Genomic DNA, 65,808 nt, shown 5'->3' on the forward strand with positions numbered 1-65,808 from the left:
CAGTTCCGGGTACCCACAGTCAACTGGGAAGACTGGTTTGCAGCCTGATGCAGCTTAGTGATGGAATCATGAACAAAAAGAAACCTGAAAGTGGTAGATGTGTAATTTTTGATGTAACAACCCTTGATTATTTTAAGTAGTGTGTCTGTGTTGTGTGAAAGATGATTCTATGTTTGTGACTTTACACACAAACTTTGTTCTCAGAAAATACTTTAATGTCAATAAGCTATGAAAAGGTCAGCTTGACGCTTACCGTTGCAAGAGGATTTCCTTCAGAGAATCCCGCACACTCTTCCTGATCTCTGCCACAGACGCTAGCTTCTTTGGGGCTTGTTTTGAATGAATGCCTTTAAACAAAAAAATCCCAGTTAATCCCAGTTAGAAATATGTGGCTAAAAAATAAAAAGTGAAAATATCAAACATACAACATACCTGTTTTGTGAGCTGCATCTTTGACATCTGTTGACTGTCTTCTCTCTGGCTCCTGAGTAGGAACGGAATACAAATTCATGGTCAACTTCCTTAGTAATTAACTTTAAGTCTGTAATACTTTCTTCGGTTTCAATGGTATTGGTGTCGATGGGTTCACTGTCTGGGGGGCGGCATGTAGGGTAACACAGTTATTAACTTCAAGAGCTTGCTTTTAAATCTGTTAAGTGACAGAAATTTTAGTATGCCACAAAGCCTCAGATTGCCCACAAATTTATACCAAAAGTCAACCGAGAAACATTAGTTAGTGTACAAAATAGTATGTGTTCATGAAGGGAAGTAAACCCCGTGGTCATCAAACACCCATCTGTGGGCCAACAGGAAATTCAGACATCCCTGTGATGACACATTAAAGCTGAAGTACAAAATAGAAAGCAATAATATGGGAGGATATAATTACTACTGAAATAATTCACCTTCCTGCCGGTCCCTGATGGGAGGGACTGAGAGCGTTCGTGCCTCTGCTTGGAAGGCAGCTTGCCATCTGATAGGCCCTCTGACCCGGCGGAGCCCTTCTGCCCGGCATAGACGTCCTGTCTGGCGGAGCCCATCTGCCTGTCATGGACCTCCTGCCCGGCGGGGACCTCCTGCCCGGCCGGGACCTCCTGCCCGGCCGGGACCTCCTGCCCGGCCTGGACCTCCTGCCCGGCCTGGACCTCCTGCCCGGCCTGGACCTCCTGCCCGGCCTGGACCTCCTGCCCGGCCTGGACCTCCTGCCCGGCCTGGACCTCCTGCCTGGCTGGGCCTTGCCCATCAGGCTCCTCAGCACAGCACTTGAGACATACATACATTTGGTCCTCCTGCTGCATCTCTTGCACCTTAGCCAGATCTAGGCCTACACACTCCCCATGGAACCAGTCATCACACCGCCCACATCCAACCATGAACCTAAACAAACGAAAAAAAGACGCAAGAAGAAATAGCAGCAAAGAGGGAGAGAAGAGATCCATCCTTTTATTTTGCTAATTTAAAAGTCTTCCTTATTGAGAATTCAACTAGACAAACAATTAACCTGTAAAGCACAATTCAAAGCATGTGCAATTCAAAGTGGGGTTGGGTAATGAGTGGGAGAAAACATGATAAAGGTCTATGTTGGCACTGAAAACAATAACAATTGAAATTGTGGTAAAAACTGGGACAATTTGGTAGGGTTCGCCAGAGCCTGTGAGCTGGAGCATGCAGCTTGTGCTAGGGAATTAACATTAGATCTGGTGTATGATTGTATCTAACCATTTTAGATTACAATTGAACAGTCTTGTTTAGTTTCCTGCGTGAGCACTTAATTCCTGTGTGAGTGCAGGAGAGTGACTGAGAATACTGTGCATGAGAAATGCATTGTGGGGTTTACAATTTTCATAGGCACTAAACATTCAATATCAGATGTGTCAATTGTTTCACAGAGCAAATTTAGTTGGTTTAACAGTGAACAAAAACATTATCCTGGTGACCAGAACTGGAGATTTGTTGCCCAATAAAATGTCAGATTCAAACTCACCTGTTGTTGTGATGGGTCTTGCACAGACCACAGTTACTGTTTCCATCCCACAGGCTCTCAGAGTCAGCAGGTTCTTCAGAAGGTTCTCTCTTTTCGCCGGGAGCATTATCTAGCTCTTCTGCAGGCTCTCGTCTCACAATGGGAGCATTATCTGGAACAAACAACTGGGGCTCCTCCACAGAGATGCTTCGGGCACTTTTTATTCGCTGTTTATGCAGGAGCTTCTCCAGCTTTCTCACGTTCGGCCTCTGGAGGGCTCCGTCCTCTGGGATTTTAGAAGACTGTCCTGGGGTAGAAGTTATCAGACAACGTCCAGGTTTAGCAGGGCTGTATGAGTACGAATGTGTGGGTGGTTCCTGTTCTTCCTGGTTCTCAGACCACAGTCTCTTCCTGGGTGCAGAGCTAGGTGAAGTTGGTGGGTTTGGCTTCAGGCCAACAGGTTTCCCAGCATGAATCTTCTGCATTTTCGAGACATGCTCTGATTGGATGTTTTCGCCGTGCCGTTTCAAAGACATGTCTTTCTTTTCTTTTGGAGATCTGACCTGGTGCAGACCTTCTCTATGGGAGACTGTTGTAGGGGACTTTGGAAGGTCTTTAGGTGCCTTAATCATACTGTTTGGCTTATATGAATCCAAGCTGTTCTTTTTCACAGAGGTCCATTCTTCCTTAAGTTTAGGAAGGGGCTTTGCAAGAATCTTCTGCATTGATTTGTCATCCACCTTGTTAGAGGAACTGGTGGTTATGGTGTTGTGAATGCTTTGTGGCTGTTTGATAGGATCTCTTGTTTTATTAACAGATCCATTCTGATTGTCGGGTTTGGCCTCTGCTGGGCTCTTGTTGGGTGTTCCATTCGTAGCCTGAACCTCGTTTGGATTCACGTATGGGCCCAGCCCAAGGGGGGCATCTTCAGGACAACATGTTTCTGTCACAGACAACAGATTTAGGGCCTTGTCCTCCTGCACGGGGCTGTAGGCAATGCCCACACCATCCCCACAGGGAACGTCACTGTCCAAACTAACTGCTTGGCCCGGGTCAGAGTTCCCGCAGTAAGAGGGTCCTGGAAGCAGCTCAATTCTAAACCCTCCGACTGTGACTGTCAGCCGCCTCAACACAACAACAGGATTTAACCAAAGTCCAACATCCAGCTGCTGTACGTCCACACGACCTCCTTGAGCCAGTTCTTTCTTCAGCTGGGAGCCTCGAATACCTCCACCAATCAGAAAGGACTTATGCAGCCTGTTGATTGGTTTCCTTCCAGGTCTTCCAATAGGTTTAGTGTTGCCTGGGGTTCCAGTACAAATCTGCTGTGTACCTCCTGTTTAAAGAGGGCCAAATAAGTTGTAAAAATGCACACAGTAGTACAACAGAAAGCAAGCTTCCATAAATTACAAAATGACAATTTTCTCACCATGTTGTAAATTGCGTGGATGCTTCCTTGGTCTGCCAACCGGTCGCCGAACTTTTCCACTGTCTGAACACGTTAGCTCACGGCCGAGGCCCCTGGATGATGCATTCACATCAGTACCTGGATATGTAAAAAAATATGTATATATATTTTATGAATTTGTTCATCTTGATACTGGCCCATCTACATAAAAACAAAGCTAGATTTAATAAAGTTAAATAAGACTCAAACAACGTCCAGTAATCAGTGTTAACGCTTCAATATCTAACATGATGTTTTACAAACAAGCGCCTTCAATGTGACTGGTACTGCAGTGGAGAATCAGTACTGTTACACCTGTACAGATTGAAGTACAGGTTTGCAGAAGAATGTCCTTTATTGTTAGCACATTGTGCACGGGATATTGAGAAAGATTAGCCCTGTCTAGTTTACTTATTTAGGACGATCGCCATGCTCTCTTTACGTACCTGTGGAAGCACCAATCAGGAAATTAGAATCATCATTATCCAAGTGGTTGAACTGAGAGCCTGCCGAACCAAACATGGGATCTTTGTCACTCAGCATGTTCTTCAGTGAATCTTCCAGATGGAGGCCAGTTCCAAACTCATTACTCACTTCACATTCCTGGTTCTGACCTACTAACAGGGAGTCATCCAACTGGTCACTAGGAATTAAATGGTTAAAGGTGTCCACAATATCCATGAATGCTGCCTCCCTCTGGTCCACCTGCAGCACAACAAGGCATACATGTTATTCACAGAAACAACTCTAATTAGAAAAGCTACAGACTGGTATACTGTCAGTAGTATTTAGAAAAGCTACAGACCGGTATAATGTCAGAAATACTTAGAAAAGCGACAGGTTTGTATAATGTCAGAAGTATTTACTGTCAGTAGTATTTAGAAAAGCTACATACACCCATTTGTAGTATTTACTGTTAGTAGCATTTCCTGTCAGTAGTATTTACTGTTTGCGGTATTTAGAAATGCTACAGACACTAGTCTGTATTTACCGTCAGTATTAATTATCGTGAATAGCATTCACTGTCTGTTGTATTTACTGTCTGTAGTATTAGCTGTCTGTAGTATTTAAAAGTTACATAGACCAGTCTGTAGTACTTACTGTCAGTAGTATTTACTGTCAGCAGTATTTAGAAGAGCTACAGACTGGCATACTGTCAGTAGTATTTAGAAAAGCTACAGACTGGTATACTGTCAGTATTTGCTGTCAGTTGTATTTGTAAAAGCTACAAACTGGTATACTATCAGTAGTATTTGCCATCAGTAGTATTAAGAAAAGCTATAGACTGGCATAATGTCAGTAGTATTTAGCAAAGCTACATATTGGTATACTGTCAGAAGAACATACAAAAGCTACAGACCGATATACTGTCAGTAGTATTTAGCAGAGCTACAGACTGGTGTACTGTCAGTGGTATTTATGGGGATGGTAGCTCAGGAGGTAGAGCTGGTGGTCTAGTAATCCAAAGGTTGCTGGTTCGATCCCAGGCTCCTCCTGCTAGCATGCTGTAGTGTCCTTGAGCAAGACACTTAACCCCTAATTGCTCCTGATGGCTGCGTCCGTCGGTCTTTGAACAATTGTAAGTCGCTTTGGATAAAAGCGTCTGCTAAATGACTAAATGTAAATGTAAATGTAATGTATTTACTGTCAGTGGTATTTGGAAAAGCGAGACTGGTATACTGTCAGTAGTATTTACTGTCAGTAGCATTTAGAAAAGCTACAGACTGGTATACTGTCAGTGGTATTTACTGTCATTTAGAAAAGCTACAGACACTCATCTGTATGTACCGTCAGTAGTATTTTGCGTGAGTAGAATTCACTGTCTGTTGTATTTACTGTCTGTAATATTACCTGTCTGTAGTGTTTATAAGGTATAGACACCAATCTGTAGTATTTACTGTCAGCAGTATTTACTGTCAGTAGTATTTAGAAAAGCTACAGAGTGATATACTATCAGTAGAATTTACCATCAGTAGTATTTATAAAAGCTACAGACTGGCATACTGTCAGTAGTATTTATAAAAGCTACAGACTGGTATACTGTCAGCTGTATTCAGAAAAGCTACAGACTGGTATATTGTCAGTAGTATTTACTGGCAGTGGTGTTTACTGTCAGTAGCTACATATACCTGTCTGTAGTATTTATATCAGTAGTATTCACTATCAGTAGTATTTACTGTTAGCGATGTTTAGAAAAGCTACAGACTTGTATACTGTCAGTAGTATTTACTGACAGTAGTGTTTACTGTCAGTAGTGTTTACTGTCAGTAGTGTCTAGAAAAGCTACAGATACCAGTCTGTAGTATTTATATCGGTAGTATTCACTGTCAGTAGTATTTACTTATGTTAGGAAAAGCTACAGACTTGTATACTGTCAGTAGTATTTACTGTCAGTAGTGTTTATTGTCAATAGTATTTACAAAAGCTACAGACACCGGTCAGTAGTATTTACTGTCATTAGTATTTACTGTCAGTAAAATTTTGAAAAGCTACAGACTGGTATACTGTCAGTTGTATTTACTGTCAGTGGTATTTAGAAAAGCTACAGACACCCGTTTGTAGTATTTAGTGTTAGTAGCATTGACTGTCAGTAGTATTTGCTGTTCACAGTATTTAGAAAAGCTACAGACACTAGTCTGTATTTACCTTCAGTAGTATTTGGCGTGAGTAGAACTCACTGTCTGTAGTATATACTGTCTGTACTATTACCTGTCTGCAGTATTTATAAGTTACAGACACCAGTCAGTAGTGTATACTGTCAGTAGTGTTTAGAAAAGCTACAGATACTAGTCTGTAGTATTTATATCAGTAGTATTCACTATCGGTAGTATTTACTGTCAGCGATGTTTAGAAAAGTTGACTTGTATACTGTCAGTAGTGTTTAATGTCAGTAGTGTTTAGAAAAGCTACAAACACCGGTCAGTAGTATTCACTATTAGTAGCATTTGCCGTCAGTAGTATTTACTGTCTGTAGTATTTAGAAAAGCTGTGTCTGTATTATTTACTGTCAGCAGTATTTATGGCTGCAGTATTTGCTATCGGTAGTATTTATTATCTGTAGTATTTGCTGTTAGCAGTATTTAGAAAAGCTGCAGACACACGTCTTTAGTATTTATTGTCAGCAGTATTTACTGTCTGTAGTATTTAGGAAAGCTAGACTTGTCCAAACGACACACCGGTGGCTAAGGCGCTAACAACAGTTAGCATGGAGCTAACCGGAAGTCAGCATGAGACTAACTGCTCCTTTTCCGGAGGCTCCGTGTCGCTGAGCAGTGGCTAATGGTAGCTAAGCCACGCTAGCAATTAACGGCCAACCTTTAGCTCTTACCGGCTACGCTGCTCCATACCAGGGACCGGAATGCGCTCAATTAAGTCTTATCTCCGACTGTGCTTACCGTGGCTCCGTGGGACTGCTCCCCGGGTTACATAGCAGCTCCTTCGGACAAGGTTCTGCTGCTCCCGGGACCTCCGCTGCGCTTCCCCCGCTAGCACTAGGGATGCAAGACTTGTGAACGATTCGTTCGTATCGAACAAATCTATGAAGCGACTCGGGAGTCGTGACTCACTCACTCTGGCAAAACAGTCGTTAGTTCTCGATTCTGTACCTGCAGCCAGCTACACAGGCTGAACTGAGGCTCGAATCTCCAACAAATAGACCCGAGAGCAGGTTCCACTACGGGAATCAAACGAATGGTCCAAAAATTGAACGAACGTTTTACTGAGTCACTCGTAAAGAGCCGAATCTTCAAAAACAGTCAAAGCTTTCATCAATAGCTCCACTGAGCCAAGCTCCGCCCTTTCCGCTGTCGGGCTGATCAGCGGGTCATGTGGTTAACGCGCGTGCGCACATACGCACTCACGCATACGCACTCACGCATACGCACTCACGCATACGCACTCACGCATACGCACACATATTCTTCATTCATCATATTCTTGATAACTTCATATTATTTTCTTTACTTAAGTTTCTTGATTTACTTTATTTACTTGTGTTACTTTATTTACTTTACATACTTAAGTTACTTAATTTAGTTGACTTAATTTACTTCAAGATTTCAAGATTTTTATTTATTTTTTTATTTGTCACATACATATACATACTTTCATACATATATGCAGTGAAATGTAATGCAACGCACCCGGTGATAGCACACAATATGTCCTAGGAAAAAATAAAAAATAAAATAAAATAAAAAGTAGAAAATTCCTTTCTAATAGACCGACTAACTGACTCCTAAAACGTAATACAGTAAGTGGAATACTTATAGAATAAGATAAAAATATAAAGAATAAAATACAATAAAAATAAATTGAAATAAAATGGAATAGATAGAAGGAATATGCCTATGTATATACAGATATGTGCATTTAAAGTGGCATGTGAATTAAAGTGGCATGTGAATGTGAATAGTGTGAGGTAGTGTTTGGGATAATACAGCACAGTATACAACAGTACGGCGCAGCAATACGGCATCACGAACAACCCTGAACAGTGACACAGTATGCGGTACAGTATGCTACATACAGTACAGTAGGTAGTGGAGCCTAGTGTATGGCTCAGTTAGGACCCCTGGTGAGGTCAGCGTTGACAGCGTACTTCATTTACTTAGCTTACTTTATTTACTTAAGTTACTTCATTTATTTAAGTTACTTTATTTACTTTATTTACTCAAGTTACTTTATTTTCTTAATTGACTTAATTTACTTAAGTTACTTTATTTACTTGTTGCATTTGTTTGACATTCTTCATTGATTAGTTTACTTTCAGATTTGAAGCTGAACATTCCATTGGTTTTACATTGGTTTTACTCCAAAAAATGCCTTTCCATTCTAGAGTCTTCGCTGGTAGACTCCTAGTAGGTGGTGGGCGGTAGGTGGAGAGGGTGGACTCCTACAGGTTCAGGATGAGATGGAGGTGGAGATAGTGAACTACTACAGGTTCAGGAGGAGATGGTGGACTCCTACAGGTTCAGGGGGAGGTGGAGATGGTAGACTCCTATAGGTTCAGATGGAGGTGGAGAGGGTGGACTCCTACAGGTTCAGGTGGAGAGAGTGAACTCCTACAGGTTCGGGATGAAGTGGAGGTGGAGATAGTGGACTTCAACAGGTTCAGGAGGAGCTGGTGGACTCCTACAGGTTGAGGAGGAGGTGGAGAGGGTTGACTCCTACAGGTTCAGGTGAAGGTGGAGAGGGTGGACTCCTACAGGTTCAGGATGAGGTGGGGGTGGAGATAGTGGACTCCTACAGGTTCAGGATGAGGTGGAGATAGTGGACTTCTACAGGTTCAGGAGGATCTGCTGGACTCCTACAGGTTCAGGAGGAGGTGGAGATGGTGGACTCCTACAGGTTCAGAATGAGGTGGGGGTGGAGAGAGTGGAGTCCTACAGGTTCGGAGGAGGTGGAAAAGTCCCAGTCACGTTAAAACCTTCTTGCTGTGAAGCAACAGTGCGAACCACTGATCTATGTCATCCCTAATAACAGTATCAAAACCAACAGGAACTTACACATTGTAGGTTCCCTCCCTGTGCTTGTTTTCTCTTATTCTGTCTCTCTCTAGCTCCCACTGTCTATATCTCTAGCTCCCTCTGTTCCTCTGTAACTCCCTCTCTCTCTCTCTCTAGCTTTCACTGTCTCTCTCGCTAGCTCCCTCTGTCCCTCTCTAATTCCCTCTCTCTCTCTCTAGCTCCCTCTATCTCTCTCTTTAGCTCCCTCGGTCCCTCTCTAGCTCCCTCTGTCTCTCTCTCTAGCTCCCACTGTCGCTCTCATTAACTCCCTTTGTCTCTATCTAGCTCCCTCTAGCTCCCTCTGTCCCTCTCTAACTCCCTCTGTCTCTCTCTAGCTCCCTCTATCTCTCTCTAGCTCCCTCTGCCCCTCTCCCGCTCCCTGTCCCTCTCTAGCTCACCCTCTCTCCCTAGCTCCCTTTGTCCCTCTCTAGCTCCCACTGTCTCTCTCTAGCTCCCTCTGTCCCTCTCAAGTTCCCTCTGTCTCTCTCTCTAGCTCCCTTTGTCCACCTCTAGCTACCTGTCCCTCTCTAGCTCCCTCTGTCCCTCTCTAGCTCCCTCTGCCCCTCTCCCGCTCCCTGTCCCTCTCTAGCTCACCCTCTCTCTATAGCTCCCTTTGTGGCTCTCTAGCTCCCCCTGTCTCTCTCTAGCTCCCTCTGTCCCTCTCAAGCTCCCTCTGTCTCTCTCTCTAGCTCCGTTTGTCCCCCTCTAGCTACCTCTTTCCCTCTCGAGCTCCCTTTGTCCATCTCTAGCTACCTCTGTCCCTCTCTGGCTCCCTCTGTCTCTCTCTCTAGCTCCCTCTGTCTTTCTCTCTAGCTCCCTCTGTCCCTCTCTAACTCCTCTATCTCTCTCTAGCTCCCTCTTTCTCTCTCTAACTACCTATGTCTTTCTCGGGTTCCACATCCCTGCCACTGCACACCTGTCCGCAGTCAGCTATCTCGCTATCTGGCTTCACCTTTCTCGTGACTCCTCTTGTATTTAACCTGTTCCCCATTCACTCTGTGTTGGGCAGATAGTTGTATGGTGTTCTCGGCCATATCATTGTATCGCACCTACTGCGTCGATTCTCTGCCTGCTTCCCTGGACAGGCAGAGAATTTATAAGTTGATAAGTTTGCCTTTTGACTGTTTCCCTGATTTTGACCCCTGCCTGTTCTTCAATAAACCTTGAACGTGCTCCTGAACCTACGTTGTGTCCTGTACTTAGGTTCACCAGACTACATATCGTGACACCTGTAGAAAACCATGTAGGTCACCACAATTCAGTTACTTTGACAATGTTTATTGTGTCAACTATAGAGAAGTGTAGAAGACAGTAAATCAGTGGGATAAACTTTCTGCACATTTTTCTCCTGGGTCTAAACTGTACCACAATACATTCTGTTCACTCCACTGCTCCCCCAGCACCCTGAACACGATCCCCCATGTAGTGCAGGGAGACCTCCACAGCATCATGCGCCTCCTTCCCTTCAGGAGGAGAAGAACCATGTAAGGGTATAAAATCAAATGCAGGGACTTCACTGTGGCCATGACCAACCTAGCATCTCATGACTAATGTTAATACATTCAGAATGCGTAGAACTGCAACACCCCTTGAATCTACACCGGAAGGACACCACACAGCAAATTCAACCATTCCCCCTCACACGTTGCCATCCTAACTGGTTTTCACTCACCGGACACCCAGCATGTGTGGACTTATGACCAGATGAGGCACCGATGATATTTCATAATGTGTTTGATTTTAACAGGCATTGTTGTAAAAAAGAACAAGTGAAGCCGAGGAAAGCACTGATCAGAGAGGATACTGACAGTATCTACAGTGTACCGACAGTATGCTGTATATCTACTGGCAGAATCTATCAACTCACAGTAGCTATCTACAGTACTGACAATATATATCTAGAAGAAGAAGAAGAATCTTTAATTGTCACACAGCACACCACACTAGTGGACTTGGTGACGAGTGTCCATAGCTGGTCAGACGATGATGTGTGCATGTTTTTGGTGGGGGTCCTTGCTGACATAAGGTGGAGGAAACCCCATGTGAACTCCACACAGAGGCTGTATCTCCCAAAAAGGCTCCTATTTGGGAGATAACCGGCCCGGAGCACAGTGCCCCAGGCGGGAATCGAACCCAGGACCTTCTTGCTGTGAGGCAGTAGTGCAATGCATTGCACCATGTGAAAAATGAGAAGTCTGGCTAGAGTGACCTTCAGGATGGACTCTCCATGACGGGTGCAGGATGCCACCCTGCTGCCGTTATCTGCGTATCCTCCACTTCCTGGAAACACCACACACACAAGTGTTCCACAACTACCTTCCACTCTCACCTTGAGACACCTCTGAACGCCTCAAGCTACAACTGTCACGATCCTCTCCTGCCTTGATTCCATGTCTGTCTTTAGGTCCCTCTGTCCCTCTCTGGCTCCCTCTGTCTGTCTCTAGGTCCGACTCTGGCTCCCTCTGTCTGTGTCTAGTGTCACATCACATCCATGTCACTGCGCACCTGTCCTCAGTCAGTAATCTCACCAACTGTCTCCACCTTCCTCGTCCCTCCATTTGTAGTTAACCTGGTCCCATTCACTCTGTCGGTGTTGGTTTGATGCATGTGTCCGCGCATGTATTTAACGTCTCTGTTCCTGCACGTTTCCCTGGGTGTGTGCTCCCTGCTCCCTGCGTCCTGAGTCCCAACTCCATGCTTCCTGAGTCCCTGCTCCCTGAGTCCTTGGGTCCCTGGTTCCTAAGTCCCTGGTTCCTGAGTCCCTGAATCACTGGTTCCTGAGTCCCTGGTTCCTGAGTCCCTGCTCCCTAGTTCCTGCTCCCTGAGTCCCTGCTCCCTGGTTCCTGAGTCCCTGCCTTCCCAGTCCCGAGTCCCTGCCAGTCCTGATCCCCCTTCTGTCGCCTGTTTCCGATTCCCTGCCTGTCTACCCCTGTATAAACTCCTTAAACCTTGTGTCCTGTTATTGAGTTCATTTTGACCATCATCCTTGACAACAACTTGTGAAAAAATGTATTGAACTGGGTTAGGAATTCAAGAATCCCTTGGGCGTTTTGATTTCCCTAACCTGAAACCCAACTATCATCATAGTTACAAAAACAATGCGGTAAGCATGGTATCTTTCACAATAGACCTTATTTGCAAAATAAAGACAGAAGTAGCTATTGGCTGGCAAAATGGGTTTGCCAAATGCATAAAAAGATCAATCCCGATCAAAATCATATATCATTTTGTAGCTTGGAAAAAGTTTCGTGTTTTTAGACTAGTTAGTGTTTCACGGTCATTGGGTAACAGGCGACGCAAGAAAATTGCAGAAATTTAAATTAAGTAGTCAGGTGAGGCAGAGGTGAGGATGCCGATGGTGTTTGTAGTTTCTTAACTTTCCCTTCAAAACAAATAAATGTTTAATTACTTTCAAATGATGACGGAGAAGTCCAGTCTAACCAAACAACTTGACATAGACAGACAGACAAGATTATTCCAGATCATTTACATTTACATTTAGTCATTTAGCAGACGCTTTTATCCAAAGCGACTTACAAGGGAGAATAACATAACATAACATAACAACAGATAAATTGCTCATAGTGAACAAATCTTTCAAATGAGTCGGGAGTCATGAGTCAATCCGGCAAAAGAGTTGTTAGTTGGTGGAGTTAACCAGCTCCAAATGTCCTTAGTTTCAAGCCGCTGAGGTTTTCAAGTGGCGCCCTCTTTCATAGATGTTTGGTTGAATTATTGCACTGCATCTCTAGAAGGCTTGGAGAAGAATGTGGATAGAAAAGAACATTTAGTTCTTTCATGTGCAACTATTAATAAATTCTGAAAAGGGCCTTTTTATTTGCAATATCTCCAAATAAAGACTCAACGGTAAGCTCTATAACACATTAAATGTATATCAGAACATCAACAGGCTTCCCCAATAATGTTCTGTCAAATAATATCATCCTGGTTTATAATGAGATCTGTTTTACCATGTGATATGCTCACAGATATTTCTAAACCAAGTGGGAGCACCAGTTTATAAGATAAGATAGTACTTTATGAAGATACTACGGTAATAACAAATAGTGCCGCACAGTGTACTCGACAAACCTAACCAACGAGGAATTCTTCACTTCCTGGGTTTGTGCTGAACTGCATTCAACTGCATCAAAGTTTTCGCAAAGTCTGCGAGTATTAGGCAGGAAAAATGGGTCATGCTTTGTGCCGAGTCTGTACAGCTGCTGACAGTCCAATCCTCCCTCAGCTCCTCTTAAAATGACATTCATCTCCAACATCTAAATAAAACATTTATGTTCATTTAATATTCATCAGTTGTAGTTCTTAGTTAGGACATGGTTGAAAATCTCTCACGATTTGAGATGTTATTCTAATGTCCTGGTTTCTTTCTTTTTGCATTTTATCCATTTCCCTCATTATCTGGAAAAAAAGCTTTCAAAACGTTGCCTTTTATTTTCACTTCCAGCTTTTCTCTGTGTTGACTCTAAGAATCTGAAATGTGGAATATTTCTTACATTCTTCTGTGTCAATAAATATAATTCCTGCTATGTTAACAAATGACAACTGGAACTCAGTGTACGGCACTGAAGGGTCTTGGCAGGGGCTGTGGAACATGTGACAGCTGTGTTAGCTTAGTAACATCTTGATGAAACATGAATCTGCTGAGTCTGCTTGAGTTTACTGACAGTTTGCAACTCGGGCCAATAAGCACTAATGAAATTATAAATAATAATAAAATAACCTGCCTCTGAGGAGAAAGAGAAGTAATGCATACCGACGATGGGGGAGTCTCCTACTCTGCCTGACATCTTGTTTCTGATCCTGCCAGTTGACGTTGCACAAGTGACATTACCAGAAGAGTCCACAGCCACAGCTCTTACCGTGTCATGACACCTGCGGACACAGAAATTCAAGTTCATATATAAAAACACACAAGTGTGAGGTTGTAGACAAACAACAATGTGTTATTCATAATTAACAAGAACGCAGCATAAAGTCAAGCCCTGGTCGATTCACCTTCCTCTGAAAGCCTCTAAGTTTCTGCAAGATAAAATTAAATATACATTATCTACACAATAGAATGTATATTCTTTCAGTGTGTGAGATATAGTAAATTGATATCATTGATTATTCAATACCCAGGTGAAGGTATTACAGATAATGTCACACGTAGAGGAGTTATTGCAGATAATGTAACATCTAGAGGAGTTATTACAGATAATGTTGTTAGGCCCACGGCCTCCCAGCACCACTAGAGGCCGCTCTTGCCCCATCTGCAGCTCCCCCCTTGAGCCCAATTGCACACACCTGGGATCAATTACCTGCATCAGTCTCACAGTATTTAGTCTCAGCTTCCCAGTCACTCCTCGCCAGACTGTCAACTAGCTTACCCGAGTTGTACAGTTCCAAGTTCCAAGTTCCAAGTTCCAAGTTCCAAGTTCCAAGTTTCGTCTTCCCCTTACCTGCTTGTCTCCTCTCGTCGACCCAGTCTGTCTGTCCAACTCTAGCCAGCCTGGTTTACCGGCTTGTCTTCGCTCGTCTACCAAGGCTGTCCATCCTTCTCCATCCAGCCTGGTTCCCCATCTCTCCACCCAGATCCTGGACCCCTCCTCCTGGTCATCATCATCCTTTGCCCGTCTCCCCGTATCGTGCGTTTGGGTCTGTCCTAGCTCTGGTCGTGACAAAGGTACACACCATTGTGGATTGAAAAGCTCTTTCACCCCCATGGCGTACATCTTGTCTTTCTCCCATTCTGCTTTCTCTTTTCCGAGGGTTTCTGCAAACTGATTGGCTCCTCGCTCGGTCAACACAGCATGGTCTGTCTCAAACATGAACGCAAAGGAAACTCCATCTTCTCTTGATCTTTTTTTTCATTATCTTTCCACTCTTTCTTCATCATTTTTTCTCATTTTCTTTATCTTTCTTTTCATTATTTTTCTTCCATTTATCTTGTGCCAGGGTGATGGGGTTGGGTATGTTCTTCACGCAGGACACTGCTCCACTGGCGAGCGTCCGTCCGTCCGTCCATGATGATGCCGTCCAGCTCCACTTCTCCATCGCTGTTCAGCACTGAACCCTGACCTGGAATCCCAGTTCAGTTTCTCTTCTGCATCATATTTCTGTTGAGATATATATATGTGAATAAAATATTCATGTTAAATATTTATGTTTAAAGATTTAAAAATCATATGTTGGACTTTTTCCACTGTCCTTAACTGGGAGTATGATCCCTGGCCTGATCTGCTAGTTTATTTTAGTTTGTTTATTTAGTTAGTTCAGTTGTGTACCGCAGTTTAGTTAGTTGAGTTTATTAGGCTCTCCATCAGCTACTAGATCTACTGCTAGTAGAACTACTCACATTTACATTTAGTCATTTAGCAGACGCTTTTATCCAAAGCGACTTACAAGGGAGAATAACATTCAAGCTACATTGCGACAGAGACATTAGTGTAACAATAAATACTGCTAAGTAGTGCTAAGTAATTGTAAGTTAGGAGAGGAGGTACTCTCTGAAGAGCTTGGTCTTCAAGTGCTTCTTAAAGACAGAGAGGGAGGTCCCTGCTCTGGTCGTTTTTGGCAGCTCGTTCCACCAACGTGGAACTACAAATGAGAATAACCTGGATTGCCGTGGGCGTACGGCCGGCAGAGCCAGGCGACGCTCATTTGATGAGCGCAGCACCCCGGGGGTAACATGTGCTTTTACAAGAGCATTTAAGTAGGTGGGAGCATTCCCAACAATCACTCTGTAGGCCAGCATAAGAGACTTGAACTTGATGCGAGCGGCTACAGGGAGCCAGTGAAGCTCGATGAGCAGCGGAGTGACATGTGCCCTCTTTGGCTGGTTGAACACCAGTCATGCTGCCGCATTCTGTATCATCTGCAGTGGCTTCACCGCACAGGCCGGCAAGCCTGTTAAGACAGCGTTGCAGTAGTCGAGACGGGACATCACCAAGGTTTGTACCAGCAGTTGAGTGGCATATTGGGTCAGGTACGGCCTGACTTTTTGGATGTTGAATATTACGAAGCGGCAGGACCGGGAGACAGCGGCAACATGCTCCGAGAATGTCAGTTGGTCATCAATAATGACACCTAGAGACCTTGCAGCCTTGGTAGGAACAAGGGATAGAGAGTCAATTTTAATATCAATGTTGTGATAAATACCTTGTTTGGCCGGGAAGACCAGCAGTTCCGTTTTTGCCATGTTTAGTTGAAGATGATAATCCTTCATCCATGTGAATATGTCAGTGAGACAATCCGAGATCCGCGTCGAAACAGTGGGGTCGTCAGGCAGGAAGGACAGATAGAGTTGAGTATCATCCGCATAGCAGTGATATGAAAAGCCATGCGAGCGGATGATCGGGCCCAGTGAGGTGGTGTATATGGCAAAGAGGAGGGGTCCCAGCACCGAGCCTTGGGGCACCCCTGTGGTGAGGTTGTGAGGCACGGACAGCTGGCCTCGCCATGTCACACTGAACGAGCGCCCAGTAAGGTAAGATTCGAACCAGGAGAGTGCACTGCCAGATATGCCCATACTTGAGAGTATGGACAGGAGTATGCTATGATTGACAGTGTCAAAAGCAGCTGATAAGTCTAGCAGAATGAGAACCGAGGATTGGGCAGCAGCTCTAGCAGTTTTTACGGCCTCTGTCACAGACAACAGGGCTGTTTCGGTGGAGTGACCACTTTTGAAGCCAGATTGAAGTGTATCGAGAAGGTTCTTTCTTGACAGGTATTCTGTTACCTGTCTAGAGACCGCTCTCTCTATGGTTTTGGAAAGGAATGGGAGGAGTGAGACCGGTAGTTTTCTACTTGAGTGGGATCGAGTGAAGGTTTTTTGAGCAGTGGTGCGACCCTAGCCACTTTGAAAGCAAAGGGGAAAGTGCCGGAAGTTAGGGAAGAATTAATCATATGTGTGATTGCCGGGGTGACAGTCGGTGATATGGCTTGAAGGAGGTTAGATGGGATTGGATCTAGCGGACAGGTACATTTACATTTACATTTACATTTAGTCATTTAGCAGACGCTTTTATCCAAAGCGACTTACAAGGGAGAATAACATTCAGCTACAATCCGACAGAGATTAGTGTAATAACAACATTGGTATAACAATAAATACTGCAAGGTGGTGCTAAGTAATTGTAGATTAGGACAGGAGGTACTCACTGAAGAGCTGGGTCTTCAGGTGCTTCTTAAAGACAGAGAGGGAGGTCCCTGCTCTGGTCATTTTTGGCAGCTCGTTCCACCAACGTGGAACTACAAATGAGAATAGCCTGGATTGCCGTGGCTGTATGGCCGGCAGAGCCAGGCGACGCTCATTTGACGAGCGCAGCATCCGGGGGGCAACATGTGCTCTTACAAGAGCACTTAAGTAGGCGGGAGCATTCCCAGCAATCACTCTGTAGGCCAGCATAAGAGACTTGAACTTGATGCGAGCGGCTACAGGTAACCAGTGGAGCTCGATGAGCAGCGGAGTGACATGTGCCCTCTTTGGCTGGTTGAACACCAGTCGCGCCGCCGCATTCTGTATCATCTGAAGTGGCTTCACCGCACAGGCCGGCAAGCCTGTTAAGAGGGCGTTGCAGTAGTCGAGACGGGACATCACCAAGGTTTGTACCAGCAGTTGAGTGGCATATTGGGTCAGGTACGGCCTGACTTTTCGGATGTTGAGTTGTGCGAAGCGGCAGGACCGGGAGACGGCGGCAACATGGTCCGAGAATGTCAGTTGGTCATCAATAATGACACCAAGATTCCTTGCAGCCTTGGTAGGAACAAGAGATAGAGAGTCGATTTTAATATCAATGTTGTGATAAATACCTTGTTTGGCCGGGAAGACCAGCAGTTCCGTTTTCGCCAGATTTAGTTGAAGATGATAATCCTTCATCCATGTGGATATGTCAGCGAGACAATCCGAGATCCGCGTCGAGACAGTAGGGTCGTCGGGCGGGAAGGAAAGATAGAGTTGAGTATCATCCGCATAGCAGTGATATGAAAAGCCATGTGAGCGGATGATCGGGCCCAGTGAGGTGGTGTATATGGCGAGTAGGACGGCTACATGTTAGTAGTTTAGATACCTCACTTTCACCAGGGAACGATGAGCCTAGGGCTGGAGAAGACAGGTTGTGAGTATGTTGTTTAGTGAATTGGCTGCTGATGGCTGCCACTTTGTTAGTAAAAAAGGAGGCGAGGCAATCAGCAGTGAGGTTAGTAGCTGGAGAAGGCGGTGGAGGGTACAGCAGAGACTTGAAGGTGGTGAATAACTTACGTGTGTCTGTGGCACCGTTGATCCTATCGTTGAAGAAAGCCTTCTTTGCAGTAGTGATGCTGGAGGAGAAGGAGGACAGCAGTGTCTGGTAGCTTGGAAGATCTTCAGTTGTTTTGGATTTGTGCCATTTCCTCTCGGCTGCTCTGAGGTCAGCTAAGGGTGCGACTGGGTTGATCGAGCAGGTCTGGTGGATAGTGAACACAGGCTATCCAGACATGAGCTCAAGGTGGAGCAAAGAGAAACAGTGGCATCATTAACCTGCAGAGAGGAGAAAGTGCCGTGAGGCGGAAGAGAAGAGGAGAGCACAGAGAAGTGGGTGGGAGACAGGTTGCCGAGATTGCGGCGAATGGTAACCATGGGTGGGGAGGTGGGGGGTTGTTTTGGTAGCTGGACATTGAAGTGGATGAAGAAGTGGTCAGAGAGATGAAGAGGAGTGACCCTTAGGTTGTCCTTGGTGCAGCTCCGAGCAAGAATGAGATCAAGCTCTTTGCCAGCCTTGTGAGTCGGTGGAGTCGGGACCTGTCTTAGGTCGAATGAGTGAACCAAAGACAGGAAGTCAGCCGAGCTCACACTGTCCAAGTGGATGTTCATGTCTCCGAGGACGAGCATGGGACACTCATGCTCAGGAATTGATGACAGCAGGGTGTCAAGCTCATGTAGGAAGTCACCTAGTTGTCCTGGTGGACGGTAGATGACGACCACATAGGCTTTCACCGGAGCAGTCACCAAGACGGCGTGATATTCAACATGCTGCCCAAACATGCTGCTATGTGTCATAAATATAATTGTCAATAGCTAATCAATCTGTTATCTGGCAATAACTTGCGGGTGATCAGCTAACTACTCAGAAATACACCTCCATCTAATGCTCGTGTCCGCAACATTTAATACTATATTAATATTACGACATTTATATGACATTATAATATTACTACATTCATATTACTATATGTTATTACTGCATTAATATTGCTATATATAAGAAGAAGAATCTGGACCTGGTTACATATGTCCATCGCTGGTCAGACGAGGGTGTTGTGCATGTTTTTGGTGGGGGTCCTTACTGACGTAACATGGAGGAAACTCCATGTGAGCACGGGAAGAACATGCAAACTCCACACAGAAAGGCCTCATCTGGAGATAACCCTCTGGAGCACGGTGCCAACAGCGCCCCAGTCGCGAATCCAACTCAGGCCCTTCTTGCTGTGAGGCAGCAGAGCAATGAACTGTGCCACCGTACCATATATTTTACACACACACACACACACACACACACACACACACACACACACACACACATTACTAATGAGTCGAGTCACTCCGTCTAGGTGCAGCCAGACACAGGCTAAACTGGGTCAAAACGCCCGAATCACTGATTCAGAGGAGAACTTTCCATCACTCCGCAGACGCTTTATTCAACCAATGGAATTAATGTATTCTGACCGGATATGACGAATGAAGAAGAAGAAAGAAGAAACAGTCTTTAATCATCACACGACACTCCACAACACATGCTTGCACACACACACACACACACACACACACATGCACATGCTTGATGGTGGCCGGTGAAATGGCTCCTCTGCTTTTGACCCATCCTGGCTTGTCCTTCCTCCGGGGGCACAGCCAGGAGCAGTGGGCAGCGTACGTGGACGCGCCCGGGGACCAGGTGATAAGTGTCCATCGCTGGTCAGACCATGATGGTGCATGTTTTTACTGACGTGAGGTGGAGGAAACCCCATGTGAGCACGGGGAGAACATGCAAACTCCACACAGAAAGGCTCCTGTTTGGGAGATAACCCACCGGAGCACGGTGCCAACAGCGCCCCAGGCGGCTACTTATTGCCATGAATTTTGAGGACTTTACAAGGGTGTTTTATTTGATATAAATATGGGGAGGGCTTAGCCCTGTTAACCCATTGATATCAGCCGCCCCTGGTGCTGTCACACTTTCATTTATACTAGTTATTCACTTAAAATTTACAATTAATCCAATTTACTTTTCTTACTATTTCAAATAAACTAGTTATTAACTTTTCATTTACAATTAATCCAATTTACTTTTCTTACTCTGAAACGCGAGTCCGCGGAGACCGGAAGCAGGGTACGCATGACGTCATGACGTAAGAGTCGCGCGTACGCTTTAGTCTGTTTATTTTCCATTTATTTATTCATTCATTATTGTGCATAACTGTGTAGGAAACAAAGTATTTCACAGTTCAGAAAACGTACAATAGGTGGCAGATGACATGGTAATACAAATAAAAATAAACACAATTATAGAGAGGGTCACATGTTCGCGCGGCTGTTTTTGTGTGTATAACGTTATATGTCCACTGGGAGGCAGTGCCAGATATAGAAACCGCCATGTACAGATAAAATAGAATACATAATTTCCCCCTAAACTTTATTTTGAAAACGTTAGCACTAAAAATCATTGACATGATATAGAAATCCGTTGTCGAACCTCATCTGCAAGTCGCGCTTCTATTTTCTCCATTTTATTTTCCGTTTCGAACGCGCCTCCCGACAGGAAGTTGGACAATAGAACCAATCACCGTGTCTGATGCGTTGTTGACATTTCCCACAATCCCACGCGACGTTTTCTTTTTCTGATGGAAGTTACAGGTTTTATTTTACTTTATTTATCCTCTGTAAAACTCCTAAAACATGTGTGTCGTAATCCTTGGCCATGGTTGTGTTCTTAATTTGAGTTGCATTATTTAAAAATAAGTATCGTGCTTCCGGTGCGAGACGGGAGCTTTGTAGCCCAATGGACGGCTACGGATATATAACATTTATTCCATACACCCCGACGGATATAACGTTTAATCCAAGATAATTGATGTATTCATGTGTTTTTGTTTCCCAGAATGTATTTTGTATATGATTGAAGGGGGGGGGGGCGTGTCCTTGAGCGAGACACTTAAGCCCTAATTGCTCCTGATGGCTGCGTCCGTCAGTGTTTGAATAATTGTAAGTCGCTTTGGATAAAAGCATCTGCTTAATGTAATGAAGCAGAATGACAAAAAAAGCACAAGAGATTAAACATTAGACGCTAGGTTTTGTTGTACACATTGCACGTCATGCTTGTTCAGGCAAACATTAACAAAATTACCCAACACAGAAAATTGAGCGATTATTCATCTTCTACCAAATGAAAACAACAAATGGCATATCCATGTCCACATTCTTTAGTTTTTTTTACTCATAATCACACCTGTCCAGTTTTCAGAAATGCGGCAAAAAGTAGTGTGGCGCTTTACATGCGGTTTCTTGTGATCTTTGTTCAATTCAAAAAATAAATTCAACGTTATCTTCATGTTTGACTTTAATAGTTTAAGGCTGATGAGACTAAAACATGAAAAAAACATTCAAAGTTTAAGATAGAAAGAAGATTTCATCAAATTTTAGCATGCATCCTGGAAGTAAGACTCCAGGTCCTCCGTCATGGCTGCCAGATCATGGGGGGGGTCCGGCTGACATCTCCAGCTTCTTGTGAGGGGCGGGGTTAGCATTGGCTACGCCCCCCCGGCCTCCAACCAGCAGCTTCTGGCTCTCCACAAAGTACTGGTTTGGGTGGTTGAGCGAGAAGCCACAGTCTTCGATCTGCATCAAAACAGGAAGAAGGAAATCAACAAACTGAACTGCATGTTCAAGTATAAGATGAAGGTCCGAGGCAGTTCCAAACCTCCTGCTGAAATCACAACAAATTCAAGGTATGCTGTAAAGTTTCTTGGCCACAACAAAATCAGGCTGAATTTGTTGTGGCCAAGAAACTTTACAGCATCGGGCCCGAATATTGGGAATGAGGAACGGCGTCTTTACCCTGTATAGTGTAAACTTTAATTAATCTCACCCCATGTTGCCACTCTGCGGCAGCAGACAGACAAATGTTGTAGTAACCCATCCAATGAGTAATTTCCCAAGCGCAAAAATGAAGCTGTAATAGATGTCAAGTTTACATCTTTAATTTTGCCAGCTAAATGACTACAGCGGGCACAGTATGACAGGGAAAGTCTTGCGGTTCAGAACTGTGGTGGCTTGACACCGCGGTACACCATCACATCTCTAATGACCATCCTTCCTGGATCACGCAGTGCTGACACAAAAGAAAGACACTTCATCCAAAGGTTCTTAGAACTTCCTGAGGTGCGAAAACGCCTTCTGTGACCCATTATAGTATTCAGGGTTTTTTTTTGAAACGCAACGTCTGCTCGGGTTGTCTGTCCACACTGAACAAACCATGCAGTCCACAGGGTGCAAGTCACTGGATGCCAATGACTTCAAACAAATAGGAAGCAAACTAAAATAAATTGATCTAAAATCAAAACACACCGTACCATATAGCGCGCGCGCACACACACACACACACACACACACACACACACACACACACACACACACACACACACACACACACACACACACACACACACACACACACACACACACACACACACACACACACACGTTAATTCCGGGTGTAAACGGGGCCAAATACATTGTCACAATCCATTTTTGTGGTCGTAGTTTATTCAAACCTTATAACACAAACAGAGGTTGTCCACCCTCTCCCACTCCGATTGATTTAGAGCAGATCAGCTTCAGAAAACAGTAAACTGCACCTTCACGGTTTCTATGCTCGGATATTTCCTGGCAGACAAAAATAATAATAAATGGTGGATGGCGCCAGGTTCACAGCTGTCCTCACAGAAGCTGATGACGACGCAGCTTCTCTAGCGGTTCTCCACACGTCCCGCTGCAGTTTGACTTTCTGCCTGTATGCAGGGATCAGGTGGAGCAGGATGTGGTGGTTTGTTCCCAGCATAGCGCGGGGGGATCCACGCTGTGGATGGTGGTGTAGCAGTAATGCAGCGTGTTCTCCTCTCTGGTTGGATGGTTCATAATTTGCTTGTATTTGGGAATTTGTGTCTTAACCAAATTCCATCACAGCGCCCTATGTGAAAGCCCCTTCAGTCACATCACGCTTTGCTTCAACACTTCCAGCCCCCTCGCTTGGCTACCTCCGTGACCTCCATTTTCCTCCGCTTATCTGGGGCCAGGTCGTGGTGGCAGCAGGCTGAGCAAGGAGTTCCAGGCCCCCTTCTCCCCTGCAACGTTTTCCAGTTCCTCATGGGGGATCCCTCCAGCGTGTTCTGGTCTACCCCATGGTCTCCTACCAATTGGACGTGCCCGGAAAACCTCCAAAGGAAGGTGCCCAGGAGGCATCCTGATCTGATGCCCGAGCCACCTCAATTGGCTCCTTTCGACACGAAGGAGCAGCGGCTCTATTCTGAGCTCCCTCCCGATGTCCAAGCTCCTCACCCTATCTCTAAGGCTGAGCCCAGCCACCCTTGGAGGAAACTCATTTTGGCCGGTTGTATTCGCGATCTCCTTCTTTCAGTCACTACCCAGAGCTCATGACCATAGGTGAGGGTTGGGACGTAGATGGACTGGTAAATTGAGAGCTTTGCCTTACGGCTCAGCTCCCTCTTCACCACAACGGTCCAGTACAACGCCCGCATCACTGCTGACGCTGCACCGATCAGCCTGTCCATCTCACGCTCCATTTCCCCCTCACTCGTGAACAAGATCCCGAGATACTTGAACTCTTTCACTTGGGGCAGCAACTCACTCCCAACCCGGAGGGGACAATCCATCGTTTTCCGGCGGAGAACCATGGCCCCAGACTTGGAGGAGCTGACTCTCATCCCGACCGCTTCACACTTGGCTGCAAACCTCCCCAGTGCGTGTTGGAGGTCACGGTCTGATGAAAACAATAAAACCACATCATCTGCAAAAAGCAAAGATGCAATTCTGAGATTCCCAAACCGGACACTCTCCTCACCTCGGCTGCGCCTTGAGATCCTGTCCATGAATATCACAAACAGAATCGGGGACAAGGGGCAACCTTGGCGGAGTCCAACACCCACTGAGAATGTGTTTGACTTTGTGCTGAGAATACGAACACAGCTCTCACTTTGGATGTACAAGGCCCGGATGACTCGTACCAACGGCCCCGGTATCCCATGCTCCTTCAGTACCCCCCACAGGATCCACTGAGGGACACGGTCGAAAGCCTTCTCCAGGTCCACAAAACACATGTAGACTGGATGGGCAAACTCCCATGACCCCTGCCCCAGCAACCCTGCAAGGGTAAAGAGTAACTTCCGGAAGGAAGTTACATTCCTTCAGAAAACGCCCCCCCCCCCCCTTTTTTTATTCCTCCCTCTGTTTGACCCCGAAATATTGGTGGATCCCAGACTTTTGCTTAAGGTTAGAGGTAGTGGTTAGGAGGTAGGAGGGCAGGGCTTAAGAGATAGTGGTTAGGAGGTAGGAGGGTAGGGCTTAAGAGAGTGGTCAGGAGGTAGGAGGGTCAGGCTTAAGAGATAGTGGTTAGGAGGGTAGGGCTTAAGAGATAGTTGTTAGGAGATAGGAGGGTAGGGCTTAAGAGATAGTGGTTAGGAGGGTAGGGCTTAAGAGATAGTGGTTAGGAGGTAGGGGAGTAAGGGCTTAAGAGATAGTGTTTAGGAGGTAGGAGGGAGTGGTTAGGAGGGTAGGGATAAGGAGATAGTGGTTATGAGGTAGGAGAGTAAGGGCTTAAGAGATAGTTGTTAGGAGGTAGGAGAGTAAGGGCTTAAGAGATAGTGTTTAGGAGGTAGAAGGGTAAGGCTATAAAGATAGTGGTTAGGAGGTAGTAGGGTAGGGCTTAAGAGATAGTGGTTAGGAGGTAGGAGAGTAAGGGCTTAAGAGATAGTGTTTAGGAGGTAGAAGGGTAAGGCTATAAAGATAGTGGTTAGGAGGTAGTAGGGTAGGGCTTAAGAGATAGTGGTTAGGAGGTAGGAGGGGAGTGGTTAGGAGGTAGGAACTCACGTCGTGTGTCAGCTCAAAATACTTCTGGCAGGCTAGCTGGAAGTGCATTCCCTTCACCAGCTCCAGGATCTAAAAAGAAGGTGGAGATGAAACGTTGCATGATGAATGAATGAATGAATATTCTGTTTAAAACCTAGAATTCTGAGAAGAACAGACACTCGGGCCGAGGTAAGTACTGGCGGTAAGTTAAGGTAAGTTTAATTTAGGACGATTTAAATGTATATTCAATACAACACAGATAATTAATTCCATTATATAATTATAGAACCAGAATCATGATTGTGGCGCTGCCCCTTGCGGCGGCCTGCACGAGCACCTTTTGTCGATGACGCACATTTTAGTATTTTTAGAGCTTATTGTGCGTAATCACCGGATGTCATACATACAGTCATACATATATGCAGTGAAATGTCACATGTATGTGACAAATAACCTTGAAATCTACATTTATCCTTATGATTAAAGCGCCGTCTAACAGTCAGCCCTTCCTCCCTCCCATCCTTCCCTGCTTTCCTCCCTCCCTTCTATCCTTCTCTCCCTTCTGTCTGCCCTTCTTCAGTCGTCCCTCCCTTCTGTCCTTCCTCGGCATAAGGGGATCAACAAACTCAAATAAACAAAGAATGAGAAAAGAGTTGTAGAACAATATGACGTCTGCTTCATGATCGGGGAGAGAGAACACATCGAGAAACATTTCATTAACAATCATTTTACTTTGAGGATTTGGCTGAATCTAGAACACACACACACACACACACACACACACACACACACACACACACACACACACACACACACACACACACACACACACACACACACACACACACACACACACACACACACACACACACACACACACACACACACACACACACACACACACACACAGCCCCCATACATGTAGATGGTGGAACCAACCTGAGAGATTCCACTGGGAGAGAGTTTAGAGGACTGTAGCTTCTGTTTCAGGAGCTCCAGGTCACTGTGTCGAAAGGGACACCCTGAAGAAACATACAGTAATATTAGATTAGTCTACACACACCCTAAAACATACATTAATATTAAATAAGTCTACACACATCTTAAACATACAGCAATATTAGATTAGTCTCCACACATCTTAAAACATACAGTGATATTAGATTAGTCTACACATCTTCCCACATACAGTAATATGAGATTAGTCAGATGCCCTCCACCCTCTATCCTCCCCTCACCGTGGTGGTCTCCCTGGCTGGGGGGGTTGGACAGGATCACCTTCATGCAGCTGTAGGGGGTGTAGTCCGTCCGCTTGCCCTCTTTTCCAAACATGTGACGGATGCTGTAGGCGTAGGCTTTGTCAAACTGGAGACAGAATGCAGAAGAAGTGAGGGTGGTGACAGAGTGAGGGTCTGAGCGGGTGACAAGTTGAGGGTCTGGGGGGGGTGACAGGGTAAGGGTCTGGAGGGTGACAGGGTAAGGGTCTTTTATTTTAGTCAGCTACTTAATGAAAAGATTTTTGAGTTGAAAATCAAATCAGCATACAAGTCATGCAGCAGTTTCAACCATGTGCAGCTGATGGAGAAGCTCCATCACTGTAGGACCTCCACACTCTTCCACTTATTCTCAGGGAAAAGGTAGAAACCAGAAGGATTATGAATATGGTGTGTGTGCATGTGTCATGGCTTTAATGAAATTAAGCCACAGTAAGCACTTAGCCAAATCTCTCTTATGTGCAATACCATGTTGATGGCTCTATTTGAATGGCTGTGGTTGTGACTCAATCATATCAAAGTTATACAGCTATACATTCTACACAACGCTAGGCTAATTGACTATTGCACCAGCAACAGCCTGGAAAATAACTGCTTTCATTCTACTGTTGACAGTGTGCCCCATTCAGAATAAACTGATAACAAATGTGACACTTTGATAACAAGCATGTCATTGAGAGTCCTGCTTTAACAATACAACTCTCACAATGGAAGCTCCATCCCATGATGCTTTGCTGGCCACTGCTCACCCTAACTAGCAAAAAGAACGCACAAAGCTTATTAAAGGGTGATGTAGCTTTATGAGGTGTGAGTAAGCACCTCCACACTGTCATGTCAACTTCATAACTGTGTGTGCTCCCAACGCTAAACTCTGCAAGGCTTTGATTTCAAGTAAAGCAACAAACACCTGGGCTGGAGATCTTCACCAAAGGAAGTTTGAAGTGGAACACCAAGAATGACTGGCTTCTATGGGTGACATTCATGGTGCATTGTGTTTATTAAAAAGGGGGAGCTGAGCCGCCATTGTCTAATGGTGACGTTTGCATTGATTCAAGATTCAAGAGGTTTATTTGTCACATACATATACATACTTTCATACATATATGCAGTGAAATGTAATGCAACGCACCCGGTGATAACACAAAATATGTGCTAGGAAAAATTTCTTTCTAAAAGACCAACTAACTGACTCCCTAAACGTAATACAGTAAGTCGAATACTTATAGAATAAAAATAAAAATATATAGAATAAAATAAAATACAATAAAATAAAATGAAATAAAATGGAATAGATAGAGGGAATATGCTTATGTATATGGAATAGGCAATTATGTATATACAGATATGTGCATTTAAAGTGGCATGTGAATTAAAGTGGCATGTGAATGTGAATAGTGTGAGGTAGTGTTTGGGATAATACAGCACAGTATACAACAGTACGGCGCAGCAATACGACAACACGAACAATCCTGAACAGTGACACAGTATGCGGTACAGTATGCTACATACAGTACAGTAAGGTAGTGGAGCCTATGTGTGTGGCTCAGTGAGGACCCCTGGTGAGGTCAGCGTTGACAGTTCTAATAGATGGCGGGAAAAAACTCTGTCTCAGTCTCTCTGTGTGACTGCGGAGGCGCTTGCCTGACTACAGCAGCTGGAACAGTCCGTTGTTGGGGTGATGAGGATCCTTCATGATCCTGCGGGCTCTGCTACTACACCTCCTGGTGTATAACTCCTGCAAGGGGGGGAGGGTAGTTCCAGTGGTACGTTCAGCTGAACGCACCAGCCTCTGCAGGGCCCGCCTGTCCTGAGCATACAGCTCCCAAACCAGGCAGTAATGTTGCCTGTCAGGATGCTCTCCACTGCTCCAGAGTAGAAGGACTTGAGGATCCTCAACGAGACCCGGAATTTCCTCAGCTGCCTGAGGTGGTAAAGACGCTGCCTCGCCTTTCTCACCAGTGTCTGTTTGTAAAGTCCATGTTAAGTCCTCTGTGATGTGGACTCCCAGGTATTAGAAGCTGCTCACCCTGTCAACAGAAGTCCCATTAATCACCAAGGGCGCGTGCATCCTCGATTGTGATCCTCGCCTAAAGTCCACAATCAGCTACTTAGTTTTGCTGACGTTCAGGTGGAGGCTGTTGTCCTGGCACCAGAGTGACAGGTCAGCCACCTCCTTGCGGTAGGCCTTCTCGTCGCAGTCGGTGATCAGGCCCACAACAACGGTGTCGTCAGCAAGCTTTATGATGGTGTTGGAGCTGGACCTGGCCACACAGTCATGTATGTACAGGGAGTACAGTAGGGGGCTGAGGACGTGTATTCAGGGTGAGAGAGCTTGACATGTGCTTCCCCACCCTGACCACTTGGGGGTGGGCTGTGAGGAAGTCCAGGATCCAGACACACAGCGGAGCATTCAGTCCAAGCTCCTTCAGCTTGACAGCCAGTCTGGTGGGGACTATGGTGTTGAAAGCTGAACTATAATCAATGAACAGCATTCTCACATAGGCCCCCTTCTGGCCATTCAGATGCGTGAGCGTGGTGTGCAGTATCTGGGAGACCGCGTCATCCGTGGATCTGTTCTGCCGGTACGCAAACTGCAACGGGTCCAAGGTGCCGGGGAGGGAGGCGCAGATATAATCCTTAATCAGCCTCTCGAAACACTTCATGTTGTGCTGCACTTCTTGTTGTGCTGACAATGTTGTTTGTCTGTGTCATGGTGGCCCTACAGCAGCATCTTCACTTCTACTATGGATGAAGTCTGTGTATTGACTTGGATTGTTTGCTGCTATATTTATAACTGGACCAATAACTATATGAATTATGAAAGATTGGCCAAGATGCTGAAAAATGTTTATCCTCAATAAATATAGCATTATGCGGCAGCTTGTAGCCTTCGTTATTCTCTTTTCTCTATTATAATGCACTTCTGCAGACTTAATCACACACACACACACACACACACACACACACACACACACACACACACACACACACACACACACACACACACACACACACACACACACACACACCCCTCCTGAAAAGTGATGAAATTAAAAGCAATTTTCTCATGTATACCTGCACGCCTTTGGTATGTCATAGAGTACAGCAAAGAAACTGTGAAAAGAGATCAATTATATTCTAAAATGGCCTGGATTTGTTGGTACCCTTCACAAAAGATTATAAATAACTGGATTATAGTGATATTTCAAACTAACTGCTTTCTTTAATTGGTATCACACGTGTCTTCAATCTTATAATCAGTCATTCAGCCAATTTAAATGGAGAAAAGCAGTCACTGCTGTTTGGTATCATCATGTGCACTACACTGAACATGGACCAGAGAAAGCAAAGGAGAGAGTTGTCTGAGGAGATCAGAAAGAAAATGAGAGACAGGCATGTTAAAGGTCAAGGCTATAAGACATCTCCAAGCACCTTGATGTTCCTGTGACTACAGTTGTAAATATTATTAAGAAGTTTAAGGTCCATGGGACTGTAGCCAACCTCCCTGGACTTGTTCGCAAGAGGAAATTCAACCCCAGATTGAACAGAAGGATAGTGACAATGGTAGAAAAAGAGCCAAGGACAACTTCCAAAGATGTACAAGCTGAACTCCAAGGTCAAGGTACATCAGTGTCTGATCACACCATCTGTCGCTTTTTGAGTGACAGCGGGCTCCATGGAAGAAGAGGACTCCACTTTTGAAAGAAAAACATAAAAAAGTAAGACTGGAATTTGCTAAAATGCACATTGACAAGCCACAATGCTTCTGGGAGAATGTCCTTTGGAGTCAAAAATAGCTTTTTGGCAAGTCACATCAGCTCTATGCCCACAGACGAAAAACTAAATCTTTCAAAGAAAAGAACACCATACCTACTGTGAAACACGGAGGAGGCTCAGTTATGTTTTGGGGCTGCTTTTCTGCGTCTGGCACGGGGTGCCTTGAATCTGTGCAGGGCACAATGAAATCTCAAGACTATCAAGGCATTCTGGAGTGAAAAATACTGCACAGGGGCAGAAAGCACCGTCTCAGTCACAGGTCATGGGTCCTCCAACAAGATAATGACCCAAAACACACAGCTAAAAGCACCAAGAATAGATAAGAACAAAACATTGGACTTTTCTGAAGTCGCCTTCTATGAGCCCTGATCTGAATCTTATCGAACATCGATGGAAAGAGCTGAAACATGCAGAACGCACCATTCAAACAGCTGGAGCAGTTTGCTCAGGAAGAGTGGGCCAAACTACCTGTTGACAGGTGCACAGGTCTCATTGAGAGTTGAAATCTCATTGAGAGATGAAATCGCTTGATTGCAGTGATTGCCTCTAAAAGTTGTGCAACAAAATATTAGGTTAAGGGCACCAACAAATTTGTCCAGGCCATTTTAGAATATAATTGATCTCTTTTCACAGTTTCTTTACTTTACTATATGACATACCAAAGGCGTGTCATACAGCCTATTCATGAGAAAAATAGCTTTTCATTTCAATCACTTTTCAGGAAGAATGAAGCATTGTTTCAATGAACTTTAAGGCTAAGAGTAAAGTTTTTAGGGGTTACTAAAAATGGAATGTAGAAAAACATTTTACTTTATACAGTCCGTCGATTAGTTGACACATTTTTACATACCCAATACACTAATATCTATCTATCTATCTATCTATCCATCTATCCATCTATCTATATATAAATAAAGGGTGTCACAATTCGATTTGAATTTTGATTTTAAGGTCATGATTTGATTCAAACCATTTTTTCCCCCAGCACTGACGGCTTCTATAACTAAGACGGCTCTTTCTTCTATAAATTCCTGGTTGAATAAAGGTTTAGGTTCTATTAGTATTAATACAAAAAGCCCAAACTGGCTTCATCCCAGTGTCGATACCAAGTTTCATTTTTGGTTTATGTTCATTTAGTGTTAGTAGTAAACATAACCCAGGGGAACACTGCAGTACAAATATTCACATTACCTTGTCTGCATCCACCTTGCCCTTGATGAACTCTGACCTCCAGAACTGCAGGGCCTGGTCTAAGGTCAGGCCGATGCCTTTGAGGAAGAGGCCGTACTGCATGCGTCCGCCGTGGCGCAGGTGGTGGTTCTCCCTCAGGTTGTGGTGCAGCTGCCGCATGCAGAGTGGGAAGGACTTCCCTGAAAGCTGGAGGGAGCAAGAGCCACATCAGGACCCACAACCCAAATCCTAAACATTAGCACAACCATGGATGTCAGCTGCCCTGTTCTACAACCAGAAAACATACAGAAGCCATAAATAGATGGACGCACATTTAGAACACAACCGAGTACCATTTTGTTTAGAGACATTTTAGCAGTCCTTAATTGTTCAATGTCCCTTTCTGCAAATCCAATGTGTTAAATGTTCTCACCAGATCAATTTGTTCCAAGGAGATTTTCCCAACACTTTTCTGGATGCTGTAATCCTGTCCCACGTAGGCATGGCTACCAGAGAAAGTGATTTCAAAAGTAGTCAGAGAAACACGTTTGCATTGTTCAGTTTAAGGTATTAAAAGACCCATATTTTTATGTAGAGCACAATCCTGTCAATAAAATACGGTGACACCCTTGAAATCAAGAGACTATAAATCTGTGCTAAATCACCTAAGATTCAGAAGATTCTGATTTGTTGAACTAAAAGTCAGCTTTTGTAAAACCAAGGAGCTGATTGTGGACTTTAGGCGTGGATCACAATCGAGGACGCACGCGCCCTTGTGGATTAATGGGACTTCTGTCGATAGGGTGAGCAGCTTCAGATATCTGGGAGTCCACATCACAGAGGACTTAACATGGACTGTTCACACAGACACTCTGGTGAGAAAGGCGAGGCAGCGTCTCTACCACCTCAGGCAGCTGAGGAAATTCCGGGTCTCGGTGAGGATCCTCAAGTCCTTCTACTCTGGAGCAGTGGAGAGCATCCTGACAGGCAACATCACTGCCTGGTTTGGGAACTGTACTGCCCAGGACAGGCGGGCCCTGCAGAGGGTGGTGCGTTCAGCTGAACGTACAACTGGAACTACCCTCCCCCCCTTGCAGGAGCTATACACCAGGAGGTGTAGTAGCAGAGCCCGTAGGATCATGAAGGATCCTCATCACCCCAACAACGGACTGTTTCAACTGCTGCGGTCAGGCAAGCGCCTCCGCAGTCACACAGCAAGAACAGAGAGACTGAGACGGAGTTTCTTCCCTCAAGCCATCAGAACTGTCAACGCTGACCTCACCAGGGGTCCTAACTGAGCCATACACTAGGCTCCACTACCTACTGTACTGTATGTAGCATACTGTACCGCATACTGTATCACTGTTCAGGGTTGTTCGTGATGCCGTATTGCTGCGCCGTACTGTTGTATACTGTGCTGTATTATCCCAAACACTACTCCCTCTATTTACTCCCACTTTAATTCACATACCACTTTAAATGCACATATCTGTATATACATAGGCATATTCCTTCTATCTATTCCATTTTATTTCAATTTATTTTTATTGTATTTTATTCTTTATATTTTTATCTTATTCTATAAGTATTCCACTTACTGTATTACGTTTTAGGAGTCAGTTAGTCGGTCTATTAGAAAGGAATTTTCTACTTTTTATTTTATTTTTTATTTTTTCCTAGGACATATTGTGTGCTATCACCGGGTGCGTTGCATTACATTTCACTGCATATATGTATGGAAGTATGTATATGTATGTGACAAATAAAAATCTTGAATCTTGTTCAAGAGTTAAATAGTAAAGGATTTAAAGAGTTGGATTGCTCTTAGGTAAAGGATTGTTTAATTGACGTAGTATCAAGACTGTACACAAAAAATTAAAATTGCATAAAAATTGGACACGATGACCGCGCATTGCACTGTTGCCTCACAGCAAGAAGGTCCTGGGTTCGATTCCCCCACCTTTGTCGCTGTTGGCATTGTGCTCCAGTGGGTTATCTCCTGATCAGGAGCCTTTCTGTGTGGAGTTTGCATGTTCTCCCTGTGCTACCACGGGGCTTCCTCTATGTACCATCGTAAGAACCCCCCCCAAAAAATGAAAAATAAAATAAAAAAACCCACACAAAACAATTGTCGTCTGACCAACAATGGACATTTGTAATTGGTCCCCGTGCGTGGCTGTATGCTACCCACTGCCCCTGGCTGCCCCCTGGAGGAAGGACAAGCCAGGACAGGTTAAAAGCAGAATAGGTTTCATTGAAACGTGTGTGCGTTGGTCGCTGTCACCGCATGGGTGCATGTGTGCCGTGCGAAGAATCATCTTGTCAGAAAATGCTATATTAAATAGATTACACATAATATATCTAATCTTATGTTGTGGTCCATAGATTAGTAGGGGATGGTAGCTCAGGAGGTAGAGCTGGTGGTCTAGTGATCTAAAGGTTGCTGGTTGGATCCCAGGCTCCTCCTGCTAGCATGCTGTAGTGTCCTTGAGCAAGACACTTAACCCCTCATTGCTCCTGATGGCTGCGTCCGTCGGTGTTTGAACAATTGTAAGTCGCTTTGGATAAAAGCGTCTGATAAATGACTAAATGTAATGTAATGTAATGTAATTAGTTACCAAATATTATAAAGGTCACCTTTGAGAATGACATTAAACATCTGCATTTCATTCAGTGTTCTTTACTTTTCCGTCTTTCCGACAAAGTTTCTTGACTGACATTCTTGAGATATACTGTCGATACAATGTTATGTGTAAAGTGTTACTTTATTTAGTATTGTGATTATGTCTATTCTCCACCTAAGAAAAGAACAATCAATTTATTTATCCCTGGGGAAACTGATCCTCGGCATTTGACTCATCCTACCCATGTAGCAGCATCTCGTACTGTACATGACGTGTCTTTAAGTCTTTAGAAAAGCGCTGTATGAATATAATGCACTATATTATTATAATTATTACTACTAATTAGGTGCAAAGGTTTTTGCAGCTTTGAAGGTAAAAGGCACTTGTGTGTTGGAGACTTGGGTGAGTGTGAACAGAAGGAATGTGGTGAGACCTGAGGTGGCTGAGCAGAGGCTGAAGCCGTTCATCAGACTGAACCATGGGAAGGGAACGGGCCGTCAGCTGGAGAGAAAAAAAAAAAAAAAAAAAAAAAAAAAAAATCTACATGAAAGATTACAAGATTTTGCTACAGTCCAACATTCAGACAGAAAAGATGATAATACAAAAGCAACACGCAGCAAACCACCTCCCCTAACTTTAGTATTCCTTCCAGTCAAAGGCCAAAACTATAAGCCAACATCAGTGAAGACAAAAACACAACTATGACATCATCAGATTGTTAAAAGACATCATGAGGAAATTAAAAACAGATGAGACTAAGCGTGCGTAATGGAACAGCAGAGATACAAACTGAAGTGTAGTTTGCCATTACCAAAACAGAAGGGTTTCAATTCACCAAGAACGTATTTAACCAAGAACAGTTCATGTAACAACAATGAGTCCAAATTGAATCCTCAGATGACTTTATCAGCAACTCAATGTCAAAACATTTTTTGAGAGTGCGAGTTCAAATTTTAAATGGTCGCATTCGTGTGAGTGCATGATCGTGAGGCAGTTTTGGTGCAACGTTTCCTCTGTGGTTGAAAGCAGCTTTTCCTTCACTGGCTCCGTTTGTCTCTCCCTGCCTGCACCTTCATCATAAGTGGATGTGGTAGGGTGGGGCCATATGTGAAAATGTTCCTACCTGCCATAGCCATCCCAACAATCAGCCATTGACAATATATTTGTGCCACTGGGGGTGCGGCGTGCCTGGCCACTCAGGTGGAACAAGCCTTTTCAGCTAATGCAGTCCTGGAAGAGCTCGTTGCAAAAAAGACCAAATTACCTACATGGGATTATTTTGGTTTTAAAGCGGACCGACCAGCAAGCCAAAGGACGGAAAATAAGTAATTTGCAGTCACTGCAAATGAGTAGCGCCAGCAAAACATTGAACACCACTAACTGAAATGCTCTTTTGCACTTTTCAAAGTAGGAGGATGGATTTTAAGAGTTTAAATGAACGCGGTACAGACATGTAACGCATTGTAGACATGTTATTGATTGACAACATATTGTTACTAGGGCTGCACCCCACTCAGAATTTTGTCAGTCAAATAAGGTTTGGTACAGACACGTGGTATTAAATGGGTTCCGGGGCTAAGCTCCGACATGACCGGTACTGTTAACAGTCTTGGAGAAATTAAGAAAATGTATTTTCTATTTATTTAGGCTAAACAACCAGTTTCTAACTTGAAATAAGATGCATAGATTTGTTTAAGAAGCATTTCTGCTATCATCAGAAGAGACCTCTCTCCATCAGCGGAATGGAGATATGCGGCTCCCTCCGCCTGGCTCTCACACATGCACTGGAGACCCTGCTCTGAGTGACTGACAATGGGACGGCGAGAGCAGATTGCGAAGCGATCGCATCCTCCACTCTTAATGCGCAAAAAATAAAGCAGTGTTGATTCTGCTCTTGATTTGCTTTAGTTTCTCTTAAAATGTTCTTAAAAAAATAACCGATAAGAGAACCGTTAAAGAACCTGATCCATTGTTGCATCCATGAAGCCAATACCTTCAGACCAACTTCCGTAGCTGTGGGACGGCAGGCTCTCAGACTCCCTACTAGGCCTCGTCAGAAAGGCTGACTGGTCTTTATTAGAAAGAGGACCGATCCAATATCAGGGACATCATTAACTCATCGGATATTACCGATCCGCGTCCAGTTCAAGTAAATTCCTTTGGAATACATTTAAATGAATTTTTGAATATTTTTTGCTCTTTTAATAAGTGCTGTGTGGTTTACTACAGCGTCATGTAACCTTACAAATAACAACAAAATCAAGAAGGAGGAAAAAAGAGCTCTGGTATGGAAGTGGCAAACAGTGGATGGGTACACCACGAGTCTTCATGTTGTTCAGTAATGTTGACTTCCTTCCTGATCTTCCCAACCTGAATAAATCAAACATCATGGAGCGTGAGGGGCGGTTAGGATACGTACAGCCAGAGCTTTGGACAGCCTTGTGCGGAAGTCGTTCAGGACGATGGTGACAATGTCCTGGTGAGGAATGTAGACGTAGCCATCTTTGAGGTAAACCTTCCTTGTTCGTACTAGATCCAGAGCATCTTGAAATGGAACCTTTCACATGGAACAAGATTTCTAAAAGAGCTTAGAATACTTCATCATACACGTAAATGATCACTAAAATGCAATCATAATGTATGTTATCAATCACTATTTAAAGGAAAATGTTTTCAAGGTTGACATTCTTGTTTTAGTGGTGTCCACAAAATGGACGATTTTATATTTATTCACTTTCACACACAGCTTTTGAAGCAATTTAGGATTGAACAAAGTAATGAAATCCTGCAAATGTTCACAACTTCTTTCACAACTCTTGACAAATGGTCTGACAGAGTGTTGCAGCTGAACCGCCTATTAGAGCTGTTAGAGCCCAACCCTCTGACGTCTAATGGAGAATATTTATCACTACACGATGGTTGACCTTTGCCGAGGTCATAGATGAGAAAAACGGAACAGAAAATATATTTAACTGCAATATAATAACACTGACCCCCCCATTACCATCCAAAAGACCAAAGTCTCCCTCTCAGAGGGCAAGAACCTTGGGATGATTGGGTGATTCTAGACTCCCGGTGCTCCTGCTCAGCCCACATCCATCTTGCAGGTTTTCCATCAACAACACCCGCAGCATTTGCCCGCTCTTCACGAGGGAAGGAACATAAGTTCTGGTTCAGGCACTTGTCATCTCCCATCAATTCTCTTCTGGCTGGACGTCCTGCCTCTTCCATCGGACCTCAACAGCGCATCCAAAAAGCAGCAGCCCGTCTAGTGTTCGAGCCACCAAAATACGCTTGTGTCACTCTACTCCAATCACTTCACTGCTTCCTATCTCTGCTCAGACCAAATTTAAGATGCCAATACTCTCCTAGGAGGCCGTCCATATCTAGACCCACTGGCCAGGTTCCAGACTCCTTCACCCCTCCATGGACTCGAGTTGTTCATCCCAGTCACGACACATCTAAGTCCTGGCGCCCCAATGTTGGAAGTAGCTCTCCCTATTGTCAGAACGGATGAATCACTCCCCAGCATTCTCTTCAGACGACACCTGGACCCTACGGACCTGACCTTTATGTCTGTCTACTCCATCAGCATCACTTTTCCCTTTACTTTGTAGCTTACTTTCCTAAAATCAAACTCTACTAGTGCGACTTATTCCTATAGATGTTAAGCTGTGACCGTTGGTTTGATACTGTCACTAGTGTACTTTTTGCAAAATCGCTTTGGACAAAAGCATCTGCTCAATGACTTAATGTCATGTAATGTTAACTATAGAGGATGTAAACACCTTTCTGAACCATGGTAAACATCCTATTGCTCCAACACCTTTTTCTATCCCATAGGACACATATTCGAATGACGGGACCTTGAAGACATGTTTTAATATCACGTTATCAGTTATAAAACTCCTGTTTACTAGTTGACCAAATTTTAGCACTTTCTGATATGTGTATAAAAAAACAAACAAACCTCTGAAGCTAAAGTTTAGAACAGTTGATGAAGGACTCACTTTGTAGAAGTCTTGCTCTTCCACAGTGGTTCCACTGACACCAAAGCTGGAGTTGACCAGTTTCTCAGACAATGCCTTTTTTTCCTCTGTGCCAACCTAAAAAGTTATGGATGAAGAGGATGAAACAGTTGCATGCAGAGTTAGAGTCAGTAAAGATTTTTTTCTTTTAAATAATCATTTAAATGGATGCACTGACTTTTTGCATTCGTGGTTGGGTGGGATGCGATATTTCATGTTTCAAATTTTACTTTAAGAAATTAAAAAAAAACAATCTTATGTTTCACAATACTTAACACTTGTGCATTAGAAGATGAACATTTAAAAAATGTGCCTATTGTGCCTTGCTCACGGGTCATAATTATTTCCATTTGGATCAAGTACTGTCCTTTTAATGTATTGGATTAAAGATTAATTGTAATTAATACCGCTTAGTGAGTCTTGTAATCAGTGTTAGTCATAACAAGCTCTTAACTTAATTTAAACCTTTTAACTTTCTCAAACGCTTACCATTGCTATTCTCATTGAAATAATGAGTACTAGCTTATTACAATGGCCAAGCAACACCATCTAGAAAAATCTTTAAAATACATATTGAAATAAAATGACTGAAGGAATGTCCATAATAAAAAGGTATAATAAAATAATTAACATAATGAGAAAAAAACAAAATAAAAACAGCTTTCATCACACAAAAAAGTGAATTTTTTAAATTGTAAAATGACACTCATGTCCAGATGACGTCAGACAACATTTTAAGTAATTTCATTTTAGACCAACTTTCTAATAAGAAAAATAAGTCATCTTAAATTTGATTATAATCCATATAATAATCTCCAATCCCATGAATATGAAAATAACGAAGCAAAATAAAAGCAATCGAATCTTGGGTCATATCTTATGTTTATATTCATTGTGGTGTAAATAAAGCCTAAAGTCATTATTAAAACTACCGGTATTTGTTTTATTTCAACTGCCAGCAACTTAAATCTCTTAATACGCCCTTAATACATGTATGTAAATTTACATTTAATATTGAGAAACACATTTTGAAACACTTCAGGGCCTAAATGTTTGCTGAATTGATTCAATACTTTGAGACTAACTCAAGTTTTACTATTCACTTTTATTTGACCAGATCTGTCTCGTTGAGTTTCAAATTCTCGTTTACAACAGAGACCTGCGGGCAATGTTACAGAACAGAACAGTGATGAGTGAGAGCTTCAGAGTTGATGACAAACCACAGAGCACCATGGTACAGAGTGCTCAGTGTATGTAGAGAAGCCCTAAGGGCAGACACATAGTAAATATCAACATCATCTAAAACAAATGTCAATGTTTATATGTAAATGCAATGAATAAACTTAGGTTATTTTAGAATAAGGACAACAATTAAATGAGTCAGAACTGAATGGAAACTCACCGTATCGTAGTGGAGGCTGTTTTGATGGAGAAAATCAGTTTTGTATTTTGAACGCAGGCAGTTGAAGCGATACTTAAAGAGGTCGACTTCCTGCTGGATGAACCAGCGTCTGAGATCCTCCCTTAAAGAAACCAACATTACATCTGAGCTTGTCAACAAGTCTTGAAAATTTAAATATATTGATTATAAATATGCACTTACGTTTGACAATAGGCGAGTCTGAGGATGAAGTGCGAAATATGATCCTTCCTTCGTTTCTCGTACTCACTCGCTCCGGTTGAGGCTTTTTTCTCTTCCTTGGTGAGATTGAAGGATGAGTCATGTTGCTTTTGGTTTGAATGAATAAAGTGTTATGCAGTTCATGACTGTGTTTCCATATCTTCCACGGAAACTACTCACAGCTTCAGTTTTGTAAGGGAAGCTCAGGTTTTTCAACTCTGTGTCCATCTTCTTGGTGTATTGCTCAGACATCTTCACATAGCTCACTCCCAAACTCTCCACGGTCTTCAACACTAAGATGGCACAAAACATTGGAAAAAACACTCGTTTTGATAACAGATCACCCAGCTTTTCCCGGGTCGGATGCAGGTGTGGATCTTACGTTTCAGTCGCTCCACAGCAAAGGTCTCAAAGTGTGTGAGTGAGATGTTCTCCAGGGGAGGCTGTCCGTACAACTGCAAGCAGTGTCCGTAAAGCTCCTTCTGAGGGTCTCCCAACACCTTCCTCATCCTGCCTGTAAACTGCATGTTTCCTGAAGGGGAGCGAAACAAACGCAATGCTTCTTAATAAATAAACGTGTTTAAACCGGAATTAAACCGATCGTTGCACATTGTGCACGTGATTAAACGGTAACGGCTTATTACACTGAAAAGCTTTGGATGTAAAGTAACAAAGATAACGTATAAAGTTATCAGACTAGTAGGGAAAACGCTATGTTTCTATATTTACGATATTAATAAAGTACATTTTTACGTTATGTTTCATTCTGTGCTTTAAGCTATTCAATAGTAGAAATGTGAAAATTAAAACAGGACAATTTAACGTTAAGTTCCTTTACCGATATGGAGTTAATGTCACCGCTTTTCCCGCCAGGCGCCGCAGACCTGCTTCCTGTTTTCTCGAACGAGCGCGGGTAACCATTGACGTTATTTCCGGTTTCTTCTCTTCTTCTTTCTTCCCGTTGGAGGGTGGCAACCAGCGTTAAGGTGCATTACCGCCACCCACTATGTTGGAATGTGAACCAGGGTTATCTATTACCCCCATAAAAAAATAAAAATAAAATAAATTATAATAATAATAATAATTAAATATATATATTAAAAAAAACAAAAAAAACAAAACATTTTTTCAGTGAACACGTAAGTATGTTGGTCTTGTTTCCGGTTTGCAGTCGTGTCTCCAAACACCTTAACGTCACATCCGTTAAACGCGGTAGGGACTTGGCCGTTATGTGTTTAAAATATACCAAAGGGAAACAATGCCCTTTAACACGACGTCGTAATTTTAAGAAAGTACATTTGGGATTTTTATGCGCTAAACCCTATGTTCATAATACAAAATACCAACCACAGCCCGCTTAATTTGTATTGAAATATGAACTAAAATATTTATAATCCATTTTATTTTAATGGAGTCAATTTGTTTGCTCATTTTGAGATGAGGAGGGACTAGATTTGACACCGATACACACACACCCACCGAAATAAGTGACTACGTGACTTGGATCTAAACGACTTTGCTAACCCCCATTATTGTTATTTTACTTCCGTTTTGTATAATGACAAGATGCCGACTAAATCCATGTGTTCCCGAATGGAAGCACATTTATCCGTGGAGACCACAGCAGTTTGAATAGACACCAGCAGCAGGTGAGTGTTGACTGCATAATAATATCAATAATAGTATTAATAATGGTAATATAATAATAATAACCCTTCAATCAGAGCTGGAACCTTTCTACCTTCTATTCGCTTTGGTTAACAGTCATGCCATGTGTGAACGTCTCCGAACAAAATGAACAAAACTGTTACCAGATATGTAAGAGTATTTGGCCCAGTATAATGTCGTGGAATACCACAAACACTCATAAAGTTCTGCTCTGGAACTGTTGCGCAAGCAGTGAACGGCAGCGCTCCCAGTGACGTCACCTCCTGTCCGCCATCTTCCGCTGGTCCTGGCAACACAGCTGGTTGCTAGGGTTAGCTGTTAGCATCCGCTTGGAACCGGAGCATGGCTGTTATTGGTATTAGATAAGTTATATGCCGTCTACTAGATTAGCCCCGGGCTGCCTCGGTTGTAACGCACGTTAAATTAATTTTGGTTTTGAACAGTGCCGTTTATAGAGCTGGCTGACAATGTGGCGTTTACCTGGGAAACCAAGTAAACTAATCCTAACAAACACGAAGAGAGAGCACTAGGTAGGGTTACCTAAACCTCTGGTTTGGGGTTAACTAATCCTTACTGAGTACTGAACCTCTGGGTTGGCGTTAGGTAGTGTTAGCTAAACCTTACCGAGTACTAAACCTCTGGGTTACGGTTAGGTAGTGTTAATTAAATCTCTCGGTTGGGATAACTAAACCTTACTGAATACTAAACCTCTGGGTTGGGGTTAGGAAGGGTTAGGTAAACCTCTGGGTAAGGATTATTTCGGGATTTTCAACTACCCAGCATTGAACCATGGAGGTTCCAATTTAGGATCGAAATTAATCTCAATTTTTTACTTTGCATAAGACGGATCAATTAGTTTTTACAGGTAAGGCTCCAGTAGCTGCTTCATGAGTGCTTACTGGTCCAAGTCCAAGCTAACTAAACCAACCCTAAATGGTCCCAGTCACATCTCCTATCAACCAGTGTTGGGTCACTGTCCTGAATTCAACAATAAATAAATACAGCCAGGTATCAGTTTTAGGTTCCTGTCTGTGTATTTTCTAGGCTGGTTTGAAGATTGCACTAATGTTTTACCAACATTTTACAACACTTTTCAGGTGATGTGTGTACTGCTGGAGAATATTGCTGAAAGTAACTAAGTACATCTGAGGCATCATGTTGGAGGAAGATATGGAAGTTGCCATCAAGGTGGTGGTTGTGGGAAACGGAGCAGTGGGCAAGTCCAGCATGATCCAGCGCTACTGTAAAGGCATCTTTACCAAGGACTACAAAAAGACTATTGGAGTGGACTTCCTAGAAAGGCCAATCCTGTAAGGCTTCATATTTTATGTTGTTGTGTGACACAGTGCCCATATAAGAGCAGATTTTAGATGAAACTATGGACCCCTCACTCCACAATGATGCACCTTGTACGATTGATCCAGCTTATTGATGATTAGCCCGAAAAAGACAAAACCTTTTTGAACATAGGAGATAAGCGCTTCCTGTTATTTTAGTCCACCTCACCATTTACTATACAGGTACTCCTCACTTAACGACCAAGTTCTGTTCCTACAACCAGGTCGTTAAGCGAATTGGTCGATAAGTCAGGACCTGTGTTATTTCCCGGTAAGGGCTGTGGCTGGTGTGTATAGTATATATAGTGGCAACTGTATAATATTATTTCATGTTAAGGGGGTGTGGCTATTGTGAACGCTAGTGTAGTGATACTGACAGACTGTGGCGATGAGACTGAGAATGGTGATGAGATGAGATGTATACAAAAAAGTGTATATATCGTGTGTAAATAGTGTATATATGGTATTTATAGTGTATATATAGTGTGTATATAATGTATACAGTGTATATAGTGTATATATAGTGTTTTTTTTAGTTTGTGAATACACCATGTGGTGCTACTTGGACACGTCTTCAGTGATGTACCGAGAGTCATAGGGTGTTTTGGGTCTTTAATCATCAGACACCCTCACCCAGGCAACCCAGCCAGGAGTGATCAGTCCCTGACTTGTGTCCAAGTGGCCTGCTACTCCACGGATCTCCCCTCCGGATCCACAGCCATCGTGAGGCTTTTTCAGCAGCCTCCAAGATGTTTTTGATGGCTCTTTTGCATAGCTGTCCTTTAACTCCAAGAAGTTTGAGGGATCGGTGCAATGACTGGCCAGCGAATTCCCGGCATCCAACTTCGACTGGTTCGCCACGGGCTTTCCAGCCATTGCTCCTGCACTCATACATCAGCTCTGCGTACTTCACCCTTTTGCACTCGTTGGCCTCTTCAATTCGGTCTTCCCAGGGGACAGTAAGTTCCACCATGACCACTTGCTTTGTAGACTCCGATGTTAACACCATGTCTGGGCGGAGTGAAGTGGTTGAGATGTGTTCTGGGAACTTGAGCTGCTTTCCCGGATTGACTTGGAAGTGCCAGGACCTTGCAGTGGCAAGAAGCATACCCGAGGAGCGTGGCTGATGTTGTACCGTCTCCCCAGCTCTGACGAAGGTGATGGACTGCTTAAGGGTGTGCTGATTCTTGCTGTTCTGAACTGCTGCGCTGATTGTGTCTGCCAAAGCCCTCAGGACCTAGTCGTGGTGCCAGCGGTACCGCCCATCCCCCAATGCCTTCAAACAGCAGCTCAGGATTTGCTCCAGGGTGCTGCTTTTTTGGCACAGTTGGCATGTATATGCATGTATATAGTATATTCAAGAGGTTTATTTGTCACATACATATACATACGTTCATACATATACAGTATGCAGTGAAATGTCATGTATATGCACAATAAGTTCTTAAAAAATGTGCATAATCAACACGGAAGGCTATAGTGTATATAGTATAAATTATATATATAAATATATATAGTGTATATAAAGGGTGACACAGTGTACAATACAGACTGGTCGGAGAGCTGGTCCTAAGTCTGAACAGTTGTTAAACAGGTAGGTTGTGAAGTGAGTACCTGTATTTTCTGCATATTTCAAGTTGATATCAACAAGGGAATGAAAAAGTGTGTTAGAATTGATCGTTGTGTAGTTTAAGTGCAGTTTGGTTTCCTGCTTTAGTCATTTTCCTGCTACATTTTGGATTTTGTTCTATATGGACCATGTTGCAGCCTTGGTTGTGTCTCACAACCCTCCCAACTTCATATTTTCTTTATTTGTGATGGACGGTCATCTTTAAGAAGTGACATTGTGCTATGTCAATGGTAAATGAAAGTTATTGTTTTGGGGGTGACCTCTCTTTCATTTTAGAAATTTAAAAGCCAAAATATGCTTGGCAAGTGTCGTTTGATGAGAAGTTGTTGATCTTGTTGTTCCAGAGTGAATGATGAGGATGTTCGCTTGATGCTGTGGGACACAGCAGGGCAGGAGGAGTTTGATGCCATCACTAAGGCGTACTATCGTGGTAAGAAGTTCCTGTATCCTTCTATGAGTAGAGGGTAGGGCTGTTTAATTGTATATTAATTGCAATGTCAATATCGGCCTCCACAATAAAGATATTGCACTTATGATATCACAGCGCAAAGACGCCCATAAAGTTTTGCGGCTGAGTGCAACTTGCCCTTGTTTTTCATCTGAACGCAATGATCCATGTGTGGCAAAGTAAACAATATGTGCACCAGCGGGAGCTGCTGCAGGCTTTTGGGAGCACAGCTGAATGAAGACCTGCATTTGAGTCTCCATTTATGCATTCACGCCACTGCTCTACACTTGCCTGTTTTTAATTTAATAAAAAAAATGAGTCATTGTTCCCGTGGAAGATTTTTTTCGTGAAAATTATCAAGATCCTGTATTGCCCAACCCTACATACCAGTATACATTTAGTACACTTAAGTACTGTAAATAATAAACGGTATGTGGAAAGTACTGGGATGAAATACCTCTAGTGTAGGCTTGGGCGTGCAAAATTCCAATTGGCGATGGCTGGGGGGTGGCGGACAGGGGTGCCTGCGCATAGAACCTAATGTAATGTGGCAAATGCCGTCTCCCCGTTTCAGAAGTGCAGAATTTATTATTTACAAGGGAAGTATTTACACAAAAACATAGAGTTTTTACTAAATTAAGTCCCATAGCATTGGAAAGCAACGAGGAGACATTTTTTGGACTGAACAGGACAGCCCCTTAACTCAATTATGTTACAAAATGTTGTTTCATACATGTCGTACAAAAACAAAAGTAAATCTAAAATAAAAAGACAGACACGGGAGCTGGCACACAGTGCTGTGTGGGATAGAAATAAAGAACTCTATTGTAATTCTCTGAGTTAGGTTTACATTTTTCATTTTCCATACAAGTAAGAAACGGAGTAGATCAAATCAATCTAAATCTTTCTCTATGAGATTTATTATGTTTTGCAATATTATAATCGCAAGGTTTGCATATAGAGCGAGGAGATGCAATCCGATCTCTATCTATGTCTGTCTGTCTATCTGTCTATCTATCTTGACAATTTAATTGTAAATCTGCCCAAGCCTAGTGAAGCATCGTCGTGTGCACACTAGACTGGCAAATCTATCCCACAACGCACTGTGCGGACAAGACACTGGTAAAGGTTTCTATGTAGTGTCTGCATGACAATGGAATTGCAGCAGCTGTATGACCTTGCAGCATGTCTGAGAAGACATCCTGAATTGAACTATTCAGGATTTAATTAACAAAGTGTTGTCTTACATCAGTCTTTTTACTGGCAAACTAATGTACGCTGGACAATAATAAACACATGTTGTACATAGTACCAACATATAGTACAGAGTATGCCATATTGGACACAGAGTATTTGTCAAACGTTATTTTGTTTTACCACACTGGAAGTGCTGTAAACTGCAGTTCAGCTAATGACCACTAGGTGATTAAGAAAACCTCCAACTGAATGGAAGTGAAGGGAAAACAAAAATGTCTTGAAATACAAAGTCAAAACATTTTTTCCACAAGAGGTAGATTTTAAGATCAACAAGGTGTGTGTGTGTGTGTGTGTGTGTGTGTGTGTGTGTGTGTGTGTGTGTGTGTGTGTGTGTGTGTGTGTGTGTGTGTGTGTGTGTGTGTGTGTGTGTGTGTGTGTGTGTGTGTGTTGCAGGTGCTCAGGCCTGTGTGCTGGTATTCTCCACCACTGACAGGGAGTCCTTCCAGGCCGTCAGCAGCTGGAGGCACAAGGTGGAGCTGGAGGTGGGAGATGTTCCCACCGTTCTGGTGCAGAACAAGATCGACCTCCTTGATGAGACCCTTATAAAAAAGTAAGTTGACAACCAGAAATGTGAAATATCGTCAAACACTGGCAAACATGCAGAAGTGAGACTGCGCTCAAAAAGCCCTACGGCCCGAGCTGTCAGTGGTACTCACACAACTTAAGACGCTAGAGTGTCCACCAATTGTGTCTGTGGCTCGTCTGTCTACCCCTGACAGCATTAAGATCCACCGTGTGCTTAGTCCCTCATCCCTCCGTCCAGACCCGATTACATGCGTCACTATTCACCGCCCCGCCCCCCCCCCAACCTGCCCCCTCGTCTCAACCAGATTCCTGGAGCAAATGACTTTTGGGTGAATTAGGGAAGCTAAGAAAGACCATGGCAAAAACTACACTGTGTGCACAATTATGAGGCAAGTTGTATTTTTGAGGATTAATTTTATTATTGAACAACTACAGTGCTCTCGGTCAATCCAAAATGTTGATAAACCTCAAACCTGAATTTTTAAGAAAGTAAAAGTGAGGTTTTGGCTTTCTTAGGAGAATATCTATGTGTGCACAATTATTGGGCAACTATTAGTACTGAAGAGAAGATGAAGAGGACTGTTTAAATACCAATTCTAATTGAACCAGGAAATGTATTGGTTGATTCATGGATCAAACACCTGTTGTGAATTTTTCCGTTCAGCTCCTTGTTAGAGAACAGCAAGTTGTGCAAAAAGAACTGAAACATTGAACAGTTGGACATGTGCATTCAAAAGTTTAGAGAAGGTCAAATTAAGTTCACCTGTAAAGGTTATAGTGCATTTTAGGTTCATCCTGAAATTTCACCCGAAAGCCGAATATCCCTAACTTTTTGTGAGTAGTGTATGTCCATAAATTACGTTACGTGTAATAAAACAGGGAAAAAGTATTGAACACGCTTGCTGAAATTTATTTAATACTTCGTAGAAAAGCCTTTGTTGGTAATGACAGCTTCAAGACGCCTCCTGTGTGAAGAAACTAGTGGCATGCATTGCTCAGGTGTGATTTTTGCCCATTCCACACAAACTGTCTTCAAATCTTGAAGGTTCCGGGGGCCTCGTCTGTCAACTCTAATCTTCAGTTCTTTCCATAGATTTTCAATTGGATTCAGGTCAGGTGATTGACTGGGCCGTTCTAGCTTTATCTTTCTCTGAAACCAGTGGAGAGTTACCTTGGCAGTGGGTTTGGGATCATTGTCTTGCTGAAATGTCCACCTTCATTTCATCTTTAGCATCCTGGTAGATGGCAGCAGATTATCAAGAATGTCTTGCTACATTTCTCCATTCATCCTTCCTTCAGTGATCAGAATCACAATCAGAATTACTTTAATAATCCCAGGGGGAAATTACTTTAAATGATGTGAAGCCTGCCAGGACCATATGCTGAAAAACAGCCCCACACCATGATGTTCCCACCTCCAAACTTCACTGTTGTTACGGTGTTTTTAGGGTGATGTGCAGTGCCATTTCTCCTCCAAACATGGTGTGTGTTATGACATCCAAAGAGTTAAATGTTTGTCTCATCTGACCAGACTATTTTATCCCAGTATTTCATTGGCTTGTCTAAATGTTGTGCAGCAAACTTTAAACAAGCCTCAACATGCTTTTTCTTCAGCAATGGTGTCTTACGCGGTGAGTGTGCATAGAGGCCATGGCGGTTGAGTGCATTACTTATTGTTTTCTTTGAACCAACTATACCCGCTTATTCCAGGTCTTTCTGAAACTCTGCGAGGGCGCCTTGGTTCTTGGACAACACTTCTAATTATTCTTTTGACTCCTCTGTCAGACATCTTGTGAGGAGCACCTGGTCGTGGCGGGTTGATGGTGAAATTATGTTCTTTCCAATTTCGGACAATGGCCCCCATGGTGCTCACTGGAACATTCAGAAGTTTAGAAATACGTCTGTAACCAATGCAATCAGTATGTTTTGCAACAATAAGGTTGCGAAGGTCTTGAGAGAGCTCTTTGGTTTTACCCATCTTGAGATGCTTCTTGTGTGACACCATGGTCATAAGAAACCTTTTTATAGGCCATCAATTAGGACTAAACCAGCTGATAATAATTTGCACTGATGGGGGGCAGGATTGCTAACTAAATACTGACAGATTTCAGCTGGTTTCTTGGCTTCCCATGCCTTTTTGCACCTCCTATTCTTCATGTGTTCAATATTTATTCCCTGTTTCATTCCACGTTATTACACATAACGTAATTTATGGACATATATGTTTTGATTTCTTTGTATGTGTGGATTACTTGGGTTATTTCCGACATCTGGTGAAAATTTCATGTCAATAGCCCCATCAGAAATATATTTACTGAGAAAAATGTTGACGTGTTCAATACTTATTTCCCCCGCTGTATGTATGTGACAAATAAACCTCTTGACTCTTGCTGGTAATATTTAATAATTATAATTTGTCAGACCAAGACTCTTAAACGCCAGCAACAACTAATAAATGAAGACAACCGCTACAACTTATAAATGAAGTCCTCCTCCGTTTGGTTTCGTACTTGTCACTACAAAGGTCGAAGGTCAACCAGTTTATATTGGGTTCCATAGCTCCTGGTTGACCATGCTTAAAAACATATTAAACTTTATACTAACATTTTCAGCACAAAGTGTAATACATATAATTATTAACCGGTCAAATAATATAAGTGTTGTGTTTGTGTGCGTGCACTGCAGTGAGGAAGCCGAAGCTTTGGCAAAGAAGCTGAAGTTGAGATTTTATCGCGCTTCAGTCAAAGAAGATCTCAACGTAAATGAAGGTAAGTTACCCAGAGCAACGTTCTAATGAGCACCACTTCTGAGAACCAGAACCACCATGTTGTACTGGATCTCCTCCCAGTTTACATCCAGTAATGTTCCATGTTGTACTGGGATGTCTTCCAGTCTTCAGGTACCTGTCTGAGAAGTATCTTCAGCGTCTAAAGCAGCAGACGACCGAGGAGCCGGAGCTCATTCATTCTTCAAGCAATAAAATTGGTGTGTGTTTGTTTTTATGCCAATGATTTCTGTATTTTTCCACAAAGGAAACTGCTAAACTTTAGTAACTGAACAAAGCTTTTCATCCACAGGAGTTTTCAACACCACCAGTAGTAACATTTGCAACCAGAGCCCCAGCAATGGCCGTGAGATCATTAGTTTGCGACCCAACAAACAAAGGACCAAGAAAAGTAAAAATCCCTTTGGAAGCTGCAGCTTACTGTAGGCTAATGCTACCACAAGGCCTTTGCTGTTGAGATCCAGACGCAGACCAAAGCTCATCCCAACTCCATTCAACCTTCACTTGCCATAACTGTTGTGAGCACAAAACCTGTGGCAATTCATGAGCCTTTGGGTCGTCTAAATGACGAAACAAATGCAGCACTGGAGTCTCATTAGTTCATCAACCAAGTAACATTCGCTGTTTCGTTTTTCGTGGTGAAAGCTAAAGGATGGATCAAGTGGGTCAGTGAAGGATCTTCATCTTGAGATGTTATTCATAGGTTCAGTGTTTGTACTATTTTTATACATTGTCAGATTCCTGTTGCACAATTACAGTGAATTCTACTTCATCAGAAGTTTTTATTTGTGCAAAGCTATTTTTGTAATCATTATGACACCATAATGTCAAGTTAGTGCCAAATTGCATTTCACTGTCTAATAGTGAGACATTAAAGGATCAGTTGGCTGTTTTCCAGATCTTATTAAAAAGTTAAAGCTTCTCACTGTGACTTAATGCAGTCCAACTAACATTTTAACAAGTCCTGGGTTGAAAAATAGGGAATGCATCCTTTAAAACTGCCGATAATGGATGCAATGAGTGGAATGTGTTTCCATGGAAACCGGGCTTGGTGTTGGCACAAGCCTCACCCTGGACCAGGCGCTGTGTGTACCCAAATATTGGTTAGCTAAAGAGCTATTGTTAGCTGCTATAGTAATACGCCTTTACACACTGCTTCCTCCAATAAGTAGTTCTTCATATAATCCCAGAATTGATACAGTATTTTTTGTTTCTGTATATCTACATGGCTTATCGAATAATACATGAATAAGGTGCATAAGAAAAAGTGAATAACATTTCCCGTTAAAGACTGAGGTAGATGCTATCGATTATAGATTCTGTTTATAGTATAGACAGTATCTATAAAAACCGATAGCTGACATCAACTCAGTATGTATTCTGTCCACAGGGTGTTTATTCAAACATGGTACCTTTACATTTCAGTTTCAAAAAAAGAACAATGGGAGCTTAAATTCCCCCTTTCATAGTTAGGGTTATTATCTACAGAATATCTTCAGGTGTGCATGCATTTTTCCTCTGATATTTACGTAATTCCCAAGTGCTTCGATTCAAGTTCTACTAAACTGAACTTTACTCGAGAAGTAGCTTTGCAGACATTTCCAGGCATCCCATCATGCTCCGTTCAGCTGCTGTTCCCTTGGTGTCGTGGCAGTGTGTGCATGGCTTTTCGGGCTTTTATTGGTTTCCTGCACAAAGCCACAATGCTCTGTTCTTGTTTACACTCCATTTGTATTTAGATAATATATTGCATTTTGTCTTTGGTTAAATTGCCTGCACCATAAATATTGTAAAAATAATGTTAATTTCTCTTGTTTGTTGACTTGGTCTCTGAATGGATTTGGTGCACTTTATGCAGGCGACGTATAGAATATTTCTCCAGAGTTTCCTCACTCACTAACTCACCAAGCATTGTGTGCTGTCACTCAGGTGTTCTTTAAAAATCTGTATGTCCTCCTATTACTGTTTCACTGATGCCTTCATATCACACTTTCATCTTGAATAAAAAAAATCCACTTAATTTTAATTTCTCAATCAAATCTCTGACAAAATAGTCCCATTGTAGTTTTTACAAATGTATATACAGTTCAAGGTGTGACACCTTGTGACCGAATGTATTGTGTTGAAAACATGTTAGATGGTAACTTAACATAAATAAAATTCCTTTTCACCTCTGTATCAGTGTCTTATTAAAAAATAAATCATAATTCCTCCCCAAAATGTTAAGATGGCAATCAAAAACTACAGTGCTTTTTGAAACAAAGTGACTAAGTTATTCACAGAGAAGCACTTTGTAATATTTGGAAACGTTATTGAGCAGCATTCCATTCTCCCCGTCTATATATCTTCTGGGGGACCTCTTAGTCGACCCACCACTGAAACACCACCAACCCATTTTGACTGCCTTAACAATGGCCAAGAAAACAATATTACTCAATTGGAAAAAGTCCTCCTGGTCTGCCGGGGCTCCACAGTTTGGTGGATGCGGTTAGGGTTTAAGGTTAGGGTTAGGGTTAGGGTTAGGGGGTTAGGGTTAGGGTTAGGGTTAGGGGTTAGGGGTTAGGGTTCGGGTTCGGGTTCGGGTTTAGGGTTAGGGTTAGGGTTAGGGTTAGGGGTTAGGGTTAGGGTTAGGGTTAGGGGTTAGGGTTAGGGGTTAGGGTTAGGGTTAGGGGTTAGGGGTTAGGGGTTAGGGTTAGGGGTTAGGGTTAGGGTTAGGGTTAGGGTTAGGGGTTAGGGGTTAGGGTTAGGGTTAGGGTGGGTGAGTACTGTATTGATGATCCCGTCTACCCAGTTTGGGTAGCCTGGTATGTATTGGTGAGTACTTTTCCTATGTTCCCCCCTGGCCAGCAAGGGCAGTTTGGTATAGGGGACCAAAGGTAATGCACGGGCCGTCGCACGTTATCAAGATTCTCCAATCCCGTATTATGTTAGGTAGAGAGTTAGGTTCCTGTTCAAGTTGGGTTAGGGTTAGGGTTAGGGTTAGGGTTAGGGTTAGGGTTTAGGGTTAGGGTTAGGGTTAGGGTTAGGGTTAGGGTTAGGGGTTAGGGTTAGGGTTAGGGTTAGGGGTTAGGGTTAGGGTTAGGGTTAGGGTTAGGGGTTAGGGTTAGGGGTTAGGGTTAGGGGTTAGGGGTTAGGGTTAGGGGTTAGGGGTTAGGGTTAGGGTTAGGGTTAGGGTTAGGGTGGGTGAGTACTGTATTGATGATCCCGTCTACCCAGTTTGGGTAGCCTGGTATGTATTGGTGAGTACTTTTCCTATGTTCCCCCCTGGCCAGCATGGTCAGTTTGGTTGGTTGAGTTGGTTGAGTACTGTATTGATGATGCCGTCTACCCAGTTTGGGTAGCCTGGTATGTATTGGTTGGGTGAGTACTGTATTGATGATCCCGTCTACCCAGTTTGGGTAGCCTGGTATGTATTGGTGAGTACTTTTCCTATGTTCCCCCCTGGCCAGCATGGTCAGTTTGGTATAGGGGACCAAAGGTAATGCACGGGCCGTCGCACGTTATCAAGATTCTCCAATCCCGTATTATGTTAGGTAGAGTGTCAGGTTCATGTTTTGTAGTTATCCCATTTGGGTTAAAGAATATAGGCATATTCTGGCTTCAAGGAGAAGTCCCCTAACCAGGGTTTAAGGTGACTTACATTTAACAGGATGCTTGTTTCCTCTTAGTAGTATAGGTCCAGAGTAATTTGTCTTATATTTGTTGTTTAGATGCTTTATTAGTTGTTGGTAGACGTAGTTGTTTTCTTTAAGAGTGGTTAAGAACACCTTATTTGTTTTTTGTTTCAAGTTGTTAAGAGTGGTTAAGAACACCTTATTTGTTCTTTCTCCACATTTCTATATGATTACTTTTAGAAATTTAGGACACATTCATCAGTAGTGTACCTCAGGATCATTGAGTGTTTCAGCCTATTAAACAAACTATACACCCTCTCCTTGAGGCAGGCCACCTGGGCTTCGTCAAGACCCTGGTGTGTGTCCCCCGGTCAATTGGTTTATTTTAGGAAATATTTCTACTCTTGTTGGTTGGATTTTGATGAGTTAGGGTTAGGGTTAGGGTTAGGGTTAGGGTTAGGGTTAGGGTTAGGGTTAGGTTGGGTGAGTACTGTATTGATGATCCCGTCTACCCAGTTTGGGTAGCCTGGTATGTATTGGTGAGTACTTTTCCTATGTTCCCCCCTGGCCAGCATGGTCAGTTTGGTATAGGGGACCAAAGGTAATGCACGGGCCGTCGCACGTTATCAAGATTCTCCAATCCCGTATTATGTTAGGTAGAGTGTTAGGTTCATGTTTTGTAGTTATCCCATTTGGGTTAAAGAATATTGGCATATTCTGGCTTCAAGGAGAAGTCCCCTAACGAGGGTTTAAGGTGATTTAAAAGGATGCTTGTTTCCTCTTAGTAGCATAGGTCCAGAGTAATTTGTCTTATATTTGTTGTTTAGATGCTTTATTAGTCGTTGGTAGACGTAATTGTTTTCTTTAAGAGTGGTTAAGAACACCTTATTTGTTTTTTGTTTCAAGTTGTTTAAGAGTGGTTGAGAATACCTTATTTGTTCTTTCTCCGCATTTCTATATGATTACTTTTAGAAATTTAGGACACATTCATCAGTAGTGTACCTCAGGATCATTGAGTGTTTCAGCCTTTTAAACAAACTATACACCCTCTCCTTGAGGCAGGCCACCTGGGCTTGATCAAGACCCTGGTGTGTGTCCCCCGGTCAATTGGTTTATTTTTAGAAAATATTTCTACTCTTGTTGGTTGGATTTTGTTGAGTTTGGGTACGACCTCTATTTGTCCATGGGATATCTATGTTCTTAGGTTTTGTTGAGTATAGGTAAGTTCCGTCTCTGTTTGTCTTTGGGAAACCTCTTCCATTTTCAATTGGATTTTGTAGAGTTTGGGTACGACCTCTATTTGTCAGTGGGATATTTTTGTTCTTGGATTTTGTTGAGTTTGGGTACGACCTCTATTCGTCAATGGTTAGGGTTAGGATTTGGTTTTAGGGTTAGGATAAGGGTTAGGTTTAGGGCTAGGTCTTAGGGTTAACGTTAGGGTTAGGGTTAGGTTTAGAACCAGGGCTAGGCTTAGGTTTAGGGTTAGGCTAAGGGTTAGGTCTAGGGTTAGGTTTAGGGTTAAGTCTTAGGGTTAACGTTAGGGTTAGGGTTAGGTTTAGAGCTAGAGTTAGGGTTTGGGTTAGGGTCAGGGTTTTAGGATTAGGGTTGGAGAGGAGAGGGAAGTGGAGGAGAAGTATATGTAGAAGGGAGGTAGAGGGAAGGAGAGCCGTCTGTTCGGACTGCATTCTCCTCCTGCCTGTTCGGGCTATTCTCTACCGTCCCAGCTCTCTCAGTTTCCTGAGAGAAGGGGAAGAGAGTGAGAAAAAGAATGAAAAATGAAAAAAAATTGTAAGCTAAGTTATTTTGTATAGTTGTTAATTTATGAGAATAGACTCTAATCAATAGTGGAAGTTGTTGTACACCTTATCTTGCACCATGTTAACGCCTTTAAGAGGAGGAAAGAAAGGGGAGAGAGATTTGGTAAGATAATACATATAATGGGTTATAAGGAGAATCTGCTTTCCGAGGCACAGGCTAGATTAGGTTGGGTGAGTACTGTATTGATGATCCCGTCTACCCAGTTTGGGTAGCCTGGTATGTATTGGTGAGTACTTTTCCTATGTTCCCCCCTGGCCAGCATGGTCAGTTTGGTATAGGGGACCAAAGGTAATGCACGGGCCGTCGCACGTTATCAAGATTCTCCAATCCCGTATTATGTTAGGTAGAGTGTTAGGTTCATGTTTTGTAGTTATCCCATTTGGGTTAAAGAATATTGGCATATTCTGGCTTCAAGGAGAAGTCCCCTAACGAGGGTTTAAGGTGATTTAAAAGGATGCTTGTTTCCTCTTAGTAGCATAGGTCCAGAGTAATTTGTCTTATATTTGTTGTTTAGATGCTTTATTAGTCGTTGGTAGACGTAATTGTTTTCTTTAAGAGTGGTTAAGAACACCTTATTTGTTTTTTGTTTCAAGTTGTTTAAGAGTGGTTGAGAATACCTTATTTGTTCTTTCTCCGCATTTCTATATGATTACTTTTAGAAATTTAGGACACATTCATCAGTAGTGTACCTCAGGATCATTGAGTGTTTCAGCCTTTTAAACAAACTATACACCCTCTCCTTGAGGCAGGCCACCTGGGCTTGATCAAGACCCTGGTGTGTGTCCCCCGGTCAATTGGTTTATTTTTAGAAAATATTTCTACTCTTGTTGGTTGGATTTTGTTGAGTTTGGGTACGACCTCTATTTGTCCATGGGATATCTATGTTCTTAGGTTTTGTTGAGTATAGGTAAGTTCCGTCTCTGTTTGTCTTTGGGAAACCTCTTCCATTTTCAATTGGATTTTGTAGAGTTTGGGTACGACCTCTATTTGTCAGTGGGATATTTTTGTTCTTGGATTTTGTTGAGTTTGGGTACGACCTCTATTCGTCAATGGTTAGGGTTAGGATTTGGTTTTAGGGTTAGGATAAGGGTTAGGTTTAGGGCTAGGTCTTAGGGTTAACGTTAGGGTTAGGGTTAGGTTTAGAACCAGGGCTAGGCTTAGGTTTAGGGTTAGGCTAAGGGTTAGGTCTAGGGTTAGGTTTAGGGTTAAGTCTTAGGGTTAACGTTAGGGTTAGGGTTAGGTTTAGAGCTAGAGTTAGGGTTTGGGTTAGGGTCAGGGTTTTAGGATTAGGGTTGGAGAGGAGAGGGAAGTGGAGGAGAAGTATATGTAGAAGGGAGGTAGAGGGAAGGAGAGCCGTCTGTTCGGACTGCATTCTCCTCCTGCCTGTTCGGGCTATTCTCTACCGTCCCAGCTCTCTCAGTTTCCTGAGAGAAGGGGAAGAGAGTGAGAAAAAGAATGAAAAATGAAAAAAAATTGTAAGCTAAGTTATTTTGTATAGTTGTTAATTTATGAGAATAGACTCTAATCAATAGTGGAAGTTGTTGTACACCTTATCTTGCACCATGTTAACGCCTTTAAGAGGAGGAAAGAAAGGGGAGAGAGATTTGGTAAGATAATACATATAATGGGTTATAAGGAGAATCTGCTTTCCGAGGCACAGGCTAGATTAGGTTGGGTGAGTACTGTATTGATGATCCCGTCTACCCAGTTTGGGTAGCCTGGTATGTATTGGTGAGTACTTTTCCTATGTTCCCCCCTGGCCAGCATGGTCAGTTTGGTATAGGGGACCAAAGGTAATGCACGGGCCGTCGCACGTTATCAAGATTCTCCAATCCCGTATTATGTTAGGTAGAGTGTTAGGTTCATGTTTTGTAGTTATCCCATTTGGGTTAAAGAATATTGGCATATTCTGGCTTCAAGGAGAAGTCCCCTAACGAGGGTTTAAGGTGATTTAAAAGGATGCTTGTTTCCTCTTAGTAGCATAGGTCCAGAGTAATTTGTCTTATATTTGTTGTTTAGATGCTTTATTAGTCGTTGGTAGACGTAATTGTTTTCTTTAAGAGTGGTTAAGAACACCTTATTTGTTTTTTGTTTCAAGTTGTTTAAGAGTGGTTGAGAATACCTTATTTGTTCTTTCTCCGCATTTCTATATGATTACTTTTAGAAATTTAGGACACATTCATCAGTAGTGTACCTCAGGATCATTGAGTGTTTCAGCCTTTTAAACAAACTATACACCCTCTCCTTGAGGCAGGCCACCTGGGCTTGATCAAGACCCTGGTGTGTGTCCCCCGGTCAATTGGTTTATTTTTAGAAAATATTTCTACTCTTGTTGGTTGGATTTTGTTGAGTTTGGGTACGACCTCTATTTGTCCATGGGATATCTATGTTCTTAGGTTTTGTTGAGTATAGGTAAGTTCCGTCTCTGTTTGTCTTTGGGAAACCTCTTCCATTTTCAATTGGATTTTGTAGAGTTTGGGTACGACCTCTATTTGTCAGTGGGATATTTTTGTTCTTGGATTTTGTTGAGTTTGGGTACGACCTCTATTCGTCAATGGTTAGGGTTAGGATTTGGTTTTAGGGTTAGGATAAGGGTTAGGTTTAGGGCTAGGTCTTAGGGTTAACGTTAGGGTTAGGGTTAGGTTTAGAACCAGGGCTAGGCTTAGGTTTAGGGTTAGGCTAAGGGTTAGGTCTAGGGTTAGGTTTAGGGTTAAGTCTTAGGGTTAACGTTAGGGTTAGGGTTAGGTTTAGAGCTAGAGTTAGGGTTTGGGTTAGGGTCAGGGTTTTAGGATTAGGGTTGGAGAGGAGAGGGAAGTGGAGGAGAAGTATATGTAGAAGGGAGGTAGAGGGAAGGAGAGCCGTCTGTTCGGACTGCATTCTCCTCCTGCCTGTTCGGGCTATTCTCTACCGTCCCAGCTCTCTCAGTTTCCTGAGAGAAGGGGAAGAGAGTGAGAAAAAGAATGAAAAATGAAAAAAAATTGTAAGCTAGGGTTAGGGTTAGGGTTAGGGTTAGGGTTAGGGTTAGGGTTAGGGTTAGGGTTAGGGTTAGGGTTAGGGGTTAGGGTTAGGGTTAGGGTTAGGGTTAGGGTTAGGGGTTAGGGTTAGGGGTTAGGGTTAGGGTTAGGGTTAGGGTTAGGGTTAGGGTTAGGGTTAGGGTTAGGGGTTAGGGTTAGGGGTTAGGGTTAGGGTTAGGGTTAGGGTTAGGGTTAGGGTTAGGGTTAGGGTTAGGTTGGGTGAGTACTGTATTGATGATCCCGTCTACCCAGTTTGGGTAGCCTGGTATGTATTGGTGAGTACTTTTCCTATGTTCCCCCCTGGCCAGCATGGTCAGTTTGGTATAGGGGACCAAAGGTAATGCACGGGCCGTCGCACGTTATCAAGATTCTCCAATCCCGTATTATGTTAGGTAGAGTGTTAGGTTCATGTTTTGTAGTTATCCCATTTGGGTTAAAGAATTTTGGCATATTCTGGCTTCAAGGAGAAGTCCCCTAACGAGGGTTTAAGGTGATTTAAAAGGATGCTTGTTTCCTCTTAGTAGCATAGGTCCAGAGTAATTTGTCTTATATTTGTTGTTTAGATGCTTTATTAGTCGTTGGTAGACGTAGTTGTTTTCTTTAAGAGTGGTTAAGAACACCTTATTTGTTTTTTGTTTCAAGTTGTTTAAGAGTGGTTGAGAATACCTTATTTGTTCTTTCTCCGCATTTCTATATGATTACTTTTAGAAATTTAGGACACATTCATCAGTAGTGTACCTCAGGATCATTGAGTGTTTCAGCCTTTTAAACAAACTATACACCCTCTCCTTGAGGCAGGCCACCTGGGCTTGATCAAGACCCTGGTGTGTGTCCCCCGGTCAATTGGTTTATTTTTAGAAAATATTTCTACTCTTGTTGGTTGGATTTTGTTGAGTTTGGGTACGACCTCTATTTGTCCATGGGATATCTATGTTCTTAGGTTTTGTTGAGTATAGGTAAGTTCCGTCTCTGTTTGTCTTTGGGAAACCTCTTCCATTTTCAATTGGATTTTGTAGAGTTTGGGTACGACCTCTATTTGTCAGTGGGATATTTTTGTTCTTGGATTTTGTTGAGTTTGGGTACGACCTCTATTCGTCAATGGTTAGGGTTAGGATTTGGTTTTAGGGTTAGGATAAGGGTTAGGTTTAGGGCTAGGTCTTAGGGTTAACGTTAGGGTTAGGGTTAGGTTTAGAACCAGGGCTAGGCTTAGGTTTAGGGTTAGGCTAAGGGTTAGGTCTAGGGTTAGGTTTAGGGTTAAGTCTTAGGGTTAACGTTAGGGTTAGGGTTAGGTTTAGAGCTAGAGTTAGGGTTTGGGTTAGGGTCAGGGTTTTAGGATTAGGGTTGGAGAGGAGAGGGAAGTGGAGGAGAAGTATATGTAGAAGGGAGGTAGAGGGAAGGAGAGCCGTCTGTTCGGACTGCATTCTCCTCCTGCCTGTTCGGGCTATTCTCTACCGTCCCAGCTCTCTCAGTTTCCTGAGAGAAGGGGAAGAGAGTGAGAAAAATAATGAAAAATGAAAAAAAATTGTAAGCTAAGTTATTTTGTATAGTTGTTAATTTATGAGAATAGACTCTAATCAATAGTTGGAAGTTGTTGTACACCTTATCTTGCGCCATGTCAATGCCTTTAAGAGGAGGAAAGAAAGGGGAGAGAGATTTGGTTAGATAATACATATAATGGGTTATAAGGAGAATCTGCTTTCCGAGGCACAGGCTAGATTAGGTTGGGTGAGTACTGTATTGATGATCCCGTCTACCCAGTTTGGGTAGCCTGGTATGTATTGGTGAGTACTTTTCCTATGTTCCCCCCTGGCCAGCATGGTCAGTTTGGTATAGGGGACCAAAGGTAATGCACGGGCCGTCGCACGTTATCAAGATTCTCCAATCCCGTATTATGTTAGGTAGAGTGTTAGGTTCATGTTTTGTAGTTATCCCATTTGGGTTAAAGAATTTTGGCATATTCTGGCTTCAAGGAGAAGTCCCCTAACGAGGGTTTAAGGTGATTTAAAAGGATGCTTGTTTCCTCTTAGTAGCATAGGTCCAGAGTAATTTGTCTTATATTTGTTGTTTAGATGCTTTATTAGTCGTTGGTAGACGTAGTTGTTTTCTTTAAGAGTGGTTAAGAACACCTTATTTGTTTTTTGTTTCAAGTTGTTTAAGAGTGGTTGAGAATACCTTATTTGTTCTTTCTCCGCATTTCTATATGATTACTTTTAGAAATTTAGGACACATTCATCAGTAGTGTACCTCAGGATCATTGAGTGTTTCAGCCTTTTAAACAAACTATACACCCTCTCCTTGAGGCAGGCCACCTGGGCTTGATCAAGACCCTGGTGTGTGTCCCCCGGTCAATTGGTTTATTTTTAGAAAATATTTCTACTCTTGTTGGTTGGATTTTGTTGAGTTTGGGTACGACCTCTATTTGTCCATGGGATATCTATGTTCTTAGGTTTTGTTGAGTATAGGTAAGTTCCGTCTCTGTTTGTCTTTGGGAAACCTCTTCCATTTTCAATTGGATTTTGTAGAGTTTGGGTACGACCTCTATTTGTCAGTGGGATATTTTTGTTCTTGGATTTTGTTGAGTTTGGGTACGACCTCTATTCGTCAATGGTTAGGGTTAGGATTTGGTTTTAGGGTTAGGATAAGGGTTAGGTTTAGGGCTAGGTCTTAGGGTTAACGTTAGGGTTAGGGTTAGGTTTAGAACCAGGGCTAGGCTTAGGTTTAGGGTTAGGCTAAGGGTTAGGTCTAGGGTTAGGTTTAGGGTTAAGTCTTAGGGTTAACGTTAGGGTTAGGGTTAGGTTTAGAGCTAGAGTTAGGGTTTGGGTTAGGGTCAGGGTTTTAGGATTAGGGTTGGAGAGGAGAGGGAAGTGGAGGAGAAGTATATGTAGAAGGGAGGTAGAGGGAAGGAGAGCCGTCTGTTCGGACTGCATTCTCCTCCTGCCTGTTCGGGCTATTCTCTACCGTCCCAGCTCTCTCAGTTTCCTGAGAGAAGGGGAAGAGAGTGAGAAAAATAATGAAAAATGAAAAAAAATTGTAAGCTAAGTTATTTTGTATAGTTGTTAATTTATGAGAATAGACTCTAATCAATAGTTGGAAGTTGTTGTACACCTTATCTTGCGCCATGTCAATGCCTTTAAGAGGAGGAAAGAAAGGGGAGAGAGATTTGGTTAGATAATACATATAATGGGTTATAAGGAGAATCTGCTTTCCGAGGCACAGGCTAGATTAGGTTGGGTGAGTACTGTATTGATGATCCCGTCTACCCAGTTTGGGTAGCCTGGTATGTATTGGTGAGTACTTTTCCTATGTTCCCCCCTGGCCAGCATGGTCAGTTTGGTATAGGGGACCAAAGGTAATGCACGGGCCGTCGCACGTTATCAAGATTCTCCAATCCCGTATTATGTTAGGTAGAGTGTTAGGTTCATGTTTTGTAGTTATCCCATTTGGGTTAAAGAATTTTGGCATATTCTGGCTTCAAGGAGAAGTCCCCTAACGAGGGTTTAAGGTGATTTAAAAGGATGCTTGTTTCCTCTTAGTAGCATAGGTCCAGAGTAATTTGTCTTATATTTGTTGTTTAGATGCTTTATTAGTCGTTGGTAGACGTAGTTGTTTTCTTTAAGAGTGGTTAAGAACACCTTATTTGTTTTTTGTTTCAAGTTGTTTAAGAGTGGTTGAGAATACCTTATTTGTTCTTTCTCCGCATTTCTATATGATTACTTTTAGAAATTTAGGACACATTCATCAGTAGTGTACCTCAGGATCATTGAGTGTTTCAGCCTTTTAAACAAACTATACACCCTCTCCTTGAGGCAGGCCACCTGGGCTTGATCAAGACCCTGGTGTGTGTCCCCCGGTCAATTGGTTTACTTTTAGAAAATATTTCTACTCTTGTTGGTTGGATTTTGTTGAGTTTGGGTACGACCTCTATTTGTCCATGGGATATCTATGTTCTTAGGTTTTGTTGAGTATAGGTAAGTTCCGTCTCTGTTTGTCTTTGGGAAACCTCTTCCATTTTCAATTGGATTTTGTAGAGTTTGGGTACGACCTCTATTTGTCAGTGGGATATTTTTGTTCTTGGATTTTGTTGAGTTTGGGTACGACCTCTATTCGTCAATGGTTAGGGTTAGGATTTGGTTTTAGGGTTAGGATAAGGGTTAGGTTTAGGGCTAGGTCTTAGGGTTAACGTTAGGGTTAGGGTTAGGTTTAGAACCAGGGCTAGGCTTAGGTTTAGGGTTAGGCTAAGGGTTAGGTCTAGGGTTAGGTTTAGGGTTAAGTCTTAGGGTTAACGTTAGGGTTAGGGTTAGGTTTAGAGCTAGAGTTAGGGTTTGGGTTAGGGTCAGGGTTTTAGGATTAGGGTTGGAGAGGAGAGGGAAGTGGAGGAGAAGTATATGTAGAAGGGAGGTAGAGGGAAGGAGAGCCGTCTGTTCGGACTGCATTCTCCTCCTGCCTGTTCGGGCTATTCTCTACCGTCCCAGCTCTCTCAGTTTCCTGAGAGAAGGGGAAGAGAGTGAGAAAAATAATGAAAAATGAAAAAAAATTGTAAGCTAAGTTATTTTGTATAGTTGTTAATTTATGAGAATAGACTCTAATCAATAGTTGGAAGTTGTTGTACACCTTATCTTGCGCCATGTCAATGCCTTTAAGAGGAGGAAAGAAAGGGGAGAGAGATTTGGTTAGATAATACATATAATGGGTTATAAGGAGAATCTGCTTTCCGAGGCACAGGCTAGATTAGGTTGGGTGAGTACTGTATTGATGATCCCGTCTACCCAGTTTGGGTAGCCTGGTATGTATTGGTGAGTACTTTTCCTATGTTCCCCCCTGGCCAGCATGGTCAGTTTGGTATAGGGGACCAAAGGTAATGCACGGGCCGTCGCACGTTATCAAGATTCTCCAATCCCGTATTATGTTAGGTAGAGTGTTAGGTTCATGTTTTGTAGTTATCCCATTTGGGTTAAAGAATTTTGGCATATTCTGGCTTCAAGGAGAAGTCCCCTAACGAGGGTTTAAGGTGATTTAAAAGGATGCTTGTTTCCTCTTAGTAGCATAGGTCCAGAGTAATTTGTCTTATATTTGTTGTTTAGATGCTTTATTAGTCGTTGGTAGACGTAGTTGTTTTCTTTAAGAGTGGTTAAGAACACCTTATTTGTTTTTTGTTTCAAGTTGTTTAAGAGTGGTTGAGAATACCTTATTTGTTCTTTCTCCGCATTTCTATATGATTACTTTTAGAAATTTAGGACACATTAAACCCTAACCCTAACCTCTTTGGTTAGGGTTAGGGTTAGGGTTAGGGTTAGGGTTAGGGTTAGGGTTAGGGTTAGGGTTAGGGTTAGGGTTAGGGTTAGGGTTAGGGTTTAGGGTTAGGGTTAGGGTTAGGGTTAGGGTTAGGGTTAGGGTTAGGGTTAGGGTTAGGGTTAGGGTTAGGGTTAGGGTTAGGGTTTAGGGTTAGGGTTAGGGTTAGGGTTAGGGTTAGGGTTAGGGTTAGGGTTAGGGTTAGGGTTAGGGGTTAGGGTTAGGGTTAGGGTTAGGGTTAGGGTTAGGGTTAGGGTTAGGGTTTAGGGTTTAGGGTTTAGGGTTAGGGTTAGGGTTAGGGTTAGGGTTAGGGTTAGGGTTAGGGTTAGGGGTTAGGGTTAGGGTTAGGGTTAGGGTTAGGGTTAGGGTTAGGGTTAGGGTTTAGGGTTAGGGTTAGGGTTAGGGTTAGGGTTAGGGTTAGGGTTAGGGTTAGGGTTAGGGGTAGGGGTAGGGGTTAGGGTTAGGGTTAGGGTTAGGGTTAGGGTTAGGGTTAGGGTTAGGGTTAGGGTTAGGGTTTAGGGTTAGGGTTAGGGTTAGGGTTAGGGTTAGGGTTAGGGTTAGGGTTAGGGGTTAGGGTTAGGGTTAGGGTTAGGGTTAGGGTTAGGGTTAGGGTTAGGGTTAGGGTTAGGTTGGGTGAGTACTGTATTGATGATCCCGTCTACCCAGTTTGGGTAGCCTGGTATGTATTGGTGAGTACTTTTCCTATGTTCCCCCTGGCCAGCATGGTCAGTTTGGTATAGGGGACCAAAGGTAATGCACGGGCCGTCGCACGTTATCAAGATTCTCCAATCCCGTATTATGTTAGGTAGAGTGTCAGGTTCATGTTTTGTAGTTATCCCATTTGGGTTAAAGAATATAGGCATATTCTGGCTTCAAGGAGAAGTCCCCTAACCAGGGTTTAAGGTGACTTACATTTAAAAGGATGCTTGTTTCCTCTTAGTAGTATAGGTCCAGAGTAATTTGTCTTATATTTGTTGTTTAGATGCTTTATTAGTTGTTGGTAGACGTAGTTGTTTTCTTTAAGAGTGGTTAAGAACACCTTATTTGTTTTTTGTTTCAAGTTGTTAAGAGTGGTTAAGAACACCTTATTTGTTCTTTCTCCGCATTTCTATATGATTACTTTTAGAAATTTAGGACACATTCATCAGTAGTGTACCTCAGGATCATTGAGTGTTTCAGCCTTTTAAACAAACTATACACCCTCTCCTTGAGGCAGGCCACCTGGGCTTCGTCAAGACCCTGGTGTGTGTCCCCCCGGTCAATTGGTTTATTTTAGGAAATATTTCTACTCTTGTTGGTTGGATTTTGATGAGTTTGGGTACGACCTCTATTTGTCCGTGGGATATCTATGTGCTTAGATTTAGTTGAGTATAGGTAAGTTCCGTCTCTGTTTGTCATTGGGAAACTTCTTCCATTTTCAATTGGATTTTGTAGGGTTAGGGTTAGGGGTTAGGGTTAGGGTTAGGGTTAGGGTTAGGGGTTAGGGTTAGGGTTAGGGTTAGGGTTAGGGTTAGGGTTAGGGTTAGGGGTTAGGGTTAGGGTTAGGGTTAGGGTTAGGGTTAGGGTTAGGGTTAGGGTTAGGGTTAGGGTTAGGGTTTAGGGTTAGGGTTAGGGTTAGGGTTTAGGGTTAGGGTTAGGGTTAGGGTTAGGGTTAGGGTTAGGGTTAGGGTTAGGGTTAGGGTTAGGGTTAGGGTTAGGGTTAGGGTTTAGGGTTAGGGTTAGGGTTAGGGTTAGGGTTAGGGTTAGGGTTAGGGTTAGGGTTAGGGTTAGGGTTAGGGTTAGGGTTAGGGTTTAGGGTTAGGGTTAGGGTTAGGGTTAGGGTTAGGGTTAGGGTTAGGGTTAGGGTTAGGGTTAGGTTAGGGTTAGGGTTAGGGTTAGGGTTAGGGTTAGGGTTAGGGTTAGGGTTAGGGTTAGGGTTAGGGTTAGGGTTAGGGTTAGGGTTAGGGTTAGGTTAGGGTTAGGGTTAGGGTTAGGGTTAGGGTTAGGGTTAGGGTTAGGGTTAGGGTTAGGGTTAGGGTTAGGGTTAGGGTTAGGGTTAGGGTTAGGGTTAGGGTTAGGGTTAGGGTTAGGGTTAGGGTTAGGGTTAGGGTTAGGGTTAGGGTTAGGGTTAGGGTTAGGGTTAGGGTTAGGGTTAGGGTTAGGGTTAGGGTTAGGGTTAGGGTTAGGGTTAGGTTAGGGTTAGGGTTAGGGTTAGGGTTAGGGTTAGGGTTAGGGTTAGGGTTAGGGTTAGGGTTAGGGTTAGGGTTAGGGTTAGGGTTAGGGTTAGGGTTAGGTTAGGGTTAGGGTTAGGGTTAGGGTTAGGGTTAGGGTTAGGGTTAGGGTTAGGGTTAGGGTTAGGGTTAGGGTTAGGGTTAGGGTTAGGGTTAGGGTTAGGGTTAGGGTTAGGGTTAGGGTTAGGGTTAGGGTTAGGGTTAGGGTTAGGGTTAGGGTTAGGGTTAGGGTTAGGGTTAGGGTTAGGGTTAGGGTTAGGGTTAGGGTTAGGGTTAGGGTTAGGGTTAGGGTTAGGGTTAGGGTTAGGGTTAGGTTAGGGTTAGGGTTAGGGTTAGGGTTAGGGTAGGGTTAGGGTTAGGGTTAGGGTTAGGGTTAGGGTTAGGGTTAGGGTTAGGGTTAGGGTTAGGGTTAGGGTTAGGGTTAGGGTTAGGGTTAGGGTTAGGGTTAGGGTTAGGGTTAGGGTTAGGGTTAGGGTTAGGGTTAGGGTTAGGTTAGGGTTAGGGTTAGGGTTAGGGTTAGGGTTAGGGTTAGGGTTAGGGTTAGGGTTAGGGTTAGGGTTAGGGTTAGGGTTAGGGTTAGGGTTAGGGTTAGGGTTAGGGTTAGGGTTAGGGTTAGGGTTAGGGTTAGGGTTAGGGTTAGGGTTAGGGTTAGGGTTAGGGTTAGGGTTAGGGTTAGGGGTTAGGG

The 65,808-nt window shown here is 43.1% G+C and overlaps 3 protein-coding genes and 1 pseudogene across 7 annotated transcripts in view; 1 reads left to right on the forward strand and 3 right to left on the reverse strand.

Moving 5' to 3' along the window:
- The window catches only part of phf3 (PHD finger protein 3), a 17,551-nt gene extending 10,663 nt beyond the window's left edge, over positions 1-6,888 (reverse strand). Inside the window, exons 1-7 of the mRNA XM_080016598.1 lie at positions 6,806-6,888; positions 3,857-4,115; positions 3,393-3,509; positions 1,985-3,299; positions 906-1,377; positions 433-484; positions 254-347 (exon numbers count right to left, since the gene is read on the reverse strand). Coding sequence (XP_079872724.1) covers positions 254-347; positions 433-484; positions 906-1,377; positions 1,985-3,299; positions 3,393-3,509; positions 3,857-4,091 — 2,285 coding nt within the window. The 5' untranslated portion in view covers positions 4,092-4,115; positions 6,806-6,888. The remainder of the gene's footprint in view (positions 1-253; positions 348-432; positions 485-905; positions 1,378-1,984; positions 3,300-3,392; positions 3,510-3,856; positions 4,116-6,805) is intronic.
- A 3,409-nt stretch (positions 6,889-10,297) lies between these two features.
- On the reverse strand, positions 10,298-15,291 carry LOC307242176 (isoaspartyl peptidase/L-asparaginase-like; annotated as a pseudogene). The gene is made up of 6 exons: positions 15,276-15,291; positions 14,873-14,998; positions 14,612-14,739; positions 13,692-13,810; positions 11,066-11,197; positions 10,298-10,380 (listed from the first exon to the last, which is right to left on the reverse strand). The product of its transcript is annotated as an isoaspartyl peptidase/L-asparaginase-like (transcript).
- A 6,237-nt stretch (positions 15,292-21,528) lies between these two features.
- Positions 21,529-40,396, reverse strand: prim2 (DNA primase subunit 2). The gene is made up of 14 exons (XM_080017206.1): positions 40,367-40,396; positions 39,911-40,060; positions 39,709-39,821; positions 39,511-39,605; positions 39,310-39,430; positions 37,890-37,985; positions 36,299-36,436; positions 34,313-34,380; positions 31,689-31,761; positions 31,277-31,462; positions 26,273-26,399; positions 25,974-26,056; positions 25,056-25,124; positions 21,529-21,788 (listed from the first exon to the last, which is right to left on the reverse strand). The coding sequence occupies exons 2-14, from the start codon at positions 40,053-40,055 to the stop codon at positions 21,642-21,644; spliced, it is 1,461 nt and encodes a 486-aa protein (XP_079873332.1). The 5' UTR covers positions 40,056-40,060; positions 40,367-40,396; the 3' UTR covers positions 21,529-21,641.
- Positions 40,397-41,100: 704 nt separating this feature from the next.
- On the forward strand, positions 41,101-51,354 carry rab23 (RAB23, member RAS oncogene family). 4 transcript variants are annotated; one of them, XM_080016316.1, is made up of 7 exons: positions 41,101-41,177; positions 42,294-42,506; positions 44,508-44,593; positions 46,262-46,418; positions 49,079-49,161; positions 49,286-49,378; positions 49,471-51,354. In XM_080016316.1, the coding sequence occupies exons 2-7, from the start codon at positions 42,352-42,354 to the stop codon at positions 49,602-49,604; spliced, it is 708 nt and encodes a 235-aa protein (XP_079872442.1). In that variant the 5' UTR covers positions 41,101-41,177; positions 42,294-42,351; the 3' UTR covers positions 49,605-51,354. The 4 variants fall into 4 exon arrangements, with proteins under 4 accessions (XP_079872442.1, XP_079872441.1, XP_079872444.1 ...); XM_080016315.1 differs by lacking the exon at positions 41,101-41,177 and adding an exon at positions 41,507-41,726; XM_080016318.1 differs by lacking the exon at positions 41,101-41,177 and adding an exon at positions 41,766-42,061.
- The last annotated feature ends 14,454 nt before the right edge of the window (positions 51,355-65,808 follow it).

This window comes from Zeus faber, assembly GCF_960531495.2.
Source record: "Zeus faber genome assembly, chromosome: 16".
NCBI lineage: Eukaryota > Metazoa > Chordata > Actinopteri > Zeiformes > Zeidae > Zeus > Zeus faber.

Excerpts from the sequence above, each read along its gene's own strand:
- prim2 (XM_080017206.1), bottom strand. The coding sequence starts at position 40,055 with ATGCAGTTTACAGGCAGGATGAGGAAGGTGTTGGGAGACCCTCAGAAG. Across the intron at positions 31,762-34,312 it reads CCTCTGCTCAGCCACCTCAG|CCATGCCTACGTGGGACAGG; the intron begins GTCTCACCACAT and ends TTTCTCTGGTAG. Across the intron at positions 26,057-26,272 it reads CAGCCAGGGAGACCACCACG|GGTGTCCCTTTCGACACAGT; the intron begins GTGAGGGGAGGA and ends ATGTTTCTTCAG.
- rab23 (XM_080016316.1), top strand. The coding sequence starts at position 42,352 with ATGTTGGAGGAAGATATGGAAGTTGCCATCAAGGTGGTGGTTGTGGGA. Across the intron at positions 42,507-44,507 it reads TTCCTAGAAAGGCCAATCCT|AGTGAATGATGAGGATGTTC; the intron begins GTAAGGCTTCAT and ends TTGTTGTTCCAG. Across the intron at positions 49,162-49,285 it reads AGATCTCAACGTAAATGAAG|TCTTCAGGTACCTGTCTGAG; the intron begins GTAAGTTACCCA and ends GATGTCTTCCAG.